The following is a 72,089-nucleotide window of genomic DNA, read 5'->3' on the forward strand; positions in this document are numbered from 1 at the left end:
ACGTGATGACCCTCGCCGGAGGCGACCATAGCCTCGGAGGTCTCAAACAGAGTAGCTAGCCCGCAAGACTCCCATAGGAGCCTCGTCTCAAGATCCCTTGCGATGTGCATCCTGTACAAATCGCCTAAATCGTCACAGCCAGAGCCGTGATGTCGTGTCCTCCCGGGCTCGGTACCCTGTCTCACCCTCTTAGATATGTGGTGGACAGGGGCGAAGAACAGAGTCCGCTTGTCCCACTCTGGAAGTCGACCAAGAGAAGTGGACGGCGTGGCGTCGTCCTCTACGGGCTCATGCTCCCGTCTAGTGTTACAGGACCGTGAACCCGAGCCTCGTTGTCTAGCCATGCTACAGTGTGCAGGATTATCATGAATTAAGGTTCTATAGTATCTAAGGTTCGCCTAGCCGCAGGATACTATGTTCGCAAAAACAGAGTACGTAATACTAAAACAGAGCACAAATTCAAATTGAGCATAACATCATTTTTCAAGAAATCAAACAATTTCTTGCAACACCATAGTGATTATTGTGACAAATTGGACAAGAATTGCTAGCAAAAATATCAAGAACGAGTCACATTGTTCTTCACGACCTTAAGAGGTCCAACAATGGCAAATTGCTCATTTCTACACCAAATTGAGTCAAACAAGTCTCAAATTACTCCCAAGCCAATATATAAACATAATCAAGCAATTTCATGGCATAAAACTTGACAAACAAAGCAAATTAAGCATCATAAAATTCGAATTTTCATGAAATTCGTGAATATTCATGTCAAGAAATCGTAAAAACTGATGTGGGTTTGAGGAAAACTTACATAGATCGGGAAAATAGATGAAAAGAGCTTTGATTTGCAACAAATTTGAGCAATTCGGTTGAAAAACGAGCAAGCAATGAGCAATTGAAGCTTTCGGTTTTCTCGAGCAGTTTTCGCGACTAAAACAGAGCAGCAAAATGAAGAGAAAATGGGAATTTAAAGAGATTCCCGTGCTGGCGCCAGACCCTAGGCATTGGCGTCACGAGTTGGGCTTGGCGCCTGGCGCCAACATCAGCGCCTGGCGCTAACGCCTAATAGCTGGCGCTGATGGTCTTTCAGCGACGCCAAAGCATCTAGCCACCTGATGAGGTTGTGCTAACCTTATGCAACATATTTTTGGGTTCCTTGGTACGCTAGTTAGCCCCTATAAGCAATTTGACATGATTTAGTAATTGGCTTAATTACATAAAGTGATCGACCTGATAAGAGATCGTCTCACTTAGCTTAAAGCGCCTAAGCATTGGCTCGTTAGCAAAAGGCACCGACATATAGGTTCAAGAGCAAAGAGCACCGACATACAGGTTCAAAGCAACAAGAACCCCGATGTACAGGCATAGCAGAAGCAAAGTTCAGGCGAACTTTTAAAGATCGACAGGCGTGGATCTTCGGTAATTCCTTTAGAAAATTATAGCATCAAATGAGGATAACTTTAAGAGAAGATATCTTTGACAATGTTCCCTAGCTTGCGGATAGTTGTCATGAGCAACTGAGGAATATTTCAAGCGAAATAATCTTCGATGATATTCCCTAGGATGTGGAATATTGTCAATGCGACTAAGAATTATTTCAAGAGAAATAATCTTCGATAGTATTCCCTAGGATGTGGAATATTATCATTGCGGAGAGGATAGTTCCAGGCGAAGCAATCTTCTAATTTGGAAGCAGTTACAGGCGTAGCGGTTTTTAAGCGGGATGGCATTCTCTAGCTTGCAGAAGGTCATCAAAACAGTAAAACGGCAGCAAATCGGTTACTTTCAGAGACGTGTGCTCGACGGTGCAAGATACGCGTTTCTTGACTCTTTTATCTGTTTAACTAATGCTAGTTTTGCAGGTATCAGTGTTACAAAATTGATTTAGGATCGCAGAACGTTCTGAATCATTCTCCGTCCCTATCGCTACTTTGACTTTTGTTTTCGAAACTTGCATTTCTCTAAACTCAGTCAAAGTGGGGGCTTCTGTAGACACCCATTTGTGTCTCCCCAAAACCAAACCCAGTGATGAGTACCTTTCACGTCGAATCATAATCGAATGAAACGAAAGTGTGGAAAGGTCTAGTGTTGCGGAAAGTTTTAATTTCTTTTCTCTTATTTATGTTTTTGAAAACTTATTTTAAGAAAACAGCCAATCCAGTTTGGTTGGTCCATGATATGGGTCCAATAGTAGTGTAGCTGGATAGGGCTTGCAAAGACCTTTCCAACGATATATTATAAGCCCAATTCCGATGAATATTGAGGAAATTATGGCCAAATTACCAAACTGGGCCCGATTTGAGCTTTATGTACGGCCCAATGATCTTGGGGAGGGCCTAATATGATTTATCATTCCTAATGCAATTAGGAATGGTTTTAGTCTTCTAGATTCTTCTAGAAGGTTCTTTTCATTCCTAATTCAATTAGCATTGATAAGTTGGCTTTGTTGACTTTTCAGAGTTTTAATCAAAATCAAATAGCATTTTCGAAGAAATTATATTATTTTATCCTCCAGTACGGTAAACTTATCGGATTTTCGAAAACGCGTTAAAATCAAGCTTGGTGTCCAACCCCAGGCCTTGGCGCCTGGCGCTAGCCATTGGTGTCTGGCGCTAGTGCTGGTGCCTGGCGCCAGCTAGCCAGGGTTGGTGCCAGCTCTGTTTCCTGAGCGTCAGACTCTGTTTTGTTAATTTATCTTTTTTGGCTGATTTTCTCTATAAATATCGTATTAAAAGCTCCGTTTTCATTCATCATCTACATCTATCATTCACCGATTTACACCAATTCTTTTAATTTTCTCTTAATCATTCATCTCCCTCATTCATCTTTCCTCTAAACTTTGGTTTTCTTATACAAAATTCCGCATTCACAAGATCTAGAAACACCTAGCCATATTCAAAGTTGCTTTCGCCCTAGACGTGAAAGGTTTTAATTTCTGAGGGTTTGGTCCCAAATCTCTCTTTCAATTATTTAATTTAATTGTTTTGTTTTATTATTTTCCTTGAAGTTACTAACGTGTGTATTTTGTTATTAGAAAGAGATACGAAGCATCAAAGTAAGTACTTTATTGGTTTTTATTGATATTGTGATGTAGAAATCATGTTTACATTGTTATTATGATATTCCTAGTATCATGTCTAGGGTAATTTTAATATTAAATGTGATTGTTACGATGCTTCCTATATTCTTCCTAATATTTATGATTATTAGTATCATGTTAGGGCTAAAGAATTGATTTTTATTGCTTAGTGACATGTTAGGGCTTGTTATTAATCTTGTTAGTATCATGCCTAGGATCTTGCTATTTTTATTATGCTTTAATATTAACATGAACATGATTATGATTATAATTGTTATAATTTATGATGATTATGAATATTATTATTATTATTATTATTTTTATGATGATTATTGTATTTATGATGATTATTAATTATTATTCATGATATTGATTATTTATTATGTTGCTTGACATTATTTATTGCTTGATCACCTTTTATGCATGTTAAATGGAATTGGTATTTGTAATCACTCTTAATGAGATAATTAATAATCTTGTTAGGGTTAATGTGATTATAATTCAAGTGATCGCCAATAATAGTTTATTTGTGCATTATATTCAACCAACATAGATTAAACAGGTTTAGGGTTAATCCTATTGATTGCATGTTAATTAGAAAGCACACATGAATACGATCAGAAAAAAGTAGAGGCCTATTATTAGGGCAGGTTCAATCTCTTTTAGGTTGGATTTGTACCTTCATCCCCGAGCCCTTATTTGGTTCATGACCTTATGGAGTTGACGATCTCTTGGATCGTTAAGGGGTGTAACCTTCACCTCGTGAATGGTTTACAAGTTCCTTAAAAACTTGTTGGCGACTCTTTTGCTCTATCTTCTTCCCTTTTGGATGCCACCGTACTTTACTGCCGGATAACTTGCCCACCTCACTTTCATGGTAGCTAGAGCATGATCATACTCCGCCTCGGTTGTTGCATTCATGATTTTGTTCCATTTGCCATTTTAAAAATTGGCACCAACCTTCTTGTTTTTTAACATCCTCGTCACCTTAGCCTCCACATCTTTGTTGATGTGCCATTGACAAAGTAAATGTAACGTCCCTGGAAACACTTCTCTCAAAGCCGCACATAGCCTAAGTTCACGGTCTAAAAAAAATACAGATGTCTCTTTATCAAACCCAATCAACTCCCTTAATCTTTGCAACACCCACCGATAGCTATTCGTGCACTCGTCGCGCATGAAAACATAACGAATAAGAAAATTCTGGTTTGTCGGTGTCACACCTACTATCTCAAAGAACGACATCCCATATCGATTGGTCTTGTAAGTAGAATCCATACCTATGACATGTGGGTATGTGTGGAGTATGTTGACCGTGATTGGGTGCACCATAAATGTATGTTGCAAGATGTCGAGATCATCGGTCATAACCTAGTAAATGTACTTACTCTCTCTTGCCAAATGAAAAAATTGCTGAACAACTCCTCTTCCTTCGGACATCTCCATCCTGAAGTCATTCTGACAATTATAAATGTGTCTGATGTTGGATGATCATCAGGAAATTGCTCTGCAATAGTTTCCATGATGTTACGAGGCGCAACCTTGGACTTTGTCATGCCACGCACAACCTGTTTTGCACCCGGGCTCAACCCGCTACTTTACGATGACCCTCTTGGTACACAATCATTGGGTGGTTATGTGTCCTGGTGTGATCATTTTTCGCACGGATCTTCAAACTGTTAGTGCTGACTTCATAATATATCTTGATGTAGACTGGACAACCATTAGCTTTGGTTTTTGTGTCCTTCCGTATCGCGTTCTCCAAATCTCTCGGCTTGCTCCTCCTTGACCGATCACATCGCAAATATCGATACGGTCGACCATCTCTAGTTTTGTTATAAGACGATTTCACCAAAATAAATCCCAAATTTATGGAAACACCATCAGCCCATGTAACTGCATCCTCAAATGTTGGAAATAACGTATCCGTGACAAAATTCCCACTATAATTCACACTGTCACCGCCGTCTTCAGATTCCATATCCTATACAAATTAAACAAAACAATGGTTTATGTCATTATGTTCTTTTTTATAACATTAATAATAATATTTATAAAACAATATTACAACTAATAATATTATTAACATTAATTACTAATACTAATAACAACAATCATAATAGCAACAACAATATCACCACCACCACCAACAACAATAATATTAACAATTACAAAACAATAATACTCTAACAATAATTAATAATTAATAATAATAATAATAATAATAATAATAATAACAATAACAACAACAACAACAACAATAATAATTATATTTCTACTAATTAATATCATAATAATAAGAATAATAACAACAACAATAATAATAAGAATAACCTCACCACCACCAACTACAACAACAACAACAACAACAATAATAATAATAAATTAATAATAATAAAAATAAAATAATAATAATGTTACAAAAAATAATCATATTACTACTACAAACACAATAATAATTACATTTATTATTAAAAACTTAATCACAACAACAATCGAAAAATTATAAAAAAAAAAAAAGTAATTTAATTAATATTAAAAAAACCCTGGAAAGGGACATCCGCTTGAAAAATCCGGATGTCCCAAGGTGGATCCGCCTAAAATTTCCGGATCCACCTTGGAACATCCAGAAATTTTAGGCGGATCCCTACTTCCGCTTGAAATTTCCGAATGTTCCAAAGTGGATCCGGAAATTTTAGGCGGATCCACCAAGGGACATTTGGATTTTTTAGGCGGATGTCCTATTTCTAGAAAAAAAATTGCAGAATGTTCTGACGCATTCTCCAGCATACGAATGTTCCACTCGTCGTCCATGATCCAAGACCCGTCGGAAAAATTTTACGGTTTTTTTTTTAAAAAAAACGAATTAAGGTGGTCGTGGGGACCGATTTGGTTTTAAGGTCGTGGGGACCGATTTGGTGGACTCGGGATATTCACGTCGTACTACTTTGAGGGGACCGTTTGATAGAATGTGTCCATGTGGGGAACTAAGTCCTTTTTATAACACAACTTGCATAAAGGGCAAATTTGTCCATTCACCTTAAAAAGGGAGCGTTACTATGTAAATTGGGAGCGACGAATAGCAAGAAAAGAAAGGGAAAAAGAAAGAAAAGAAAAGAAAGAAAAGAAAGAAAAGAAAAAGAGAAAAGGGAAGAAAAAAAAAGGAAAAAGAAAATATATTTACTTCTTTGACTTTTTGCGTGGCAAATTTTTGGGATTAGAAGAGTATTTATAGTGTAGAGTAAGTTTGGATAGGTTTGGGCTTTATAAAAATTATGGAGTTGAATAATAAAATAGTTGACCCAAATTATAAAAATAGGGTGATTGCGTTTGTTATAAAGATGGACTACAATTGGATTAAATACTTATTGACCCATGTATTAATACTTGTGTTATATTTATAGTCCAATAATTAAAATATTTTAACCCAAAATATATTTTATAATTAAATAAATAATATATAAAATACAATTTATAATTAAATTAATAATATATAAAAATACATTAAAAATTCAGGGTATTATAAGTAATGTCAACAACATCATCCTCGCTGTTCAAAAAAAAAAACAACATCATCATCGAGATCTTCTAGATGTTGCGCTTCCCACACATCTTCTGTTGGAGAAGCAATGCTACTAACATTTACTCCTGGAGATTGATCCATGGGTTGGGTAAAATGTTGGGACATGGAAAATAATGGTACATTTTGTGAAGATGAACCCCCATGAAATTGGTGAGGAATTTGAGATGTATAATTCGAGTTTATAGGTCTTTGGTGGCTACTTAACCATTGCAAAGCAGCTTAAAATTGTGGATTATTGAATATATTTGGATCAAAAGGGGGATTGTTTGATAGCAATGTCAAATCGGGTATCCAGATAGAGTTTGGGTTAACCCACGATGGGTCGGTGTGTTTAGATCGGGTAATGACGGGTCATTTTATCCTAACAAACCAAATCGGATCAAGCTTAATTATATTCGAGTCAAATGTGGGTCAAGGTATGATCAGGTACAAATCGAATTCGGGTCAAGTCAAATTCGGGTCGAGTCATATCGAGTTCAATTAAGCTCATATTAGGATTTAATTGGGTTTATTTGGGTCAAAATGGATTTAATAGACTTTGAATCAGGTCATTTCGAATTTGGTTAGATCTCAGTTCAAATCAATCATGTAATTTTAAACTCATTATAGAGCTTTTTTCTATTCAAGTATTTTATTATCTTTCACTCCTATGACCCCATTTTTAATTGTTAGTAGAATTTCTCTCTTCTACTAACAATTAAACATAACCCTCATTAACTACACTTTATATTTAAAATCCACCATCTCCACTATAATTAAAAAAAAATTGTTAACTAATTAACTCATAAGTTTAGGGTCAGGTTAGTAGGGTTGCGGGTAGTTTTGAATCAGGTAAAAAAATGGTCGAGTAAAATGAGGTATTTTTCGGGTATAAATGGTTTTGGGTAGATTTCGTTTCGGTTACATCGAATTCAAGTCTTGAATTGTCGGGTTTTATTGGTTTCGAATAAATAATGAGTCGATACCAAATTGGATTTAGATTGTAAATTTCCGGGTAAAATCGCCTAACTTCGGGTTGATTCCAGATCGGATTTGGATGAAAACTTTTCGGGTTCAACCAGTTCGAAAACAGTTCGGTTTTAAGTAAACCTTTCGGGTCGGGTAAGTTTTTGACACCCCTAATGTTTGAATTGTATTAAGAATTTGAAAAATTAATATTTCTTCCATAATTATGATTATTTTCATCCATTACAAAAAGAAAATTATAAAAAGAGAGGAAAAAGAGGAAGGAGTGAAAAAAGGTAAAAAAAAAATTGAAGCGCATAAAAAATGGCCAAAACTAGGTTCATTTTATAGAGAAAAAAAGCCGTTGGTGAAATCAGTTTTTTAAAATAAGTTACCGTTATAAATTTTTTGAGCTAGTAAAATTATGTAACAAAAAACACAAATAAAAGGTAAACTTGTCAAGCAATAGGAGGCCAATTCAAAATTCTAGCCGTTACACTTGCTTTTGCTATTTTGATGTTTCTGCCGTATGTCAGTAACTTTTCAATTTTTTTTTCCAGCAAAACGTTGCCATTTGTGAAACAAGATTGCTCAAACGGTGGGTTTTAACTGATTTGCTTCATCCTCTTGGCACAAAGGACGAGGTGAGTAATCCTTCACCAGATGATGATGAATGAGAATCCTCTTCCTTTGAGGATCCTCTACACTACCTAACATCAAAGAGGATTACTCCATATCAGCAAAAGTACCATACAAGAGGACATATATCCTCTTTGATATTCATGCTCTAAGCAGAATTTCATTGATTTTACCATGCTTTGTCGTGTCGGGCCAAGTCATGGTGTGCCTTATCGTGCTTCTTCCAAATAAAGGCAGTCCAGGTTCAGCCATGGCCCGGCACACAAAATAATGTGTTGAGCCGGACCTACACCATGTTCGTGTCGTGCCATGATTTTTTCATGTTAGGGTTAGGCCAGCCCAATCTAGTGCCATCTTTTTATTAGACTACTAGATTGGTCCCGTACGATGTACGATTTTAATAACAAAAAAATTACTTGTAAGTGTATAACATAATTTTTTTAACCAAAACATAATAAATCGGGATCCCTCTCGTTAAATTTATTGAGCTAAAATGAACGACATAAATATTCTAATTAACTTCATAGCTATAATAAAAAAATTTAAAATGTTAGTTTTACCTTGAAGTAAAAAAAAATTTCAAAAAATAGATTAATAAAAAAGAATTATGTCAACAATAGTTTTGGAGGGAAATTTATTATAAGAAACTGCCACGTGAATTTATTATGATGTGTAATTATTTAGTTATAGATGCACAATGGATATCTACATCTTTGTAGCTTTGAGCTACCACATCTTTATTTTCAAACTAAATCAATTTAATTTATAAACTCTAATATCTTACTGCAACAACTATACCGTATTTATCTTAACTAATAACAACCTAACTAATTCAAAAAACTTTATCATATAATACACTTAGTTATCATATTTTCCTTATCATACAGTTTAATCTGTGTCATCTATGTATAACACTAGATTAGGCCCCGTGCTATGTACAGTAAATTTCACTATTTATAGTTTCATACTATATTTATTTATAATAATTATCAAATTGCAAAATAAGATAAAAATTCGTAATAAAAATAAAAAATAAATTATATCATACTACCGAAAATAGTGGGAGTATTACATGCACGACTAATAAAATAATTATGGATTACGTCACAAAGTTATATGTAGGAAAATATTACTCCATATTAATAAATAAACAAATAATATTTTGTTGTTATAAATAGAATATAATTACCAAATAGTAAGGATATTATTGCATACATAGTATAAAATATTCTCTAAAAAGCTTTGGCCAAAAAAAGACGTAAAATTATTTATAAAACAGATGAAACATTCATTCCTGATTTGACCTTTATTATAATATATAGTTATAACTATATAATTATGTGCTAAAGTCAATTTGATGCAATATAGAAAAAGGGACCTGTGTATTAAGGATGTTTTGTGCTAGAGTCAATTTGAACATAATCCATAAGTCAACTTTATAGAATGTGATCGATCATAATCTATGGAAGTTGACTTTAGCACAATTTGATCATAATCCATAAGTCAATTTGATCATAAATATTCTATATTGCATCAAATCCATATGATTGTAATATATAAGAATAAAAAAAAACTACATATAATATTAATATTAGTAATTAGAATATTTAATTTTGATTATAATATATATAAATGAAATATAGACAGAGTATAATTTTATTGACTTAAATAAGTTGTCAATCAATAAGATATAAAAAGAAAAATAAAGTTAGAATATATTTATTTTTGGAAAGTGGTTTTGGAAGGAAAAAATGACACTAGAAAGTGATATGAGAGTAAGAGTTTATAGGTACTATAATGCGGAAAAAACATGAGTCATATTCATAAAGCACTTAATCCCAAGATCGCATGCATAACACACAAGACCTATGTTACATTGACACGGGTACAGTATCCGATATTGGTACGGATACGGGCATACGACAATATAATTTTCTAGAAAAAATGATAATTAATATGCCCAAATTAATAATTAAAATAAAATTAAAAATTCTTACCGTGTGTAAACTGTACAGAGTAGCTAGTAGTAATAAACTAATAATATAGTATGTGAGCACTGAGCAGTAAAGCCAGTAATGAAAAGACAGTAAAAAAATAAAATTAAAAAAATAAAAAGTGGGAAAAGGGGTGGGTCACGTATGATAGATTGTGAGAAACAATTTGTATGGTTAAAGAAGTGGTGGGATCAGGTCAAAGTTAAAATAATACAGTTGTATCCAACCTACTCCTTTTGACATTTGATATAAAATAAAACACTTTTTATATAAAAAAAAAAAACTTTTTTATATGGTCAAAAGTCTAAAAACTGCTCGACTTCCATGGAGAAGCCAGACAACCTCGCCGGAAAAGTATATAGGAGCTTAAATTATTGGTTTTTTCTACAGATCTTTGCCATGAAAATCATTTTCAAGGCGACAATGCCGTACCTGAGAGCCAGGTGGAGTATTCGGAATAGTTTTCATACTCGGATCCATGTCGGGTTGTATCGACCCAGGTATGACGGCAAAATTGTCGTGTCCGAGTAACATAGCACAAGACACACAATAATACCATTAAAGTGTGAATTCCACGTAGCAATTCGACAGGCAAATTAGGGAGAGAATAGAGCCCCATGCGTTTCTCCTCTACTTAGTCCACGGGATTCGAACGAGCCGTTTACCAATACTAGATTGGTCGAGTGAGAGGAAAATCGCGATCACCACCTTTAATGGACTGAACCACCAACACTGGTGCCGAAGAGGAGAGAGACCCGTGAGATAGAGAGAGCTTGAGAGGGGTTGGGCTCGTGTTTGCTAATTAGGGTTTGATCAAACTGATCACTAAATTGCTCTCTTGAAAATCCTAGGCATTAGTCTATTTGTAATCCTATTATAATTATACTAAGTCACGAAGCCCAAAAAAACCCTCCTTATTCCTCCATATGGCCTGCCATGCTAGGGGATGAGGCCTATCATGGCCTCGTCCTCTCGTGCTCGATCTAGGCCCTTTGTGTGACCTTATAGAATCCGTCCAACTGGGCTTTGACCTATTTTTCTAGTCCAAAGATCGTTATTAGTACCTCTAGATATGATATAACAACGACCCAAGTGTACGAACTTAATTATGTCCATAATTTGATCCATTTATATATCTAGTAATTGCACATGATGAAGACATAAATCTTTCAATGTGTCATTCCCGGTGTCTGTTTTAGTATTATGTTATTGATTCTTTAATACCAATTTTATTTAGAGGAATAACATGCAATGTCAGATCATAATTCAATATTAGATCTCAAATCTTATTTTATTTTTATCATATAATCGTACAATGGTACAAGTGCACTTGTATCAATCACAAAATTTTGTGACAATTTACATTTTCATTCTGATTAATCATCTTCAAAACAAGATAGATAGGGCTATTTTTACAACTTGTCAAGATTTTACTTGGTACACCCAACGATATTTCAATAGTAGAACAACGTTTAGGGAGTGAACATTCATGGCAGCAAAACCAAATTAACCATGCATAGTGCATACAATTAGAAGGTCCACTTGTTAAGCAATCAATTATTATATACATATCAAAAAAAATCAACAAACCCCTAATTATAAATCTTCCTACAAATCTGAGAAAGCATGGTAAAATTCATTAATGGGACAACTATGTAGTTCACCGATTCAATAGGAATCAAATGAAATTTTGCTTTAGGAATAAACGGTGAATTCACAAAATGCTACTAAGTTTTTATTAAAAAATTCACCATATGCCATCAAGTTTTCACAAATTCACCCAATGTCACCAAGCTTTAAAAAAATTCACCAAATGTCCTTAATGACTAAGAGTTGTTAACTCCATTAATAATTAGGATTAATCATGACACGTGTTATGATATGATTGGTTGATTTTTTGAGATATTTCTCGCCACAAAACGAGGCGGCTATACGACTAGTTGCATTGGAAATTTGGGGGTGGTGGTTCAAGGGAAAACAGCGACACCAAGGAAAATGGGGACGCAGCGGTCCGGTGAGGGATGGTCGTCGAGCTGGCAGTGGTGATGGAAGTTAGGGTGGGCCGATTGGGGAAGGGGAGGTTAGCTGGTTTTTGTGATTTTGGTTTTTTTTTATAATTTTTTTTTTGCACTACTCATGTAACACCCCAATAATTCTCTCTTTAAAACCTATGAGTACCCTGAACAATATTCAAGAGAATTACTGGCGTGCTACCGCCACGTGTTCAAAAGCTATATTAGAAATTAGCAGCGGAAAAACTAAATCAGTTATAAATAAGTTTCAAAACCAACAAACAAAACCAAATTAAGTCTTACAACTTGGAACCATTAAGGCCCTTATTCAAAACTCAAACCAATAGAAGTAGTATGAAATCGAGTTTAAGTAACTTCAAAAGTAAATATCAAATAAAATGAGAAAAGCAACCAACACTCCACTCAAGATCCCACCACCTAGATACGAATGATGCATGTGTCAGAACCTATGGTTAATCTGCTCCCTAATATTACAAGTGTAAAAATTGGATCGTCACAGGGTCATTGAAAGGCGAAGGCCATGACCAAAGAAAGAAACACAAAGCATGCAATTAGCAAAGCTGAGTACATACAAGCTGCGAAACATAATAAGAAATCCCTAGCATAATGCTACTAATGTTCAATCATCACACATTATCAAATTATAGACTCAATACACAACTCAACTATCATTTTACTAAGACTTCACTATTTCAAAGTAGTTAAATCATCATTTTTATTAATTTGATTAAGCAATAGACAAGGTTATCCATCCCATGCTTCATTTGGAACATCAATAAAAGAAAAACCCCATGACTCCTTTCGGAAACATCAATAAAACATCCAACGACCACGGGCGTGACTCCGTGACGTAGCTAGTATGAGATCTCATCTAATTCCTAATTTTTGAAAAATATTTGAAATAAGAGACTCGTAGATCAGACGACCTTAAGAAAAGTGCACGACTAATACCCCGTGTACCCCAACCCCTGATTGTCATTACTCTTGATGTGCACAAATCCAGAGTTTTATTGCTCATCCATCTTGCACTTTACGTGATTTACAAGTTTAGACTTGGTGATGACTCATTTGCAAAACAATACAATCAATCTAATATCAATTCAGTCAAGTAAACCAAACTTCTAATTTCAATTCTTGATTTATTAGTGACAAACAACATTTATTATTTATTCCTTTAACTAACTCGGTGTTTAAACACCTTGAGTGCATAAGGCACCACCACAACCTTTACCTCGTCATATAAGACTTAAATTTCCTTCTTTACTCATTCTAGACCTGGCAATCCTAACCCAGACCCGATGACCCGACCCGAATGACCCGACCCATGACCCTAAACCGACCCGAAACCAGTGACCCGAAATTGACCCAAAACCCGAATTAACCTGACCCATACCCGACCCGAAGTGGAACTGATCCGACCTAGACCCGAAACCCGAAATGACCCAACCTGAAACGACCCGACCCGAGATGACCCGACCCAAAGTTGACCCGAGACCCGACCAGAAGTTGACCCGACAGGAAGTTGACCCGACCCGAAAATGACCCGACCTTAACTTCTTTTAGTAAATAATTATATAAGTTACTACATCCGTTAACTTTTATTTGCAATTTTCGAATATTTTATATCTCACAAATAATACCCCAAAGTTACAAATAAAAGTTAACGGAGGTAGTATAAAAAGTTTATATTAAGAAATTATACATTAAAATAGACCCATAACATCTTACATGACTACATTGACTTTCATATAATAGTTAAAAAAGATGGTCAAAGTGAGACGTGTGAATAGTGCAAAATGTCAAATCGTTAAGAGTAATTTGGGACGAAGGGGGGATAAGAATAATTCAAAGAAATTATTACAATAATGACAATGATAATAAGAGTACGTATTAAAACTAAGATCAATAAGAGAGTGAGGTATAACTCAATTAATTAGAGCATCCTTCTTAGTTTCAGGAGATCCTGAACAACCTAAAGTTCTAAACACATACTGTAGGGAATAATTTCAAGCTTTAATCCCACTAGCTTGAACCCCACTGTGATCATACACTAAAGTACGGTGGCGTCCAAAAGGGAAGAAGATAGAGAAAAAGAGTTGCCAACAAGTTTTTTAGGAACTTGTAAACCGTTCATAGGATGAAGGTTACACCCCTTAACGATCCAAGAGATCGTCAACTCCATAAGGTCTAAAACCAAATAAGGGTTCGGGATGATGGTACAAATCCAACCTAAAAGAGATTGAACCTGCCCTAATAATAGGCTTCTACTTTATTCTGATCGTATTCATGTGCGATTTCTGATCAACATGCAATCAATAGGATTAACCCTTAACCTGTTTAATCTATGTTGGTTGAATTTAATGCACAAATAAACTATTATTGGCGATCACTTGAATTATAATCATATTAACCCTAACAAGATTATTAATTATCTTATTAAGCGTGATTACAAGTACCAATTCTTTTAAACATGCATAAAAGGCGTGATCAAGCAATAAAAATAAATAATGTATCAATCAACATGATAAATAATCAATAATAATAATTATTATAATAATCATAAATAAAATAATCATCATCAAAATAATAATAAATATAATATTCATAATCATAATAAATTATAACAATTATAATCATAATCATGTTCATGTTAATATTAAAGCATAATAGTAATAGCAAGATCCTAGGCATGATACTAACAAGATTAATAACAAACCCTAGCATGTCACTAAGCAATAAAAATCAAATCTTTAGCCCTAACATGATACTAACAATCATAAATATTAGGAACAGAATAAAATGCATCATAGCAATCATATTTAATATTAAATTTACCCTATACATGATACTAGGAATATCATAATAACAATATAAGCATGATTTCTATCATAATATCAATTAAAACCATTAAAGCACTTACTTTGATGCTTCGTACCTCTTTCTAATAACAAAATACACACGTTAGTAACTTCAAGGAAAATAATAAACAAAACAATTAAATTAAATAATTGAAAGAGATTTGAGACCAAACCCTCAGAAATTAAACCTTTCACGTCTAGGGGAAGGCAACTTCGAATATGGCTAGGTGTTTCTAGATCTACTGAATGCGGAATTTTGTATTCAAAAACAAAGTTTTGAAGAAAAGATGAATGATTAAAGCATGCTAATTAAAACTGATCGTAGATGAGAACTTGTGAATGAGGAGAATTGGTGAAAATTGGTGGATGAAAACGGAGTTTTTAATACGATATTTATAGAGAAAATCAGCCAAAAAGATAAAATAAACAAAACAGAGTCTGACGCACAAAAAAACAGAGTTGGCGCCAACCCTGGCTAACTGGCGCCAGGCACCAACATTAGCGCCAGGCGCCAATGGCTAGCGCCAGGCCTGGTTCCAGGCGCCAAAGCCTGGGGTCAGGCGCCAAGCCTATTTTCAACGCGTTTTTGAAAATCAGATAAGTTTGCCGTACTAGAGGATAAAATCATATAATTTCCTCAAAAATGCTATTTGATTTTAATTAAAACTCTGAAAAGTCAAAAGTCAATTTATCAATGCTAATTGAATTAGGAATGAAAAGAACCTTCTAGAATATTCTAGAAGACTAAAACCATTCCTAATTGCATTAGGAATGATAAATCCGTATTAGGCCCTCCCCTAGATCATTGGGCTCATATAAGGCTCAAAACGGGCCCAGATTAGTAATTTGGCCATAACTTCCTCAATATTCATTGGAATTGGGCTTATTATATATCGTTGGAAAGCTCTTGTCAAGCCCCACCCAACTACACTATTATTGGACCCATATCATGGACCAACCAAACTGGATTGGCTATTTTCTTAAAATAAGTTTTCAAAAACAGAGAGAAGAAAAAAGAAAACTTTCCGCACACTAGACTTTCCACACTTTCGCTTCATTCGATTATGATTCGACGTGAAAGGTACTCATCACACTGGGTTTGGTTTTGGGGAGACACAAATGGGTGTCTACACATACAAAAAAAAAGGTTAATAAAAGTCAATCAATTACTATAATCCATGAAAAAATAGCCTTAATAAATAAATATATATATATACAGAGTTGAATTTAACCCAATGAATCACCCGAATATGACTCGACTAGAAGTTGACCCGACCCGAAGTTGACCCGGAAATTGGACCCGAAAACTAACATGACCCAAACTAACCCGACCCGAAAATTGACCCGACCCAAACTTGACCCGACCCGAACTCGACCCGATACCCGACCCGACCCGACCCGATTATCAGTCGACCCGAAATCAACCCGAAACCCGAAATGACCCGACCCGACCTGAACTTGACCCGATAATCTTTTGACCCGACCCGAAATAACCCGACCCATACCCGACCCGAATGACCCATTTGCCAGGTCTAACTCATTCTATCTCCACGATCATGAACGAGTAATAAATGAATCATTTCACCAATCACATACATTTGCCTCTACGCGCACCTTGCATAATTAGAGCATAAACAATACTTGCAATATAGAATAGTGCACCACATACGGAAATCACAATGTGTAACCAAACAATTTAGCCCAGTCTTCTCTATACATGATACTAAATTCTCGATCTGTCCTTAAACATGCACCTAAAAGCAAGGGCGCGTAACTCGTACTTACCTTGATAAATAAATTTGAAAACCGCTTTTCCAACTAAAAACATCTTCTATGAGGTCCTCTCCTAAACCAAACAACAATAATTCAATCAATACCCAAGCAATTTAATTTACAACAATATAACTTGATTTAAAACTCATTAAAACTTCCTTAAAAACATGTTTTTATGCTCAATTAATCAATGGAAATTCAATAGGAACAAAAGGACCAAATTTATTGATCATTAGAACCCTAAAATCCTAATTTAAATAAATTAAAACCCTAGGTTAATAATTCATAAAATCTAAAAAATTAATATATATATATATATATTATCTGAAAATATAACCATTTACCATCAAAATATAGATTTGATACTAATTATATCAATTTCAAACAATTAAATCAAAAACCCAAAACAATACTTATATAATTATACAAATAGAAATAAAAATAAGGGGGAAAAAAGGAGAGGAAGACCAGCCACTGCATGATGGGAGGCTGGGCTGGTGGTTGATCACCGACGGCTAGGGGCGTCGTCATCGGTTTCCGGCAAGCACAAATGGTGGCAACAAAGTTAGCAATAGCTCACGTAAATAAGGAAGAAAAGAAAAGAAAAAGAAAGAAAGAAAAAGGAAAAAGAAAAGAAAAACTAAAATAAAGGAAAAATAAATAAAAATAAAATAAAGAGAAAAGAAAGTAAGACTAACCTTTTGTGTGGAGAAAATTTTGGGGATTAATGGGGTATTTATAGGAGAGAAAGTTGTAGGGTGAGTAGGAATATTGGGCCTCATGAAATAATAGGTCAATTAAATAAATGAAATGGACTAGGTTTTGTTTGTATGGGCATAAATTATAGAAGAAATGTTCATAAAAATTTCTTTATAATAAAATCGTTTATCAACCCAAAATAATTTGAAACTTGTAGAATCAATTCTGGAAAAATACAAATAAATATTATAAATAAAATAAAATTTCATTTATAAAATATTTAAAAATACGGGGGATTACAACTCAGGACTTGACACATGTCAAGTAACTTGATATTAAAGGTGATCAAAATTTCGGGGTGGGCCGCGCTTTACCATAGTATATCATACCTACACCTGTAAAAAGTAGCGGACTTTTTGGCCAAAACGGTTTTTTTGGGCCAGGTTTGAGTTTTTAATTAAAAATACATTTTTAGGCTTGCCTAAACCCGACCTATTTTTGGGTCGGGAAGCAGGCTGGACTAATGTTGATCACCTCTACATGATATAATATGGACTTTTGTTGACCAGTTTGGAATTGAACAATGTAAATAACCCCTAAAGTTTGGATTATTCCAAAATAATTTAAAGTTGAGATTATTAAAAGAAAATACAGCAAAGTTAAGTTAATTTTTTACAAATTTTCCTTAAAAATATATATATCGTGATGAATCCAACGAGAATTTACATAACTATATTTTTCCAAATAAATCGAGGAAGTTATCCATAGAACATTGATAGCTAGGGATGGCAACGAGTCGGATCTGGATGGGTCCGGATGGACCTGGATCCAGATCGTTTTTGTAACAAGGATCCAGATCCGACCCAGGTCCGTCAGGTCTGGAAAATGGAGATCCAGATCCGACGGGTCCAACGAATCCGGGTCCAATATATCTTGCCTAATTTTTTGCAATAATTGTAATGTTTAGGTTAAAAAATGCATTTCAAACTTTCGTCGGGTTATTAAGTTCAACCTAAATTAAAGTTATACAATTAATCTATAAATACAAAGTAAATAACCAACTTATACACTTATATTTTAAAATAAAAATTATAAACAACGAAAAAAGTGCGATGTTACAAATGAGCATGTGAAAAAACAACGATGATGTATTCGATATGAGTACCAAAATTCATCTTTTGAAAGGGCTAATTTTTATCATTACTAACATCATCAACATTTTTAATAAAGAAGCAAAAAATTTTAGTTTTTTCAATAGGAAAATTAAAAAACGGGTAAACGGACCTGGGTCCGGGTCTAGGGGCCAGACCCGAATCTAGATCCGTTTTTCTCAGGAGGATTCGGATCTGACCCGGATCCAAAATTTGAAGACCCAGATCCGTGCAAAAGGATCCACAAATCTGGGTCGGGTCTGGATCCACTATCATCCCTAGTGATAGCTAGTACCCATAAAAGCTACTTGTATTAGGGCGTGTTTGACAATATTAAATATAGTTGTGAAGGTAGTTGTTAGCTATGTAGGTAGCTTTTAGCTATCAACAAGTTGTAGGTGTGAAGATAAATAATTTAGGTATGAGTGTTTAGTAAACTAGCGATTGACTAGATGTTACATATAAAAATCAATATTTTTTATTAAAACTATAGATTTTATTTTCAACGGCTACCTTAAAAATTAGGAGGGTCGGGTTAATCAATTTGATTAACATTTTTTGTTGATCAAATGACAATCTCGTAAACACATTGCCTCATATTCTGGGAAAGTGATATCAAAAATATATTTCTGCTTAGTTGCCAGCGAACCAAGGAAAAAAAAAAACTTTCCTAGATTATTAGATTGAGATTCTTTAACAATGAAGGAACAAAGCTTGTGAACTCAACAGTGTCAACAAGCTTGTGAACTTAACCACCATTTCCACCACCATATTTCCGGCAGCTCTACTGCCAATTAAACGAAAACCCTAAGAGAAAATGGTGAAATTAAGGGTATGGTTAACCCTAAAGGGTAAGGTTTATCTTCGTCCTCCATTAAAGATCGATGCTTGAGTAGGTACGTGCATGTTTCGTTCTCCATTAAAGCTGAGGAAGATGAAAGCTAAGAACAACTTCATTCTTGGAAAAAAATTAATTCTATATATATAAGTGAGCTTACCATTTTTAGATTATGCTTACCATTACTAATTGCCCAGCTCCAATGGTCGAGTGGTATGGTAGAGCAATTGAGCTGATATGGCATATGAGGAGAGAGAAATCAGAGGAGAGAAGAGGATAGAGAAATTAAAGGAGGATAGAGAATTTAGCAGAAGAGACTAAGAGAGAGATAACGTGAGGTAAAGTCGTCACTTAGAGTCACCTAGTAGTGTCCTCCCCAAATGTCATCTTTGCCCTTACTTTCCCAGATGAAAGTACAATGCTACCCCTTGAGAAACACAAAATGTTTCTAAATTTGATAAACTTGAATTTATCTTGAGCTTGGCTCAGCCCAGCAAGGTGTTGGACCAGCACAAGGCATCCTTGGAATTTCACACTTAATGATGGTAAAAAATACAACATGCAAATACAATATATATATATATATATATATATATATATATATATATATATATATATATATATATATATATATATATATATATACGCATATAAAAACCTTTTACTCCTGTTTCTCGTTACTCATTCCCCTTTGGTTTTCCATTTTCGCGGCTTCCCTCCCACTGTGTGTTCTTCTTGTTCTTCTTCCTTCTCTAAGCTCTTCTCTAAGCTAAGCCCCTCTTTAATTCGAGTTTCCGGTCAAGCTTATCAACATTTCTATAATGGAGCAGCGACAAGGTTAGTCCTTCACTTTCAATTTAGAAATTGGGAAGTTCTATATTATAAATTTGTGAGAATTTTGGTGTTTATTTCTAGGGTTTAACTGTAGATTGAATGTTCTTTGTGTTTGACTTGTGAATTTCTAGATTAGGGCTGATAAATTTTGAATTTTTTTAAAGTTATGCGGATTTAGGGATTTTGGGGTTTAGGGTTTAGCTGAATTTTAGTTTTAATTAGTTGAATTATACTCTAAATTAGTTAAATTATAATCTGAATTAGTATAGACTCGAAGTTGAAGTACTCGAATTTTGGGGGCTAGCATTTTGGGAAGGTGATGGGTGCGAAAATGGGTGTTTATTTGCGGGTTGCTCTGTTTTTGAGGGTGCAGGGGGTGTTTTTAGCTATGTTCTTATGGATGCCTTCAATTTATATTTTTGTACTCTTTTCTTAGCCAATAATTGATATCGATCCCTTCAATTTGGCATTTTGTGGGTGCTTACATTGGTATATTTGGTACATATCAACAAATTTTTGTGGGTGCTTACATTGGTATATTTGGTACATATCAGCAAATTTCACCGAGTTCTGATCTTGTATATGGTGAACCAAGGGACGAAGTTCTTGTAGTTGATTAAGGAACCAAGTTCTGATCTTGTATATGCTATTATTGGTTGTAGATATTTCAATCCGTGCCTTGGTGATCTGTACTGCTGTACATATTGTAATTTCAGATTCTTGAATATTGATTCCACTTTCTGCTAATGTGCTGAGTTGTGGAAGCATTTCACTTTTTTTTATTCTTGTGGAAGCATTTCATCTTTTGATGCTAATAATTCAATTGAATTAATTAGGGAAATAATAATGTTAATTCTTGCTAAAGATCCATATCCCTATGCATGCAGGGAGAAGACAATCAAAAAAGCATAAGGTACTGGAGGCGATGCAAGACAAGGAACCTTCTACATCTGAATCTGATTCTGACTTCAGTCCCAAGTCAGATTTAGAATCGGAAGGTTGGAGTGCAGATTCAGAAAGCATGATGAGTGAAGTTGTTGCCCTTCGCAAGGAGTTAAAAGAGAAGGCGAAGGCAAAAAAAAAGGAAAAGGAAAAAGGGTTGGCGAAGCAAAAGTTGAAGGGAAAACTGACCGACAAAGATGATGAAAGTGTATGGATTATTTGTACTTTAATATTGTAATTTGGTTTTAGTATTTATAATTCAACATTATACAATGCAACATTACATGGCTGATATGTGTAGGAACCAAGCCTGAATTCCAATCGTCGGATAGCTAGAAATAAATCCTATCAAGGTACAAAGGCACTTGATCCTGCTGTATATGTGGTGAGTGGAAGTTTTATTTGTAAGGTTTTTTATATAGGCATATATTTGGATACTATATTCTGATGAACGCTAACTCTTTCTTATACTTTTGTTTATTCTAATAGGATAATTCAAAAAGTCTGGGAGGTCGCAAAGTAATAGCAACCTATTATCAGCACAAGAAGGTGAATTGATGTTAATTTTCTCTATTTTGTTACATTTTCCAGTTCCAATTCTGGAAGTGTAACTAAACCTTTTTTTCACATAGTAAAAAAAGCACACTTATTAAATGTTAATGAAATCTTGAAAGCTCAAAAGCATAGATTTAATATTAAAACCTAAGATATTATTTACTTATTAAGTTTGATTTATTTTGTGATAATATCTTAGTTTCCTTGGAAGGGGAGAGGGATGCTTCTATACATATTTTCTTTTCATTGTTTTAACCTATAGGGGCTGACACCAGGTTTTAAGTGATAAACTCTTATTAATCAACATTAAGAGCAAAAGTCAGTGATTAATCAACATTAGCTAATACAGTTTGATTTATATAGTACATTTGTTATTTAGAGTTGTTTCTTTGAATACATCAGTTCTATTTAAATTAAAATATAATAGTCATGATACATGCATCCTAGTATACATAAAAATTTTTGAAATTTACTAAATGCTTATATGCTCTCTCCATTTAGTAAATTTCAACAAATTAGTATGCTCTCTCCATTTAGTAAATTTCAACAAATTAGTATGCTCTCTCCATTTTTTTTCTGTCTTGTTTGTCTTATTAATCCTTTAAGTTGTTGATTTTCTTCTGTTTTTCCATTTTGAAGACAATGTCGAATGTCAATTGTGCCATGGAGACTTTAGGGAGGGTTGTTGCTTCCTTTAACCCTACCAAGAGGCGCATTGTATCTGATATGGGGTTCGGAAAGCTGTTGTATTATGCTGGGAAAAGTCTCCCACGGAACTTGTCATATTGGATTGCTACCAGAGTTGATGTGAAGAATAAAACTCTGGTGGCCGTCGATGGAAAAGAAATTCGGTTGAACGTAGCCCAAGTGCGGTGGGTTCTTGGCCTTCCAAAGGGGAAAAAACCTCTTCCAAGGAAATGTGTTGATGAGGCTTTAGAAGCCTATTTATATGACAAGTACAGCATACCTATGGGGCACGACACTTCTGGTATTTATAGGACCACTCTATTAAACGTAGTTGAGGCCCTTTAGATGATGAGGAAGAGTTCAAGCAGGTTTTTGTGCTGTTACTGCTTAACATTCTCTGTGCAACATCCTGTCAAAGAGTGAGCAAGAAGCAAATGCACCCGATTGTCGTAGCTTCTCTCAAACCAAAGACGTATGACTGGTGTTCTCTAGTGTTGGAAGAGTTGCTCCACGCTCTACATGGTTTCAGTAAGAGGTTCTACTCGGAAGGGTGGGCACCTTGTCTTGGAGGTTGTACATATTTTTTGGCGGTAGGTGTAAGCTTTTTTTAATTTAAAACTAATTTTTCATCCTGAATTTTTTAAAAGTTTTTGATGCATGTTCTACAAATGAAATGAAGATCTTGTATTTGGATAGACTTCAAAGGATTCCAGTACAATGGGATGTCTACCCACGCAGTAAAGTGTAGACCACAGATGAAATGAAGAAAGCAGAAAAGGAAGATCGTTAGAGAGTCATGATTATGGGAAACTTGGGGTAAGTGTGCATTAGATTTTTGTTTAAATGATTTAGAGTAAACTTGTCTTTATAACATTTTATATTTTTAGAGCATTTTTATAGATAGGAACATGTGGCACACTTGTCTCTTAGTGCATTCTTCTTCCCTGTTTCTAAGGAAATAGAATCACTTTCTAACCATGAAACCATATTTCTAAGGAAAAGGAATCACTGCCTTGGTTCAAGTCCTTTTAAAGGTTGCTATTGTTCTAGAGTTACTTCATACAGAAATAGAATCACTGTCTATGCTTGGTCTTTTGCTCTGTAACATAAAACCCTAACATAAAACTCCTCTCTAGACCAACAATTTTAGTTTGTATTACAAGTGTGAGGTGATATGTGCATATCTACTGAAGTGATTCATCCTTGAATAGAGTTCCATGCATGATGAATCTTAGACCCAAGTTTTCAATTAAGGCTTCATTTGATTGAGTTGCAACCCATGAATACCCTTTTTGAATTGCCCATTTGTCTCTGCTGCACTTGCTGAAACATAGGTACAAAACCTCATCTTAGGATAACTGCAACACTTGCTCAAAAAGCTGATCACCTTGTGTTATGCCTTGAGAGATAAAAGATGTTGGGGGAAGATGTTCTAATAGCCAAGGCTGGGAACTTGTAGTGTGGTAACTGTTTCAAAGTGTATTTTTACATGTGGATGAGATGATAGATTAAAAGAGAAAAATGTGATTTTTTTCACCTTGATTACATTTTACCTATATTTCCGTGGCTTGTTTATTGCCAGCTGGATCTGATGCTCAAAGACCCAACCCAAGATAAAGATGCCAAAGCCCAGATTCACTTTGAACATTGACACTACTGTCCATTTTTTTTATGTCCCTAAGGATTCCATCAATTGACTGATGTGAGACAACCTCTTTTCTTTTTATAATCTGAGTAAAATCTTGCTATTGCAATTTAAGCCAGTGCTTTGTCAAATGCCAAATTACATTTTCCTTGGCTTGGAAATTGGAAACTTTTAAAACAATACTCCACTAGAACTTGTCTAATTAGGCCCTGCTACTGACTTTGAGGAATTCTATTATTGTGTCAGGAGCATGAGTATTGCCCATAAGTTTGAGCAGCATTTTTTAAGCTCCAAGAGGTGTTTAATAGATTTTCCCAATTTAGTCTCTTATAGTGCAGGATGCACACACACACACCTTCCATGTCATTTGTTTTCTCTTTTTAGGCATTTGAATCTTCTGCTGATGTGTTTTATACTAATAATTTGTCATTTATTGTAGCGCTTTACCGTGGAGGAGGTGTCATACGATATACTTATTAACCACCCAAAACGAGAAATGGACACTCTCCCGACTAGAAGGCATTTCAAAAGGAGAAGGAATGATGAGGTGTCTGGCTTTGACTCTGACTTTGAGGACACCGAGGACGAGTTGGAAAAGCTCTGTGCAACTGTTAAATGAAGAAGGACACATACGAGAGGAAAGCCAAAGAAGAAAAAAGGTAAATTATTCAATTGCTGGTCAAAAATTTAATTTCAAGTGATGATTTCTTCTATTAAATCTTGATATTTTACCCTTTATTGTAGAGAATGCTATCGAGGTAGATCATCATCATGATGCTGCTGACTTTGAGGAACCTTTTGATGGTGAACTTGAAGTTAACATGGAGTGTCATGAATACACTCATGGTCAGCAAGCTACGGTTGTTCCACCAGAATATGAAGTTGTTCCACCTGAACCTCACCACCTAGAGGTCGATCAACATAAGCAGCCAGAGGAGCAGGTCCAGGTCCAACCAGAGGTACAACCAGTGGTTGAACCACAGGTCAATTCCCATCTCAAACTTGAGGTGCAACCAACATCTCTAGAGGAACAACCAGTGGTTGAACTAGAGGTGCATGCCCATCTCCAACCTGAGGTGCAGCACCATTATCTACATGACCTTAATGAGCCTGTTGTTCATAGTGATAGTGACATTGAGAAATTTCATGATGCACGGGACGGCTACAATACGTAGGGCTGTACACAGTTTGGTCTGGACCGTAACCAAACCAGACCAAACCGTATTTTAGCAGTTTGGTTTGGTCTCGATTTTTTTGTAAATATGGTTTATGGTTTGGTTTGGTTTTGCAAAAATTATAAACCAAACCAAACCGTAAACCAATAAACCATATTATAAAATTTATATAATTTTTAAATAAAAAAATTACATATTATATATTAAAAAAAATTAAAGAATAAATAAAAAAAACCATGAAAAATAAATAAAAACTATATGGTCAATACTATATAATTAATGACTATAATGTAGTACTCCATATGAATTTTTTTATTGTTATGTATTATTTTTATTATGTATTAGCACTTGATTAGTTTATTGTTATTTTTACTGTAACTTTATAGTAATCCATATGAATATTTTTTATTGTTACGTATTATTTTTATTATGTATTAACACTTGATTAGTTGATTGTTATTTTTATTGTAACTTTGTAGTACAATTTAATCCGTTTGGGCTACTTATTTAAACTTTATTATAAATTAATAAAATATTATTTGACACTATTTGAGGAAAAAATATCATCACATCATAAACCGCAAACCAAACCGCACCAAACCGTATTATTATGGTTTGGTTTGGTTTGGTTTCAATACTAATATGGTTTGGTTTGGTTTGAAAAATTTACCAAACCGCATTTTGCGGTTTGGTTTGGTTTGGACTCAAACCGCACCAAACCAAACCATGTTCACCCCTAACAATACGGGTTCAGAATATCTCACAGGGGATGAGCAAGAGCCTGGCAATCATGAAGTGGAGGCAAATGCGAAGGAGATACTTGAGGAGTGTATACCTGACCAAGGGAACCCTGTGCATGTGCATGGTGACCCTCAGCACGTTAACTCTCTCATTTCCCTTCACTGTGATGTAAAATAACATTTGATGGGTGCATAGTTGTAAAAACAAGTTGTCTCAAATGGCTTATAGAATTTTTTTACAATTGGCCATTATGAGATAATTTTTTGATAGCATAAGTTTGGGACATAATTTTTTGACACAATTTTGATGTCTATCAAAGGAGATAATTTTTTATACCATAATTTTGCATTTAGACATTTTGACAACTAGTTGGAAATAAATAAAGTTACAAGAAAGTGTTTGTTATGTAGTACTTCAAATAATGATTTAGTTAATGCTGATTTAGTTAATGATTTAAGAGTATGGTATAAAATGGACCACAATCAATCAGATAATTTGAAAACAAGATTTATTTGATGTGACTTTTCTGACAATATATGTGAGTTATCTGACAAATACATGCATTGACTATCAATACATGATGTGACTATCATGTACATTTGATGGGACTATTCTGACAGTATAACCTCATATAGTAACAGTATCAGTATAATGCATTTTATATAGGTATGCTACAAAATTAACCTAGGGTATGCTTGCCTTGTAATGACAGGTGACGGTTAAAGATTTGGATATAAATGACAATGGTGATGATGAAGAAGTAGGTCTTGGGATATTGGCTGCAATAAACTACACACCTTGTAATCAAGAAGTCCCTGTTGGTTTGATGAAGTATATGTTTAACAACCCGGAGGGAGTGCTTTTGGAACGGAAAGGTTCATTCACTGTTGAGGATGTCGAAAAATACCTTAAACATGTTGATACAGAAACTCTATCCATTTTCAAAGGTTTAAAGTCTGCCTTGGATGGTAAACATATTATGTTGGAGCCTTTAGAGACTAGCTACACTACTACATAAACAAGCAAATGCAACCCCAAAAAACCGTTGCAATAGGACAAATATCCGTTGCTGTAAGCCTACTGCAATGGGTCTATGACCGTTGCATCCGAGGCCGTTGCACTAGAGTTATTGCAACGGCTTAGAAGACCTAGCGCAACGGCCCATTGGATATGGTGAAGGACCGTTGCATTAGACCCTATTCCAACGGTTCTTTGGGCCTAGAGCAACGTCTTAATAAACCCTTGCATTAGAATTAATGCAATAGTTAAAAAAGCCTAATGCAACAGCATTTTCTCATTGGCGCAAAGTCATATTAATAGTTTTAATTAGCACATACGCGCGCGCGTATACATGCATATATTATAGCAAATGCAACGGTTATATATAAATATATATAAACTAATTTTTTTTTTTACTTCAAATGAGATGTTTGCACCCTAAACAATAATACACAGAATGTATATCAATGAAAATAAAAATTTCATTTTCATTAGAAGTTTTCAAAAATATTTACATAATTGTCCAATAGATTGGCAATTTACAAAATGAAGTATTTCAACAATACTTATATAATCCAAAAGATAATTAGATACCACGATTTACATTAGTTTTCGGATCACATAATAATTATCACAACAACCACAAAAAGATCCACCACCAAAAAATTATTTAAATATATATTGTACTCCCATTTGTTTGTTCTTGAGTTATAGCCTGTAAATACAAAATATTTAGAAAGCATTCAATAATATTATATCTTAAAATATATTGATATTAAATAGAAAAAAAAATTAGCAAAATAAAGAATATCAGTGGAATTTAAGGATGTATTAAAGTATGATTGAGAAGAGATCATACCTTCCCTAAATCCAGTAAACATTTAACTTTCAACACTCATTCTAGTAAGTACTTAATTTTTAAACAATAATAGAAAAATTAAAGTACATACTTAAATATGACTAAGCTTAGTAGTCAGACATGAGTAACTTAAATTAGGGTTTATCTAATTTACCCAAAGACTATCTTTTTCTGTTTCAATTTAATTGTTACCATTGGTATAGTAACCCCAGAGCCTAGCTAAACAGTTTTAGTACACCAAAAGGGAGTAAAAGTAGTCAGGGTAGCAAAAAAAAAAAAAAAAAAAAGATATCAAATCATAAATAAAACAAAAGCATGGAGTAAGAAACACTACTTTCCACCATTATAAGAGTGTACACTTATATATATTTTTGTAATTTTTTTTTTAGTGTTAGTAGTTGTAAATTATTTTTCAATTCAATTAATTTTCATTTTAACCATGGACAATCAAGGTGAAAAGAAAAGTAACATAGGATAAATAATTTGAAAATATATATGACACTCACAATAATGTTTTATATAGCATATTAAGGCCACCAAAGATGTTCGATTACTCTAGGAATGTTCCATCCTCGCAATGATAACCATCACCATGTTCTTCTCCATGCTGCAAATAGTAAAAATAAAGTCACCACGTCATGACCCAAACAAGAATTATTTCAACTCATTAAATCATATCTTGTAGTTTATACGTAGTTAACTTTTAGATAAATTTTATACATTTTGAACTATTTTAGCTTAAACTGAAAAAAAGGCATAAGAGTACATAACCTTATTTGATAGGTGTATTCCAACACAAGATTATTCACCAGTGTGGTCATTAGCCTGTGACATATCACTAGTTGCATCCCTTTGATTAGATGCATTTGGGTGTTCAGGAACCTTGATATTGATTTCGGGATTAGCTTCCTGCAATTGTTGAACCAACTCTGCTTGAATACTTTGTAGAATTTCCTTTGGAATTTTATACCCAGATTGGTTTCCTTTCTTCTTTAAGTCGTTCTTTGTCACACCTTTCCCAAAGAGGCGTACACGTCCATTATGCTCAGCTTTTTTTCACTTTATAATAGGGATCCGTAGTGTTGGGATCTTCTTCATGTTCTTGATCAGATTCTAGTGCATCCATTTGTTCCTTGGAATCAAAAGTTACAAAGATTAGAGATAGGTTAGTTATTCATGAAATAATATGCAAGAATATAATAACATAAACTCACAATATTATCTTTCGTTTTCCCAAAGCTTGTCTTGTATGTCCTCTTAGGATTTCTTTTCCTTGATTCTTTATAAACTCTTGCTTAGGAGGGTTCTTTCTTATTTGGGTCCTCTTGTTGCTACAAAAAAAAAGTTGAACCATATCATAGTAGAAGCGAAAAAAGTCAACATGTAAAAAAATAAACAAAAAAACATGTTTGTGACGTAATTAAGAAAATAGAGTTAAAACAAATGATTACCAATTTATGACGTAATATTGCATACGAATTTGGACCCATAGTGTGAATGTCATCAAGCTTTTCACGATTTCTTTTGTTGGTCTCACTTTCCTCCTATGAAATTATAAATAAAAGAAGAAAGAAAGAAAGAAAATAATCTCAAGTACTGCAATTGCAAAAATTAAAAGGTATGTACAGCAATAGCTAAAACATACAATATGTACCTGAACTTTTGGCAAATTCCAGTAGTTTAAAAGGTCTTCAAAATATGTTTCTAGCAATGTTTTTGGACGCTCTGCCCTTCTTTTTTCATTAGTTGCAAATGCATAAAAGTACTTTTGTTTTGTCCTACATTTATAGATACGCCAAGCGTAGTTAACAGCCTCCATTACCCACTTTTTTCCTTCCTCAGGCACCAAGTATTTCTCCTACAACAAAAGATTAAATGCTATTTAAGCAAGTACAAATTTAAACCAACCACTTATCAATGTAATAGATAAAAAAAATTTATATATAGAAATACCTGCACATAGTCCCATATTTTATCATGTGTGGGAAGACTTTTCCAGTTGACATAATTCAGTGGGGCTAGCTCTGAATTTTTAGCCACTGTTCCCAAAAATTGAGAAAATTCTTTGACAATTTCAGAAGTGGGTCCAATTGGCTGCCCAATTCGATTGAGAATAAGGTAAGGTCGTTCCTCTCTTGTACGAGCATGGACCTTGATCAATTTTGTCGGCCCTCAATGCTTCTTGATTGTGGGAGCTGCAACGAGCAACTTTGTAAGCTAATTAATTAATAACAGTAAGTTAACAAACAACACATAAATAAATAAATAATCAATATTACCTTTTTCTGGGCTTTCTACTACTGGTTGAGATTGCAATTCATGTCCAATTTCAACCCTTCTATTCATAACCACATTTTCTTGGTCTCTAAGTTGTGGTTCATTTTCAATTGCTTCATTCTCATTAATTGATGTAAGCAGGCAATCATATTCACCTTCATGGGTTGATGGATTTTCCATTTGACTATCGGGAAGTACACATCCTGATTGTTTTTTCCGAAGCTCACGAAATGCAGACAATGACCCTGGACGACAAAAGGCCTTTTGTTGTTGCTTCTGTTGTGATTTGGAAGGATGTTTTCCAAGTTGGTTATTTCCATTTTGTTCACTTCTTTGTTGATTTTTTCTCATTGAATTCAAATTTTTACGATCAACAACTTTTTGTAAACTATTTCCAAATGGTTCAATACATTGGTTCTTTTCGACACATTGATCATTTTCAGCAATGTCCATCTCTACAAGTTGATTTTCTGGTTGTTTTTCTATAAGATGCTCTGACATTTGCTTAGTAAATGCAGCCATAGAACCCAACTTGGATACTGAAACCTATTTATTCCCAGGAAATAATGATTCATCATTTATTATCAACTAGATTAATTCAATAATATTCATTACGTTAGGAAAAAAAGAAGACAATAATATATAGCTAGAAATATGGTAACAATCTGACCTTGGATGCATTTATCTTTCCTGGAAGTTGTGTATGTTGCTTTTTTGCAAGATGTTCTGAAGTATTCTTGATGAAGTTAGCCATAGAACCCGACTTAGTCATGGAGTCCTACAAGGAAACAATTTTCCAGTCAACTAATTTCTTTCTTAATCTGATAATTAAAGTCTTTTGGTTTTATTCCCAGGCAATAATGAACAGGTTGCTAGGTTGAAAAAAGGAGCAGACAAGAATTAAAAAAAAAAGTCAAAGCTATTAGTTGTTAAGAAAAATAACAGACTTTATACTTTCTCACAACTTTTTTTGACACTAACCTTGGTGTTTCTTTTCTTGTTCACGGCATAAATTTCATCCTCGTTACCCTCATATTCGGGTATGTATTCACCATCACCCTCTTCATCTGAAAACACTTCATGGTCTTCCCATGTGTTGACCACTTCACAGGCATTTACAAATGCTTGAGATTTATCATATATTTGGGTTGCCAAACTTCCTTTTCCTTGAGCTACCATCAACTCTGCATTTCTCTTCAACTGTTGTAGTCTTTATCTTTCATAATCTGTTAACATTTTAGTTTGAGGAATAGATTTGGCTTTATTCGCCTTCATCTGCATATTAACAAAAAAAATAGGAACACATTATTATATAACATGGTTATAAGATCAAAAAGGAAATTTAATACCATCTACTAAAAGAAAATTAAGACAATATCATAACATAACAAGTAGCATATTTCAATAAGAAAATATGCATTTTCAAATTTCCTACCATCAGAAAGTTCCATCGGAAGGTTATGTACAGCAAAAAACCATCCATTCTTAGTTAGATCTTCTACATAAAAAAACTTGGCGTGCTTGAGATGCCAAGATAAATGGTTCTCCTCCGCAAATAGTCTTATTCTTGTTAACCAAAGTAAAGTCGTCATCTAATTCAGAATAAAACCACACACATTTAAACAAGACGACGCTAAAATGACCATGGTACGATATCTCAATTATATCTTCTATCGAACCATAGTAAGCAACATCACCTAAAATGGGATTTTGATCTTTGCTGCTGGCAAAACTAGGTGTTAGAGCTGTTAAAGTAACTCCATGGTTTTGACAAGAAGAATTGGCATCACGCTTCATGGTGTGGAAATGATAAACATTGACAAAGTACCCGGTGTACCTTTTGGCTACATAAGAAGGCCCTTGTGATAACCATTTGACATGGTCAGAGATTACAACTTCTTCTAAAGCAACCTTCTGTTTGAACCACTGCACTCTGTAAATTCCTTGCTATGATTATGAGCACTATCCCATTTTCTTTTCCTATGAGAACTTAAATGTGCCATATGCTCACTATAATAGTAAAAAAGATGAATCTTAGTACTAAGTCTTTGATATTAGTTACATATAAAATGTAAGAAAATATGTCTTACTTGATGTATCTCTCAACATCCTTACTATTACAATTGAATATCACAAATGTATGCGCTTGAGCCAATGTATTATGATCAATCATAAACCCATACTGGCTCTTCTTTGTGGCCTTTCCTTTTCTCCTTGTAGGTTTACCAACACTAGGAAGGAATGGTTGTGAGTTGCTATGATTGACACCCTTTGAAGGAGTGTCTAATCAATTTAAGTATCTAGCACAAAATCTTAGACATTCTTTAGCCCAATATTGTTCTGCCATGGACCCCTCTGGACAAGCTTTCTTTCGAACATCATCCTTCAACTCATGAAGATACCTCTCACTTGCATACATGCATCTACTACAAACAGGACCACCAAGCCTAATTTCTTCAACTAAATGAACGGGTAAATGAACCATTACAGTAAAAAAGGTTGGTGGAAATATCCTTTCCAATTGACAAAGAGTTTCAACTATCTTGGAATGAAGATTGTCAAGATCGCAGGGGTTAATAGTTTTATTCCAAATGCCTTTGAAAAAACGACACAACCTTATTAAAGGAGTAGCAACATCTTTAGGTAATGTTACCTTCAAAGCAATTGGAAGCAAATAATGCATACAGAAATGAGCATCATGGCTCTTATAGCCTGTGATCTTCCCTTCATTAACCTGCACACAACGACCAATATTGGAAGCATACCCTTGTGGAAGCTTTGCATTTTTAATGGTCTGGCAGAACAAACGCTTCTGAGGTAATGTCATCCAGAAGCTTGATCTTGGGATTTCTTCACCACCATCTGGTAATTCTATAGGTTGAAGGTCTGGCATAATTTTGAGTTTTTTCAGATCACGGCGAGCACGGACAGCATCCTTGGTCTTGGTAGATATATCTAACAATGTCCCAATGATATTATCAAAGATATTCTTTTCTATATGCATTACATCTAAATTATGGCGATTAGTACAATGCTTCCAATAAGGCAAGTTAAAAAATATTGGCAACTTTCTCCACGGAACATCTTCATCTGGCTTTTTCCTTTTCCTCTTTCCAAACTCATGTGGAAAATCTCGAAGTAATTCCTGGATCTCAATGCCCGTCAATCGCATAGGTGCATTTCTTTCCTCAACTTGTCCATTGAAGTTTCTCTTGTCATGGCGCTAAGGGTGAGATAGTTCAAGAAATGGACGGTGATCCCTATAGCACCACTTATGACTATGATCTAACCATTTTGAATTTGTGTCATAATGACAACATGGACATGCCATTTTCCCTTGGCTCCAACCGGACAACATTGCATAACCTGGAAAATCAGAAATGGTAGACACTAAAGCTGCTCGCATGTCAAATCTTTCATTAGTTGAAGCATCATATGACTCCAGCCCAAATTCCCACAAATCTTTAAGATCTTTTATCAATGGTTGTAGATAAATATCAATATCATTGCAAGGAGATAAAGGGCCAGGAATAAGTAATGCCAGCATCAAATACTCGTGCTTCATGAGCATCCATGGAGGCAAATTATAATTTATCAAAATCACTGGCCATGTACTATGTACAATGCTCATTGTGTGAAATGGGTTAAATCCATCAGTGGCTAACCCTAGCCTCACATTACGAGGCTCTTCAGAGAACATTGGATACGACTTGTCAAAGTCTTTCCAAGCTTGACCATCCACTGGATGCTGTAAAAGCCCATCTTTTTCACGTCCATTTACATGCCAAGTCATGTACTTGGCAGTCTCTTGGCACATAAATAGTCTCTGCAACCTTTTTTTTTTTATTGGAAAGTACCTTAGAATTTTTGCAGGAATTTTATGAGTCTTTCCTTCCACATTCTCCATATCATTTGATTTCCACCTTGGGGTACCACAAACATGACAGCTTGTTGCATTTTCATTTTCCTCCCAATACAACATACAATCATTAGGGCATGCATCAATCTTAGTATAGTCTAGCCCTAAAACTTTTAAAGATTTCTTTGCTTCATTAAAAGAAGGCAGCTTTGCATCATCAGGTAGAGCATCCTTAAATAGTTCTAACAAAGCACTAAATGCGACATTGGTGAGCTTAAAATCGCACTTATAAACAAACAGACGAATTGTAAAGGCAAGTCTGGTAAACTTTTTACAGCCCGTGTACAACTCTTGCTGGCCTTCTTCAACAAGCTTTAAAAATTTCTTTGCATCTTCATTTGGACCCTCTCTTGAAGTATCTTTCAACAACCCCTCTATGTCATCATTCGGGTCCAAAGATACATTATTGTCAACTATCACATTTTCTCGTTTGTTATCTGTCCATGCTTCTGACAGTATGTCTGTTCTAGGAGCAAACCCGTTGCAAATTACATGTTGTTTAATAACAATTCTAGGATGCCAATAAAGGTAGAGACACATTACACATGGACAATAAATTTCATCTCCGTGAGACTTCGATGCAAAAGTGTTTTCAATGTATTCATCAACTCCGTGCTCAAATTCATCACTCCATCTAGGAAATGTCCACCACTTTTTATTTCTTTTATCCATTACTCTAATTAGAAAATATGACAAAAAAAAAAAATTCACTAAGAAACAAATCAAGGAAAAGAGGGAACATTAAAATTAAGCACCCCAACATATCAATAATACGTGAATACTAGTAACAATTTCGTAAGAGCATGTAAGTATGGAAGTTCTAAGCAGTTTTAATGTACTAGTTTAGATCATAGTTTTATAAACAAGTTAATGTCGCAGGTAGAGACACACTTAAGATATCACATTAATATAAAAGTAATCATCATGATTCGTAATATATATGATTAACACATTGATGAATTGTTCGAGATAGAAATAAAGGAACACAAACCTGCGAGGTGTTGTTCTTTTGATGAGTTTGCACCAGGGACATTCGAAGGGTGGAAAATAATACTTAACACACTCAAAAGATAAAGCTTTTGCAGCAAGAATAATCAAAGGAGTGCAGATTTACAACTTTTCTTGAATTTTGAGGGAGAAAAGTTGAATTTTTCCTATGTAAGACCTGTACATGCAACACACACAAAAAAAAATCATGGGTAAATAACCAATCAAATATAATGGTTTCAATAAACTAATTTAACAAGGATAAAGTACAGAGGCTAAAATCCAACTATAAAGGAGTTGTCTTTCACATGATTGAAGCCACTCAACTAATACACAAGTAGCTCATATGATCATTATGCAAGCACGGTGTAAGAAATTAAAACTTTGTCCCTCATTAATCTCACCTCTATGAGGGCAAAAAAAAGGGATGACGGAGGGAGTAATTTTCAAACTCTAACTTTTTAATCATTTGTCATAAAGTCAAGCAAAACAAAGAACAATATAGAAAAACAGTGTAAATATATATAGGTGTAGAAGTTACATTTGTCCTTCCAACGGGTTATTCAATAACCATTTCATTTGAGTGATGGCCTCCCTCAAGACCATATGAAAGCTCTTATGTAATTAAAGGGCTTTAAAAATTAAAATCCTTGGAAATTCTCAATTCATTCAATTGCTACTAAAATACGAGTGTAGAGAGGTGATACACCAAGAAACAACTTATTTCAAAGAGTGATTACATCCTCCACCCCCAATCCCCATGTAATATGAATTTTTGAAATATGTTACACTTTAAATAACTATGATCTCCTAAAGCAAATTAAATTCGGTCAAGTATGGGTTTTTGGCCTGCAAAACAGCATCCTAAACAGGAATTGGTCTGCCTTTTGTGTTCATTTGTTCTGTTGCAGATTTCTTATCTCCTGGTATATCCGTATCTCTCTCATTTGTTGTAGTAAAAATTATTGTACTAATCTCAATCCACCAAGTAGTAATAATAACTTGAATACAACTATATTGCCATGTTCCTCTAAACATATATTAAAATATTTTTCACTTCATCCAATGTTGTAAATCATAGTAAAATTTTAGGAGAACTGGCAAACAATTGGGTTTGGTTATAGCCATATAGCTTAGTGCCCTTGATAAATTATGTTCTATCAACATGGTTCAGAGTCAAATGACAACCCAACTACTACTTGAATAGGACATGACAATACCCACAGAATATATATTGGTATCTACAAACTTCATAGTTAATGATGATAGAGTATTTTGTATCTTAACAATAAAATTTATTATTTAAAAGAAAAAAATATAAAAATATAAGCAAAAAATAATTTCCTAGTATATCACGCTTTTCCTTCCTCCAAAATAGTGCAAATCCAACACTAATTTTACCAAAAAAATTACAAATCCACCACTAATTTTACCAAAAAAATAAATAAAAAACAAATCCACCACTTTAAGCTCCAATGCTTGTAAGATTACAATTTAGGATACCATTGAGCCGTGAGTTTCTTTCATATGGGCTTAATAGTTAAAATTTGGTTGTTTCTAACTAAGATCTTTAATTTAATTAGAACTATTAGCTGCAAAAGTTGCTCAAAAAATCACGCAACTTCTACCAACTAGTACTACTTCAGCTTCTAACAAGAGGGTACAAATCAAATTAAAGTATAATCCACTAGGAAAAAAAATTATTAAATTGTTTAATATATCTAAGGGTATAAAATTTAGATATTTAGATGAGCATCAACTTCAACAACATAAATTAATTCAAAAAAAAAAAAACTAGTTGAATTGTGCATGCAAATTGGCAAACGAAATAAAGGTTTGAAGAAAATTGGAACCTGTAATACTCAAGTAGCAGCCTGACAATACTATTCCAAATAATTAACTTTCAAATGGAGAAATGTTGATGTTTAGAGATCTATTTGAGAATGAGTATTGAGAACGGAGATGAGTTGAGAACTTGAGACAATAATGCGGTGTTCACACTATTGATTTTTTTGGATTCTTTGAGAAATAAGGGTTTTGAAAATTGGGGAAAAATAGTGTAGCTCTGAGGATTGAGAAATAAGGGTTTTGAAATTTGGGGAAAAAAATAGCGCACAAAAGAAAGTAAAGTGGCGGGTTACTGAAATTTTTTATAATCTTATTTAATTTTCTTATATTCTTAAATAGGCCTAATGCTACGGTTATTTTACCTACCGTTGCACTAAAACGTTGCACTAGCCATACCCGTTGCAAAAACCCGTTGCATTATCGTTGATTGTTGCAAAAACCGTTGCATTAGCTTATACCGTTGCTTTAAAATGTTGCATTAGCCTTTGACCGTTGCTAAACACCATTGCATTTGCTCGTTTATGTAGTAGTGCAAGCAGCCTGCTGATGGTAAGTCCATCAGTGATGGTACTCTCGTAGTTGCTTTTTAATATTTAAACTTTTTATACTGTCATTAAAACTTCTTGGGTTGTCATTTCATGTATTTGGAATTTATACTTTGATGTAATAATATTCACCTTATTTTGATAGTGAATACTTGAATATCAAACAACTGATATTGTTGTCTATTTCATACCCTTGTCAGGTAGGGGTGGCCTCCACTAGTGAAGTAGGTGTGGCCTCCGCTTGTTAGGTAAAGGTAGCCTCCCCTGGTGTAGTAGGGGAGGCCTCCATTGGTCAAGCCACTGGTGAAGTAGGGGTGGCCTCCAGTGGTCAGGTTCATATTCAGCAACCTAGAGAAATCGGCAACTACATAGGCTACTCTTCTGAAGAGGAACCTATCACACCACTACACAAGTTCACCAAAGCTTTAACACATGATACTAAAAAAGAAGACAGAGAGAAGCAGAAAGCGTAGGCAGTTGGCTCCGGTTTTGTTGGAAGCCTCTTACGTAATAAAATGGAGGCCTAAGTGTATAAGGAGGTACTTTGAACTACTTTATCACTTTGTGATGAACAAGACGATAGCCTCACCAAGGTTCACACATGATGAGTGAGTGTTTATACAAGTTACATAATTACATATATTATTACTTTATAAACTTTTAGATAACTTGGACTTTACTTAGAGTTTGGGTACTGTAGACACCCATTTGTGTCTCCCCAAAACCAAACCCAGTGATGAGTACCTTTCACGTCGAATCATAATCGAATGAAACGAAAGTGTGGAAAGGTCTAGTGTTGCGGAAAGTTTTATTTTTTTTCTCTTCTCCCTGAATTTGAAAACTTTATTTTAAGAAAACAGCCAATACAGTTTGGTTGGTCCATGATATGGGTCCAATAGTGGTGTAATTGAATGGGGCTTGCAAAGACCTTTCCAACGATATATTATAAGCCCAATTCCGATGAGTATTGAGGAAGTTATGGCAAATTTACTAAACTGGGTCCGGTTTGAGCTTTATGTATAGCCCAATGATCTAGGGGAGGGCCTAATATGATTTATCATTCCTAATGCAATTAGGAATGGTTTTAGTCTTCTAGAACATTCTAGAAGGTTCTTTTCATTCTTAATTTCAATTAGGACTTTTCAGAGTTTTAATCAAGATCAAATAGCATTTTCGATTGGAATTATATTATTTTATCTTTTAGTACAGGAAATTTATCAGATTTTCGAAAACGCGTTGAAAATCAGTTTGGCGTCCAACCCCAGGCCTTGGCGCCTGGAACCAGGATTGGCGCCAGGCGCTAGCCATTGGCGCCTGACGCTAGCCACTGGTCCTGGCGCCAACTAGCCAGGGCTGGCGCCAAGGTTGTTTTTCGATCTTCAGACTCTGTTTTGTTAAATTATCTTTTTTGGATGATTTTCTCTATAAATATCGTATCAAAAACTCCGTTTTCATTCATCAACAAGCATCATCGATCATCAACTCTCTTTATTCACCAATTATCATCAATTCTCATCAATTCTCTTTATTTTTACAAATCATTCATCAATTACCATTCATTAATTCTCTTCATTCATCATCTTTCATTCATCAACTTTCAATAATATTAATTCTTTAGTATTCTTTTCTAAACTTCGCTTTTCACATACAAAATTCCGCATTCGCAAGATCTAGAAACACCTAGCCATATTCGAAGTTGCCTTCGCCCTAAACGTGAAAGGTTTTAATTTCTGAGGGTTTGGTCCCATATCTCTCTTTTCAATTATTTAATTTAATTGTTTTGATTATTATTTTCCTTGAAGTTACTAACGCGTGTATTTTGTTATTAGAAAGAGGTACGAAACATCCAAGTAAGTACTTTAATTGATTTATGATGTAGATACCATGTTTATGTTGTTATTATGATTCCTAGTATCATGTCTAGGTTAATTTTAATATTAAATATGATTGCTATGATGCCTTTTATTCTCTTCCTAATATTTACTCGTGTTAGTATCATGTTAGGGTTAAAGATTTGATTTTTAATGCTTAGTTACATGCTAGGGTTTGTTATTAATCTTGTTAGTATCATGCCTAGGATCTTGCTATGATTTAACATGATTATGATGATTATGATTATGATTGATATTATTATTATTATTATTAATGATGTTGATATTATTTATTATGTTGCTTGATATGCATATTATTTTATTTGTTATTGCTTGATCACTTTTTATTGCATGTTAAAGGGAATTTTGTACTTGCAATCGCGCTTAATAAGATAATTAATAATATTGTTTAGGATTAATTGTGATTATAAATTCAAGTGATCGCCAATAATAGTTTATTTGTGCATTATATTCAACCAAAATAGATTAAACAGGTTTAGGGTTAATCCTATTGATTGTATGTTAATCAGAAAGCGCACATGAATATGAGCAAAATAAAGTAGAGGCCTATTATTAAGGCAGGTTCAATCTCTTTTAGGTTGGATTTGTACCATCATCCCCAGACCCTATTTTGGTTCATGACCTTATGGAGTTGACGATCTCTTGGATCGTTAAGGGGTGTAACCTTCACCTCGTGAACGGTTTACAAGTTCCTTAAAAACTTGTTGGCGACTCTTTTGCTCTATCTTCTTCCCTTTTGGACGCCACCGTACTTTAGTGTATGATCACAGTGGGGTTCAAGCTAGTGGGATTTTAAAGGCTTGAAATTATTCCCTACAGGTACATGTTTTGTTACAGCTCTAAACACACATTCATGAAATGCGGAGGAGACTATGTTAAGATGGTTTATTGTGGAAAAATTGTCCATCAGAATGGCATGGTTTATGATCAGGTTAGCTTCAATTAAAGTTCATCTTTATACGTGTCAAACATAATTTAATTAACAATATTAATTTAACACACATGATTTTTGATGCAGTATGTTAGGACTTGTGCAATCTTATATGAAAATGTAACGCCCCGACTTTTAATCGGCGTCACCGGACCGTATATAACTTGTCATTCGCAGCGGATTAATTAACCATAGATAAACCATTCTTTACTCATCATACTAAGCGGAATCAATTATATATAGATAATCTCATAGCCACCTGTGGGTTATGGGCCCACAAATAAACATACTCCTTAATGAGAATATTCAATAAAAAAAAATACAACTCCAGTCTTCCTTACTGTAATAAAATAATCAATATATCTCAGCTCTCGATGATCCCTAATACATAAGCCTTGATTCCATAATCCCTAAACTAAATAAATTCCTTTAATCCCTTTGCTTTAGATTAACTTCAGCTCTGTCATCATTATCCCTGTAATTATCCATAAAAATAGTAAACAGAGAAAACACAGGAAAATCCAAAAATGAGTTGAAAACTTAGTAACATTACTCTAGCCTGTAAAACAGTTTTTCTTTCAAAATCATTTGAGCATATATCAAACATACATAGTTGTTCAGAAATAATCTAACATCATTAATTTTAAAAGCTGTGTCGGCAAGGATCATTCCCTTTATGTAAGATCATAGGTAATTACATGTTTTGGACGTAACATAACTTTCATTCATGTGGGAATGTTTCCCCCTTTCATTAACATACTTTCCTCAACCTGTAACTCGCCTATTTTCAACGTTCAGTTCACTTTCCAATGCCGACAAAAGTTTCATCTATCGTATCATTTTAAATCATTTCAGAACAACTTTACATTTCATAAAAATTCATAGCACATTGACACATATCGTAATCATCAATTCATAACACTTAATTGAATAAAATAATCATTACATTAAACATTTAACAGGGGCTTAACATAACAGCTCACTTACACATATTTTATAAATTAATAAAATAACTAGAAATACATGTCGTTCATAGCATTCTTATCACCTTGTATGATGTTAAGATATCTTTATGAACTATCGTACATATCAGTACATCGTAAAACTCATCAATAGAGTATCCTTGTGAGTTCTCTTAAGTCCTTTAATAAAATTCATGTATTCGTAATCTTTTTGGTGGACATGCTAGTCGCTGGACAGTATGACATGGCGAAACGTCTTCCGCGATCGGCCGGTGCCCATAACATAGAGCAGGTGCTCGACATAGTTGGGCTGGTGCCCCATGGGTACATGCATTGCATGACCGAAACATAACATATACTGCCAGACGAACTAGGACTTTCATTTTCATTTATCATGTTGTGTACCTTTTAACAATTTATTCGTAGATTATTAACATACTTTCGAGAGATCCACAAATCAATAAAACATTGTACATATATAAAAGCATTCATATAAATCAGAAGACTGAAATACATTAATAAACGTGTTTATCATATCATAAGTCATTAAAAATATATACAAGGATATAAAAGGTCATGTCATGTCATTTGCACATAACACACTTTTAAATCATAACACGTCAAACATATCATATAGGCTTACATATGATGTAGTAACAGGCCATTTAAGATGTCAAACATGTCATGATTACACAGGTGCATTCATGATTACCAGACATAATTGTCACACATACGGGACTAGACACAGTTGCTAAACATAATAGTTACATATACGAGACTAAACACAATTGCTAGACATAATGGTTACCTCATTTGATCATCTTTAATCATCTCACTCATTCTCCAATAATCATTATACGAACTCTCAACCTCCGTCATTAGTTCCTCATTGTCATGACTCATTTGATCATACCCAATAATAATAAATACTCATTAGTAACGTCTTAATTCAAAATCTTTGATAAAAACAAATATAAACTTATTTTCATAGAATAAAACAACTGTTACATGATTCAGAGTAAAACGAGAACTACTTATAAAAGATACTACATACTACTATTCATATTAGTAGAGTAAATGAATTGAAAACTCTAATCTCTTTAATAATTTAAGTATGAAAGCATTAATAAGACTCATTTTAGAGGATTTATCATACGAAATACAGTAAAATCATTTCTTATGTCAAGTGATTATTTTAGAAAATAAACAAGTATAAAATAGCATAACATAGGTACTACTCATGTTATTATTATCAAGGAAAAGTAATAGTGAAATACAAAGTATGAAATCATTCTCATAAGAGTCATAACCAAAATTAAAAGTAACAAAGTAAACTCACTTTGGTGATATTGAAAAGAAGTAGGTTCAATTCAAGAACTTGGTTTTAAAAGACCACTTGTGTCTCCGTAAGAACAGAACATATATATCACGAACATGGAGAAAGAAGAAGAGTGGGCTGCAATCAGAGGCCGCGTCGGGGTGACTTGTCAACGGCAAGGGAGGGGTGGCACCGCCTTGAACAAGTAGGGGTGGCGGTGGTTGTGATAAAGCTATTAGTGATGTTTTTTAATTTAGCCGTCGAACTTTATGGCTATTCTTATACTTGCTGCTAGGAAGAAAGAAAGGATAATGACCAAGTTTGCTAAAGATAATCATAAAATTTTAAGCGACAAATAGCAAGAAAGCAAAACTAGACTAAGCTAGTTCATTGCTTAGCCGTGAAGATAGGAAGTGAAATGAAGAGGCAAGCTTTGTCTTTTGCGAGCAAGGACATAATGGCCATTTCACTATCTCGGGTAAAAATAAAGATCCTGATGCAAATCTTTCAATATTTGACAAAACATAAAAATATGACTTATTAACCCAAAATACATTTTAAAATAATTACTTTGCTTCGTATAATTAGCTTCTGAAATAATATAATCATAAAATAAGATTAAGACTAAAATAGTCATGCTTGGTAAAATATAAATTAAACTTTAATTAAGCTAATAAAATAAAATTAGAGTATAATAAATTAAGTTTTAAAATCTCGGGTATTACATCAGGTTTGGGAGAAACAATTTGGTGATCAAAGTCGGATATTCATGCTTGACCCAACGTTTGCGGTAACAGAACAACTTTTTAAAACCGACAATATTTCACAATGAGTATATGTATGTAACTAACATAACTATGTGAAGGAGTTATGTCTTTGATAAGTGCAATTACTAGATATATCAAGGATCACTATTATGGAGATAATAAGTTCATTCTATAGGGACGTCAATGTTTGGTGCTAGATATGACAATTGATCTTTGGGCTAGCTTAATGGCCCTGATAAGTGATTTTTATGTCACTTTTAGGGTGTTTATTGAGTCGCTTTCCGGCTTATTTTACAATAATTTAGCCCATTTTGTTCTTTATTTCTTTTATTTGCTTACTCTCGTCTTTTATCTTTATTTTGAGTATTTTAGTAGTTTTTAATAGTTTTTAGTTTATTTTCGTATTTTTAGTTAATAATTCCTAGTTTCTCTCATTTTCTTATTTTATTTTATTTTACTTCTTTTGATTTTATTTTTTAAGTTATTTTTATTTTATTTTATCTTTATTTTATTTTATTTTATTTGTCTCGGTTTCACCCTCTGGTTTGTTTGTGTGTAGGCTCGAGTTCAAGGTCCAAGCCGAGGCTTTTCAACAGTCACAACCACTCATCACCTCCTTGTTGCTGCCACCATACCAAACCAGCACCTGCCCTCACGCAAAACAGCCCACCAACAACACCCACCAATAACCCCAATTCAGCCCACCAATAACCCCAAATCTGCACACCTGAACAACCCCCTCAACCACCTCCACCCAATTACAACAACAGCAACGCAACTAACACCACAAACACCACGCACCGCAGCCTCCTTCAGCCACCAATTAAACCACCAACACCACAAACACCACGCACCGCAGCCTCCGTCAGCCACCAATTAAACCACCAACACCACCTATCAGCCCACCACAACCCGCAACAAAAATTACCTCCTCCAATCTACCACCCTGAACCACCACCAAACAAATCGCAGCCACCCTAACCACCTGAACCACCAACACCCCGCAACAGACCCCCATTTAATCCATCCTCACAGCACACCACCTCTGCCACCATCTCCTCCACACAAAGCGACTCCAACCCGCAACAACAGCCCACCAACAATCCCCTGTTCCCTCATCGCAGCTGCAGCCACCCAACTTCACCGTAACACCCGCAATAACAACTCTAATCACCCTTACCCAAACCGCATCGCAAGCCAATTCGCAACCACCATTTGCCCGCAATTGCAGCAACCAATTTGATTGGAGCTTCGCGGCCGCGCAACCCTGTCAGAAAGCGCGCAATTGGAATCAAAATCATAGTCGAGACAGTAGCTTTGCGCGACCTCTGCGCGATGTCTTCGTGGGCGCGCAAATGTGGGTTCAATTACGAGCTTCTCACGTGATTACTTATGAAGATCGAATGGTGTTGATTTATTGATGCCGATTTTTGATGATAATGAGCGGTGTTAATTGAAGGGTAATTGTTTTGATGGGATGTGAAGCTTGGGATCAACTTTCCCCATTTTTAGAGCATCTTCAATTCGAAGAAGAAGGGGAATGAGATGGGGTCTTACTTTGGTTTTGGGTGGACCGATTTGTTTTTCTTTTTCTTTTAATTTCCTTTTCCTTTTACTTTATCTCTTATATATTTCCTTTCTTATTTTCTATTTTCTATTTTATTTCTCTTTACTTATTTAGTTTCTTTCTATAGCTTAAGATAAATACCCATTTTTTTTTGGGGGGGGGGGGGTAATTAAGGGGATTCCATTATTTACATTTTCTTAATTAGTTTAGGAGAGCTTCTCTCTCTTAGGGTTAGATTAGATAATTTTTAGGGAGAGAAAAATAGATTATTGCTCAATTTTCTTCCAAGATTCAACTTTGCTCAAGTTTAAGTTTCAATCAAGCAAGAATTCAAGTTTTCATCATTCTTTAATCCTTTCTTTAGTAATCTCTTCTCCTTTCCTTTGGTTTTATTTATTTGTTTTATTGTTGTTTATTCTTGTTTATGTTATTAGTTCATCTAGTTGTTATTGATTTCATTGATTTTAATTATGTTTTGCTTTGAGTTTCTTGAGTTTATTTCTAGTTTTAATATTGTGTTTAATCTCCCTTCTCTAGGCTAAACTTTTGGCTAGGGGAAGGGGGTGGAAGATATGATTTGATATTGGATGAATGATGATGGTTGAATTGAACTTATGCCATATATTGATGGAAGACATAATTTTTATTAGCTTGGGATTATTGTTGCACTCTATTTGATGTTTTCTAGTTTAAATGCATGAAAGTGATTTGAACTAGATTAGGATCACCTCTATTTTAATGATTGCATGAGAATGAGTTATTAAAGTGGAGTTTTTATGGATTGTGCTTCTTAATTCTCTTGATTTGATTGTAACTAATAGGATGCATGAGAATGATCATTATTAGTGTAGACCTCTTTCATTGATTTGCCTAGACTATTGCATGAGAATGAATTGTTTAGGTAGAATCTTGTGTTCTTTCGCATATGTTTCAGGATAATCACCATTATTCTCCTCTTTCTAATCATATTGGATACCCTCGTATCCCTAGCGTCATTTTCTATTGATTTTAATTATCATCTTCTTGTTTATTTGTAGTTTTAGTATTCTTACTCAACAAAACCAACAAAAACAATCCCCCTTTCACTCTTACATTAGTGATATTTGATGTTGAATTAGCGTGCTTTCCTAGTGGTTCGACCCTTTACTTGCCACTAACTAGTTTAGTGTAAATTTAGATATTATAAATGATTAATTTGGTTAGGGTAGTAGCTTAACGACCTATCTAATCCCGATCAAATTTTGGCCCCGTTGCCGGGGAAGCGGCTTGTTTAGCGTCTATTTTTGCTATTGTTAGAGTCATTTTATTTTCTTTCCTTTCTTTTATTTTGATTGTTTAATCCTACTTGTCATTGCTAATCGTGTGCTTAGCTTTGTTGTTTTCAAAGAGAGATATGGCAAGACAAGAGGATGACCTTCTTTTTAGGGAGTTTGGAAATCTGGAAATCTATGAGCTCACGAGTGGTATATTTCTCCCGACCACCGAGAATAATTTCACAATCCATCCACAATATGCTAGGATGGTGCAAGTTGAGTAATTTTCCGGAGGCGTAAGTGAAGACCCTATTGAGCATTTGGACCGATTCCTTGAGTTGTGTGCAATGATGCAAACAAATGAAGTGAGCCAAGATTACATTCGTATGCATCTCTTTCGGCAATCTCTCACCGAAAGAGCAAAGAAATGGCTCAAGCTTTTGAAGCCCAACTCTCTCACCACATGGAAGGAAGTTGCAAAGGCCTTTCTCAAGAGGTTCATCTCCGATGAGCAAACCGCAAAAATGAGGAGGAAGATAGCTTCCTTTGAGCAAGAATCGGATGAAAATCTTGGGGAAGCATGGGAAAGGTTTAAGGATTTGATTAGAGCATGTCCTCATCATGAATTCAACCGTAATTTGTTAATGAGATTATTTTATGATGGCTTGGAGCCAATATCAAGGACCAATCTAGATGTGGGTGCCGGTGGCCAATTGATTAAGATCCCTCAAAGCCAAGTTGAAGCTATAATTGAAGAAGTGGCTACTAGCTATTCTTGGGGAGGCCGAAAGAAGGTCCCAAGGGAAGCAAAGGGATCTTTATGAGTTGGAGAAAGTCGGCCAACTTAAGCACATAGTTAAGCTCTTGAATGAAGGTCTTTCCAAGTTAAACTCAAGTGTTGGTTTGTGTTCAAAACCTTCACAAATCATTGATTTCTCATGTGCTCGTTGTGGTGGGACGGATCATGATGCATCCTATTGTAGAGAGTTCAATCTCAAGCATGGTGAAGTTTTGACTTTGAGGGAAAAAGAGTTTGTAACCCAAGCTCAATCCCAACAACTTCAACAACCTCCAAGGTAAGAAAACTCCTACCCCCAAGATGGACCTCTCTTCAATCCACCAACCCAAAACTTTTCCTACCTTTCCAACCAAGTAGAGAACTCTCAAGATCAAAATCATGACCTATGTCCTCAAGCGTATGAAGAAAAATCCCCACCCGACCACACACAAACCCAAATTCTTCAACAACGTCAAACTATCACTCCACAATTCCAAGAAATCAAATCTTACAATGAAGTTGTTGATTCCCAACTAGCCAAAACTTCTTCTCTCCATTTAACCACAAAACTCCCCTTAAAATCATCTACTAACCCTTCACATACTTATCAACCCAAAACTTGCAAGGAGGACAAGGTTGTAGATGATATGGTTGAGAAGAAGGTTCAAGAATAAAATGAGGAGCCATTTGATTTTAGTGAACCAAACAAGTTTGAAGGCCCGGTTCCCTTTCCTTGTAGGATAGTTGAGAATGTCGTTTTGAAGAGCCCTATGGCGATGAGCGTATGTAGAGTTAATGTGGTCGATGATGTGATGGCTAATGAGAGCTTACCTCCACGTGATGATAAGGTGACAATGAGGTATGATGACTTCCTTGAAGTTCCATCTTGGTTTGAAGGCTCTCTTGAGGAAGGTGAGGTTTCCCTTCCTAATATTGAGGATTCCAAGCTCGATCCCCCTTTTAGAAGGAAAAGAAAGAAGAGTGAAAAAAGAATAAGAATCAACAAGAATAAGGGAAAGAGAAAAGATGAGCCACCATGGGCTCTTGATTCATTCCCTCCTTTTCCTTGTGGTGATGTGAGACCTCAAGGAGTTCTAGTTCTCAAGTTTGGGGGCATCTATGATTCAATCCTCAAGTTGATGAGGGTGATGTTCTTTAATCCACCTTGAATGAGGTGAAGGGTCAAGCTAGAGACTATAAACAAGTGCTTCCCGGGAGGCAACCCGGAGGATTTCTAACCCTTTTTCTCCCACTCCCTTCTTTTTCTTTTTGCTTTATTTCTTTGTTCTCTTTTAATATTTTCTTTTGTGTCTTGTCTTGCCTTGTAGGTTTCTTTTTGGAAGTTTGGAGCGGAGTGACATTTGGTGAACTTTATTTTATGCTCCTTAATTCTTTTAAGCTAACCTCCTTGTGAGACCTTTCTTACTTTTACTCTTTTACTCTTTCTTTGAGTGCTTAGTTTAGGACTAGTTTAGGAAGAAGTTGAATGGTTCGAGGTTGTTTGCATTGGTTCTATGGAACCTGGGATCATTGATGTTGTTATCGAAAGATCAATTGTTTGACGATTGGGACTTATCTGGTTTATATGCCTTGTTTGTGAACCTTTTTTATTTCTTCCTCTTTATTTTGTTTTGTTTTCTTTTTTTTGTGTGGCAAACATGACTAGGGCAAGATTAAATGAATTTGTTGTGGAATTTGCTCATGCATTTGGAATTGATTGCTTTGATAATGTGCTAAAGAATGTTTTTCTTCCTAATTAATGATGGCCTACATGGTTTGAGAGTGCTTATGGTTGAGATAGACAAATTTTAAGCTAAGGTAGCAAGGTTAAGAATTATTGAGGACGTTTGAACCCTTAGTTCACGAAAAAGTGGTAAGATGGTTTTGCTCTCTATAGTGGATTTGAAGCTCTTTATTTAGTATTTGCTTACTTCCCATCCCTTGTGAGATTTAAATTGTTCAAGCCTCCATCAATTTTGTTGAGCGGCGCTTAGGATCCTTGACTATGCATATCTTAATCCTTGTGCTGTCCTCTAACTCCCAAGATCGTGACCAAGCAGCTCTAGGGGAGGAAAAGGGCACCCCTTTTCTTATTTTTCTTTATCTTCTTTTTGTTTTGTTACATATTTTGTTTTTATTTTGCATTTGCTCCTCTTGCCAACCCTTTGAGCCTATTCCCTTTCTTGATTATGAGCCATATTACAAGCCTTATGACCTTTTGTTTCCCTAACCCTTAGTTTGTGAAGCATTTGGGTTTGATAGTTTGTTTTGTAATGAAAATGAGAAAGTATTATGCTCTTTGTACCAAGCAAGAAAGTAAATTGTATATATTGTGTGTAATAAAGAAAATGCATCCTAGAAAAAGCCGTCCTTAGTTAAAAAGGCAAGGACATCAAATAAGTTTTCATTACAAAAAAAAAAAAGGTTTTGTTTCCTTCCCTAAGTTAAGCATTGAGGACAATGCTTCGTTCAAGCTTGGGGGGGGGGAGCGTTACTTCGTTTTCTTTTTATGGAATGTTGGTGTTGAGTAAGCTTGGGGGAGATGGCATTTTTGGTATTTTTTGTTTGATGTTTGGTGATTTCTTGAGTTTGTTTTTGAGGTTTGATCACCCTTTTGCTTCACTTAGGAAATATCACCAAAATTTTCAAATTTTTACCCCGCCTTAACCCTTTGCCTTACGTTACAACCCTAGTTAAGACCCTTAGACTTTAGAGGGATGAGGTCAAATTCCGGTGGAGGGAGATAGATTTCAACCCTATGGAGAGAGTATGCATAGTTGAGATGTCGGGATGACCCACTAATTCCACAAATTGAATCTTTTTCCGGTTCCTTCGTGGAATCGTGAGGAGCTAAATAGGGGGTGATTTGAAGCTAGTGGAGAGTACGTGGACCGTCTTAGATGGGGATAGGGCGGAAAATGAATTCTCTAGTTCTCTATGCTTAGCTTAGGTTTGTCTCTCTCAACCATGAGCATCTTAGAACGTGTTTTCCCTCATTGTATTGAGAAAGGTGAGTATTCTTTGGTGCATGTCTCTTCGTTTTGAGTCCAAATGGAGTATTTTCCGCCTTTGAGCTTGATTGGTTTTCCTAAACCTTGCTATGTTATGTTGGTCATGGTTGTGTTTGTTTTTTGTGTTTGCTTTTCTTTTTCTTTTTGTTTTGACTTGGTTTTTGTCTAGAGTTGTGGGTTAAACTCTTAGGACACCCTCACGAGAGCACACTCGTCCTCTAGGGCGATCTAGGGGTTTAAAGGGCTTGTCTTTAGTTGCTAAAATTGACCGTGATTCCTACAAAAGTGAGTTAGTAAACATTCTTGTCTCCTTTAGTGTCTTAGATTTGCTTGAATAAATCATTCTCCTTCTCTCGTGTTTCATGTTAATTTGCTCGAGGAAGAGCAAAAGTTTAGATTGGGGGAGTTTGATAAGTGACTTTTATGTCACTTTTAGGATGTTTATTGAGTCGCTTTCCGGCTTATTTTACAATAATTTAGCCCATTTTGTTCTTTATTTCTTTTATTTGCTTATTCTCGTCTTTTATCTTTATTTTGAGTATTTTAGTAGTTTTTAATAGTTTTTAGTTTATTTTCGTATTTTTAGTTAATAATTCCTAGTTTCTCTCATTTTCTTATTTTATTTTATTTTACTTCTTTTGATTTTATTTTTTAAGTTATTTTTATTTTATTTTATCTTTATTTTATTTTATTTTATTTGTCTCGGTTTCACCCTCTGGTTTGTTTGTGTGTAGGCTCGAGTTCAAGGTCCAAGCCGAGGCTTTTCAACAGTCACAACCACTCATCACCTCCTTGTTGCTGCCACCATACCAAACCAGCACCTGCCCTCACGCAAAACAGCCCACCAACAACACCCACCAATAACCCCAATTCAGCCCACCAATAACCCCAAATCTGCACACCTGAACAACCCCCTCAACCACCTCCACCCAATTACAACAACAGCAACGCAACTAACACCACAAACACCACGCACCGCAGCCTCCTTCAGCCACCAATTAAACCACCAACACCACAAACACCACGCACCGCAGCCTCCGTCAGCCACCAATTAAACCACCAACACCACCTATCAGCCCACCACAACCCGCAACAAAAATTACCTCCTCCAATCTACCACCCTGAACCACCACCAAACAAATCGCAGCCACCCTAACCACCTGAACCACCAACACCCCGCAACAGACCCCCATTTAATCCATCCTCACAGCACACCACCTCTGTCACCATCTCCTCCACACAAAGCGACTCCAACCCGCAACAACAGCCCACCAACAATCCCCTGTTCCCTCATCGCAGCTGCAGCCACCCAACTTCACCGTAACACCCGCAATAACAACTCTAATCACCCTTACCCAAACCGCATCGCAAGCCAATTCGCAACCACCATTTGCCCGCAATTGCAGCAACCAATTTGATTGGAGCTTCGCGGCCGCGCAACCCTGTCAGAAAGCGCGCAATTGGAATCAAAATCATATTCGAGACAGTAGCTTTGCGCGACCTCTGCGCGATGTCTTCGCGGGCGCGCAAATGTGGGTTCAATTACGAGCTTCTCACGTGATTACTTATGAAGATCGAATGGTGTTGATTTATTGATGCCGATTTTTGATGATAATGAGCGGTGTTGATTGAAGGGTAATTGTTTTGATGGGATGTGAAGCTTGGGATCAACTTTCCCCATTTTTAGAGCATCTTCAATTCGAAGAAGAAGGGGAATGAGATGGGGTCTTACTTTGGTTTTGGGTGGACCGATTTGTTTTTATTTTTCTTTTAATTTCCTTTTCCTTTTACTTTATCTCTTATATATTTCCTTTCTTATTTTCTATTTTCTATTTTATTTTCTCTTTACTTATTTAGTTTCTTTCTATAGCTTAAGATAAATACCCTTTTTTTTTTGGGGGGGGGGGGGGGGTAATTAAGGGGATTCCATTATTTACATTTTCTTAATTAGTTTAGGAGAGCTTCTCTCTCTTAGGGTTAGATTAGATAATTTTTAGGGAGAGAAAAATAGATTATTGCTCAATTTTCTTCCAAGATTCAACTTTGCTCAAGTTTAAGTTTCAATCAAGCAAGAATTCAAGTTTTCATCATTCTTTAATCCTTTCTTTAGTAATCTCTTCTCCTTTCCTTTGGTTTTATTTATTTGTTTTATTGTTGTTTATTCTTGTTTATGTTATTAGTTCATCTAGTTGTTATTGATTTCATTGATTTTAATTATGTTTTGCTTTGAGTTTCTTGAGTTTATTTCTAGTTTTAATATTGTGTTTAATCTCCCTTCTCTAGGCTAAACTTTTGGCTAGGGGAAGGGGGTGGAAGATATGATTTGATATTGGATGAATGATGATGGTTGAATTGAACTTATGCCATATATTGATGGAAGACATAATTTTTATTAGCTTGGGATTATTGTTGCACTCTATTTGATGTTTTCTAGTTTAAATGCATGAAAGTGATTTGAACTAGATTAGGATCACCTCTATTTTAATGATTGCATGAGAATGAGTTATTAAAGTGGAGTTTTTATGGATTGTGCTTCTTAATTCTCTTGATTTGATTGTAACTAATAGGATGCATGAGAATGATCCTTATTAGTGTAGACCTCTTTCATTGATTTGCCTAGACTATTGCATGAGAATGAATTGTTTAGGTAGAATCTTGTGTTCTTTGGCATATGTTTCATGATAATCACCATTATTCTCCTCTTTCTAATCATATTGGATACTCTCGTATCCCTAGCGTCATTTTCTATTGATTTTAATTATCATCTTATTGTTTATTTGTAGTTTTAGTATTCTTACTCAACAAAACCAACAAAAACAATCCCCCTTTCACTCTTGCATTAGTGATATTTGATGTTGAATTAGCGTGCTTCCCTAGTGGTTCGACCCTTTACTTGCCACTAACTAGTTTAGTGTAGGTTTAGGTATTATAAATGACTAATTTGGTTAGGGTAGTAGCTTAACGACATATCTAATCCCGATCAGGGCCAAAGCCTTATAGAGTGGATCCTACAAGGTCACACATAAGAGTATTGGGTTAAACAAGTTAGAGGCCCATTATTGGGCCTCATGAGTTCATGACATACCATGTTGATAATTGGGCTTAGATAGTTAGAAGAGTCTAATGGGTTTTGGACTTGACATGGTTTTATTTCTAGATATGATATATAAATATAAAACATGCCTAGGGTTGCATGACAACAATTGACATACAGTGAATTGTCACACAAACAACCAGGTTTCCCAAAAACCCTAACTCTCTCTCTCTCTACTCGGCCCTCTCTCTCTCCTCCCTGTCTGTACGGCCCTATTCCTTGGGTAGCGCATGTGGTGGTGCGTGGGTGGTGTTGTGGTGTGTTCGTGGCTCAAATCTCCGTTGAAGGTTGATTGAAGTGTTCAGTCACAACTAACTAGCATTAGTGGAGGTTTAATCCATGCTCATGGACTAAGTAGAGGAATCACACTTGAAGTTCTTTATCTCCCATTGTTCGTGCTCGATCGCACGTGGAATCACGCTTCAAATGTACGATTATATGTTCCTTATGTGTTATGCATTAGATCTTGGGATTAGGTACTGTATGAATATGATTCATGTTTATTTCCGCTGCATAGTACCTATAATTCTCTATAGTGGTATCAGTTAGCCTATTGCATTTACGCATATTGACTATAATTGTTTGATAGTCCACAATTTTAATTCAATTAAGAGGGAGATTAATTTAATTATGGTTCAATTATTATTTTAATGTGATTAAACTTTTGGAATCAATTAAATGTGATTTAATTATGCTCAAATAGCCATGAAGATGACCGTTTTAAGCCCTAATATGTTCAAAAATTTCGAACCCCCTAACCCTAAATTTCGAATTTTTCGAATATCCTAGCCCTAAAATATGATTTTTGTGCTTGATTTTGATTTAATTCGGTTTATTTTATGATTCATAATTTTAATCGGATTGATTTATGCATAAAAATGTTTTATGTATGATGATCAATTTAATTTTAAATGTTAAAATTAAATTGGGATTAATTTTATGATGAACCCTAATTTTAAGATTGAATGTTGATTTAATTTTAATTTTTGGACTAATTTGATTTAATTTTAATAAATGTTATTTTAATTAAAATTGAAAAAAAGGGTTTTCGCAGCGGCAACCGCGGCTGGGTGGCGCAGCCACGGCGGCTGCCGCTGTAGGTGGTTCGGAGGGAAGGGCGGGGCAGGGCAGCAGGTCGGGTCAGGGGTGCAGCAACAGCAGCACCGTGCAACAGTTGCACGACACTACTACTGTTGTTGTGTACCGCTGCAAAGCAGCGTACACCTCACGGTGTACGGCCACCGTGGCCGGCTTTGGTTGGCCACACCACGATGGTTGGTGCACGTTTTTCAAAAAAAAAATTTAAAAAATATTTCAAGATAAATATGATTTATTTTGGATGAGATAAAATATTTTGAAAATATGATCTTTTATTTTGAAAGATAAATTCGGTTTTATTTGGATAAATCTATTTTTAGGATAAAGTTAAATCTTTCAAAAGTTGTTATATTTGATATTATCCATATTTAAAGTTGTTAAATTGGTAATTATCCATAATTAAAGTGATTAATTTTGGATAAGATTTGTTAGGATATTCTGAGCATATTCCAAAAAGGATAATAATTGATTTAAATAATGTGATTATCCCATAATTATTTTTGGATATAATTTATTTAAAATTTTGTGATTGGCTAGTAATTAGGATAGAATTTCCTAACTGTGTTAGGATAATCTTTGAGGATAAATATGATTTATCTTTTAAGATTAAAATAAGATTTGATTCTATCTCATGACTAATTTAAAATATATTATATTTTGTTGATGGTCATGAATAATATATGATATTATCTAATTGTATTAATTAAAATATGAGATATTTAGATGCCATGTTTCCTTAATTATTATCATTCGATGTTGTAGTTTAGGAAAGCATGACGAGTGATTTATTATTTGACACTTTATAATATATGATATTATTTACTGCTATATAATGACTATTATGGCCAGTAGATTACTAAATACGATTTGCGCATCGTGATGTATTTTTGTAATCTTAGTACGATCGACGTACCGATAAAGTATTTTTGTAATTTTATTTCATTTTATTTAAGTAGTAGATAGAATAGAGTAAAATTACAGGTTGCATGAAGTGAAGGTCCAAAGGAGCAAGGTGGATGAGATCCATGAAGGTTCAAGTGGGAGTTTTTTGCTTTATTAGTTTCTTAGGATTAGGGGTCATGCTATGTCTTGTTTATGCATTCAGTATTTTATGCATGTTAGATTTTATTGATGTTTTGTGATGATGCGCTAGAGTTCACTATTTAATCACAACATAATAAATCTAGGTCCCAGTAATATTGAGGTTGCTTTTCCAATCAAAAACCCGATGAAACCTTCGATATTTATGATGGGTCATGCTAAAGTTGGGTGTCATATTATATCTTAGGGGAGTGGGGGTAAAACAAATTTTACAATTTTGATTGGTTATACTCAACAAGGCTACCGAAAGAGTTTAGAACCTTGAAGCTAAGGGTAATAATTAAACATGTGATGATTAATTATTCAACCAAGAGTTACAAAGAGTTGTAATCAGTAAAGAGTTTACTCACCTTGAAAATGTAATGGTTGATGGTAGGGCTAAAGTCCGGTCAATTATTGCACAAATAAAGGATCTTGGAATCATTTTATTCAATAGGGATCAATTAAAATTGAATAAATGCTTTAAAGTTGCCAATTTAATTCGCTTATGGCACTTTAAATTTTTTATTAAACATAATTGAATTTTGCGTTTACTTATAAGTAATACGTCGTTCTAATTTAATTATTATATATAATCTCCTTGATTGAAAACAAAGTTGAGAAACGTTCTCAAAAGTTAAAAGGTAATCCATAAACCTATATTTCAATTTTGCTAAGATGGTTCTAAAAGGCAAGTTTTAAAAACTCATGTCAAATGTCTAAGGTTAGTTTTATTCAAAACGTTTGAGTAAAATGCCAATACATATTCATTTTGAAAAGCGTTTCAAGGGATATAATGAGATGGAAGGTACAAACCCTCTAAAAGACAAGTATAGAAGTCCAATAAAATCTCTTATCTTCAATATGATTGAATATAAGAAAGTGATTGGAAATTTATATGATCAAAAGTTGATCAAATGATGCTATTCTTCATCTACTTTATATAAGAGTTAAATAATTATTAAACTCTAATATGAATATTGATTGAATAAGACTTAGCAAAATCATGAAAAGTGCTTAAAGTAGTTAAGCCAAGCATCATTTTGAATCTAAGAGAAGTGTTCTAAGTGGCTCAAATGGGAAAGGTTTAGGAATATATGAGGATTGCATTAAGAAGTTATAGGCCAAGAAATGCAAACAAGTTTCTACTTCTCTAACCTAGAACTACTTATATGCTAAAAGTTGTTATGAACAGTAAATGTTTCAAATTAAATGGACCAATTCCAATTGATTAGAAACTACCTCATATAGTTGGAAGGTAAAAGAATGGAAAATATTCCAATTTAAGAAGTATATTATAGAAATTGATTTAGCACATTACTACTTCTTGGACATATGATGTCTTGTTTAGTTCTCTCTTATTGAGAATGAGGTTGAACTAAATGAAGAAGTATGGCTAAAGGTGAAATAAAGCTATAAGTTTAGAAGTAAATGTTGCTACTTCACAAGTAGAATTTACGAGTCTGGAAGAAAAAGTTGCAACTTTACAAGTAGAACCTATATTTAACCTTACCTTGTTATTGGCTAGAATTAAATAAATGTTATTCATTCTTGCCATTATCAAAACCCCATTCAATGTTAGTAATGACTAAGCATCGAAGATTAAAAAACGTGGAATAAATGTTATTCTATGCTTCATTGAGTCATAATGTGTTTTGAGATTGCTAAATAGGTTCAAAGTTCTATATGATAGAAATAATTAAACCATTTTTATATATGAATTGTCTCTAAAATGTCAAAAATTCGAACGAAAATGAACATTGCATGCGAAAGATCTAAAGGGATGGACTTTCAATATCATTAGATTATGAATCCATTGATTTATGTAAATATCATTCTAATTTGAAATTTTGACAAAGTCATCATTTAGAGAAATGATGATGCAAACTCGAGGTCGAATACATATCGATGTAAGAAAACTAAAGGTTCAAAGGCTAGAGACGGACAATGAAACTTCGTTTGTGATACGATCACTACTTGTGCTTAGTTGAAGCATAAGTATGAAAATTTTGAAAAGTTCAAAATGTTCAGTATGAAGTTCAGTATCAACTTGACAAGATAATGATTACATTACAATATGATTGTAATTGTGAAAATTTAATTCAAGACATATACTTGGCAACACATTCAAAGTATTGCGATATGATCATAATAATGAGAATTTAAGCCAAGACCTTGATGAACATCCAAGAGTTGTGAAATCGTTTTACGAAAAACTCCGAAAGATAACCTTGTGAAGTGTTTATGAAGGGAGCTATCAATCTATATGAGATATATTTTGATAATGGATAAAATTACCTATCTTCCAACCATTGTTCAAGGGATATACTTTTAAGATAAGCTACAAAACTAAACAAACTACATAACTCAAATCATATTGTAGCAAAGGCTTCATATGAGATATGGATAAGAAAAGTTCTTATTAAGTCTTTCTACAAAACAAGGAATACAAATTGTATTAAATCGTTTGATACATGTTCGATTCCTATATAGAGAAAGGGGTACTACTATACAAACCATACTTGGCACAAAATGTTTGTTGCTCAAGTAGGTGCCCTTATGGAAATTGTTCCAAAAGGTCAAGTGGGAGTAGTATAAATCTCGAAAGAGTTCGAGAAAAGCAACAAACAAACATGGCTCAAACCATGGTTGGTTCACCCTATGCTAAATATGCCTCCTCAAAAAGGCAAGTGGGAGTATAAGAATCTCAAAAATTTTGAGAGCCTTGAAAGAGTTAAAGAAAAGTGATTTCGAAAATCTTGAAGAAATTTGAGAAGTAATCGAATCAAAGCAACAATATGAGCATGATTCACCTCATGTTACAAGTGACAACGCATGGTCTCATTAAGTGTAATGGGAATAATAACCATGTGTCGAAGGTAGTACATTCCAAGTGCACATCCTCAATTGTCATTTCTCATTGAAAGCTAAACAAAGTTGTTGTATGAGTTTCAACTGTTGCATAAAAACCCACAATGATGACTAGCATATGTAAAACTTAGCCCAAGAAATATGATTTCATATTGACTGAGAGTTCTAAAATATTCATTTTGGAACATGATGATTATGCAAGTAACAAAGATGATTTGACAAGTTATGACTCCAAGTGGTTTAAAAACCAGGAAATCTGAAATAGATTCTAAGTTTGTAAGAAAGTGTATAACACTTGATTAATTTGCCTAATTGGGTGAGACCCATTATAAGCAAAACAGACAAGAAAGAAAAATGTTTTCTAACTAAAGCAAAGACTTGTTAAAGGATTCAACAAATTCATAGTATGACTATGACTACGATGAAACCTTTACATTAGTCATCTTGCAAAGATCTATTAAAGATATTTTAGTGATTTCTACCTTATAAGATTTGGTAGATGGGTTTCAAAAACGCCTTCTTGAAATTGTTCATGAAACAAGATTTTTATATGATACAATCAAAAGTTTGAAAATCCAATAATCCTAAAGATGCATAAAAGATCCTTTAATGGATTAAAGTTAGCATCATGGAGTTGATTAATGTTCTTAATTTTGAGTTAATTAAATTGTTTGATGTTCTCGTAAAATGAAGAAAAGGTCTTGTGTGTACAAGATGTTTAGTGCGAGCTATGAAGTCTTCTTGGTCTAGTATAAAGAGCAAATTATTCATTGCTTGAAGAGTCAAGTGGTGGGTAGTGCATTCTGTATGAAAATCTTGAAGAAGAATGATGAGTACATTTGGGATTCAAAATCTATAGAGATAGGTTTTGATGGATGTTTGATCTTTGTTAAGAAACTTATATTGATAAGATTCTTATAAAGTTCAACGTTATATTGAAAGGAGTTTCAATCCCATGTAACATGGCACATTGCTTATGATTCAATACTTTGAGAAAGGTTGATGAAATTAAGGTCTTGAGTGATGATCCTTATGCAGTTTGAAAAGGATGCATCATGCATGTCATGGACTATACTCATCTATTTGATTCACATGTTTTAAGAACAAGTGATGATAGATTTCAATTGAAATCCAATGTTACGTTGGAATACAAATTAGAAATTTCTAAGTTCCTTGTGAAAGGACGAAGGAAAATTCTTAGTGTATGGATATGAAAATGATTATAAAATTTAGAAATTGCAAAATTCATGTTTATGAGAATGTCTCATGAACTCTACTTTCTAAACCCCTTCCATTTCCAAAGCATGAGAAACATGCTAATGAAATTTGAGGCAAAAGATGTAATTAGAAGTTGTATTTGTTTTTAGGGAAAAACAAGTTACATATGTAATACATTCATTTGCAGAATTATGTTTATCAATTGAAACAAAGTTTCAATCTTATTTAATCGTGGTTTCAAGATTAAATAAAATGTCCAAAATAATTATGAATTGAAGGGCTTATCAGGTTGATGACCTGGTGAATGAAACCCCACAGGTGAACTAAATTCATATATTATTTAAGTTCCTAGTTCGGAATCATTAAACTGGACATAAATGATTTCAATTCATGGACTAGCATTTAAGATTGATTGGATAGCGCAGTTTCATGGGCTATAGGAGCGTAGTGAAGCTCGGTCAATCACATGGATATGCATGAATGATGCATGATCGAACTATAGACCTACTTTGAAGTTCAAGTATAGAGCTTCCAGATATATTAGTGGATTCCTTTGACATGAGTGGAACACTGATTCCATTCAATGATTGATGTAGCTGTGGTACACTCAAACGTCCAGCCGTAACTTGGGATTATAAAGGGTGTTTTCCGGTTGCTTCATGAGTTGAATGGGAGCTTTGGTTGCCACAAGATTGGATTAAGTCTACCTATTAAATAGGAATGTGTCTTGGCCCCTTGAAGAGGGAGAATTCAGAAAATGCATGGTCGTGCTCAAATGCATTACATAGTAATCATTTGTTCTGTGAATCTCACTCGGTATTTCAAGAAAATATTTGTAGACTAATATGATCACGACATGAGATGCAATCATATTATCAAATCGACACACATTGACTTAAGGAATTTAAATATTGCGCACTTGTCTCAGACAAGTGGGAGATTGAAGGAGTTATGTCTTCGATAAGTGCAATTACTAGATATATCATGGATCACTATTATGGAAATAATAACTTCATTCTATAGGGACGTCAATGTTTGGTGCTAGATATGACAATTGATCTTTGGGCTAGCTTAATGGCCCAAAGCCTTATAGAGTGGATCCTACAAGGTCACACATAAGAGTATTGGGTTAAACAAGTTAGAGACCCATTATTGGGCCTCATGATTTCATAACATACCATGTTGATAATTGGGCTTAGATAGTTAGAAGAGTCTAATGGGTTTTGGACTTGACATGGTTTTATTTCTAGATATGATCTATAAATATAAACCATGCCTAGGGTTGCATGACAACAATTGACATACAGTGAATTGTCACACAAGCAACCAAGTTTCCCAAAAACCCTAACTCTCTCTCTCTCTACTCGACCCTCTCTCTCTCCTCCCTGTCCGTACGGCCCTCCTCCTTGGGTGGCGCGTGTGGTGGTGTGTGGGTGGTGTTGTGGTGTGTTCGTGGCTCAAATCTCTGTTGAAGGTTGATTGAAGTGTTTAGTCACAACTAACTAGCATTAGTGGAGGTTTAATCCATGCTCGTAGACTAAGTAGAGGAATCACACTTGAAGTTCTTTATCTCCCATTGTTCTTGCTCGATCGCACGTGGAATCACGCTTCAAAGGTACGATTATATGTTCTTTATGTGTTATGCATTAGATCTTGGGATAAGGTACTGTATGAATATGATTCATGTTTATTTCCGCTGCGTAGTACCTATAATTCCCTACACTATGGTATGTAGATACTGGTCCAGATGGGTAGGACTATGGAGGTTGGGCTGAAGAGGATAGCAGAGACATACACTAAGAAAATTAGGGGCACTCCTTTGAACAGAATACATGCGGTAAATATAGAAACTCAGTTCCCTTTATTTTTTACATTACATGATTGTTGGATTTGGTTTATTAAACTTAGTTATTGATTTTGGGATTGATATTTGGTTGATAACAAATGTCCTCTACCAAGGCTTGGTGTGAGCATCTTGCATCAAATGTACTTCCACAATATTGTTGTCTAGAAGCTTTTTGCTCCTTAAAGCTCCACATTTTCTCATCATTTATTTTTGTTTAATAGATTTTTGTTCCAGTCATGCGAGAGTCCCACTGGTATTGTGTTGCATTTTCTCTAAATAGGGAAGAGATAATGGTCATGGATTCATTGGATACAATCACAACATTAGAGGTCAACAAACATGCGCTGACCAAGATGGTAAGCCAGTGTGCATGATTTATTTGTACGACTTGTCATGAATAAAATCTGAAGAATCTGACGTATATGTGATTTTAGGTCATGGCAATGGATTTGGCATTCATCCGATTGTTCGACAATTGGAGAGTATACACCTTTACAAATTGGACACGACGAGTTCTACCAATGCCACTTCAGTAAGATATGTCAGTTCGACATCGCTCGATTGTTAAACTTAGGAATGGTTCTTCTTAATTGTGTACTAACTTGTTAATTTATGTCGTTGCAGCCATAGCTGTGGAATACATATGTTGATGGCTATTAAGAGAAATGCACAGACCTTTGTGACCGAAATGGGGGAGGTAAAAATTATGTTGCTTCTGATTGTTTTACTAATTTTTTTTATCATTTTAGAATCCAAATACCCGTTCTGATTCTTCAATAAAAATAGGTTACTGATATGGAACATGAGAGAGCATGGCTGTTGTGTGAAGACGTCATGTCAGAATTCAATGAAGCTAGACCATATGTGCAAGAGTTGATTAAGGACTTCTGCCTATAATTGTAGGGAAGATGGAAAAACTTGCAGTTTGGTTATCTATGACCACTAACATTTCACATATATGTAGTAGATGGATTACTATTTCGTGACTGTTATTTTGAATTTGATATATCCATGTATGACTAATAACTAATATATTAGACATAATTATGGTGTAGTAATTATAGACATAATTTTGGATCTGCAGGTAGTAACATTGACTTAATATTTTTGAAATGCAAGATTTTACCTAGAGAATTAGTACAACATTGACTAATCCTAATGTAAATAAAAAAACCTTATGTAAATCAAGTTCAATTTTATTGAGACTATATGTCTAATTTGATAAAGAGAAGAGACCCTTAAACCCTAATTGAAACTTTTAAAGAAGTCCCTTTATTCAAATTGAATACTTTGAAATGCCAAATGTCAATTAACAATACTTTGTTATCCTAACATAACTATTAACAAATGTAATTGAAACTCAAATTGAATCCTTTTTAGGTCCTTAAGCTAAAAGCTAATTGGACCTGAAGTGGTATTAATTTGGGAAAGCATGACAAAATCATGTGTCGATCGGTATAATTAATGTTTATTTTAATTTAATCTTTCTATATTTACCTAGCTTATCCAACGCCACCGAGGTGTTTGTTAGCATTTGCCTAATCGATTAAAGAAGAGACCCTTAAACGTAATTGAATTCTTCATAGAAGTCTTTAATCCCAATTGAATCATTTTTAGGTCCCTTTTATTCAAATTTGATCCAAATGTCAATTAACAATAATAAACAATCCTAATAATTCTAAATGTAGTAGTTAAGCAATATTAACAATGTAATTGAAAAGATGATTCAATCCTTGGACAATCAATTTAGACACTATTAACATTCCTTATTCCTTATGTTATTGAAAGTTATAACCTAATAACAATCCTTAGTGGAACTGAACTAAATTACTAATACTAATAAAGTTAAATGCATTTAACAACCTTATTAATTGACCCTTAGCCAACACTTAACCCTTTTAACCCTTAACCAACCCTTGACCCTATTAACCCTAAACCCCATATTCCAAAAACCTAGTGAATAATGACAGTGTATATGTCAACATAACAGTATAAATGTTAATATGATAGTATACAATATATTCAAACCTCCCAAATAGTTGATGATTGAATAGTCCATGTCATCAATCCATTTGCACCAGAATACACCAATCACAAAGAGCCAATAAATATGATAAAGACATCACTCGTCCATGTTATCAATCCAAACCTTTCAAAATAGACCAATCACAATGATCTAACAACACAAAAGGAACCAATTACCTTTATTCTTGAATCTACAGTAAATAAATTAACTAATAATGACAGTAATGCATAAGGATTTGACAAAAGTATATTCATAAATGAAAATAACTTATACATAAAAATGTTGGTGGTGAATTGTTAGATGGATTTTTCTTTTAATTAATATCCTTAGTATACTTAATTGGTTTGTTACCCAATTAGGATTAGTAATTGAATTTGTTAATCCTAATGTAATGCTTATCAACAATGTTTAACAAAGTCTAATTAGTAATTGTTTTTTTTTATGTAAGTGTTTATGAGTTCAATTGAATTGAATTGAGTTAAACTAAAATCAAATCTTAATGAATTGTTTTTATAATTATTTATGACAAAAGATATTTAGGAAACGAGCACTAAGCTAAAAGCTAATTGGACCTGAACTGAACTAAACTTAAACTAATTGAATCTTAATAGGAGTTTAAACAAGAGACCCTTAAACCTAATTGAATCTTAATAGGAGTTTAAACAAGAGACCCTTAAACCTAATTGAATTCTATAAAGAAGCCTTTAATCCTAATTGAATCCTTTTTAGGTCCCTTTTATTGAAATTAAATCTTTTGAAATCTAAATGTCAATTATCGATCAATACTATTAATCCTAAATATAGTTAAGCTTTATTAACAATGTAATTGAAAATCAAATTTAATCCTTGAAAAATCAATTTAGATACTATTAACATTCCTCATTATAGTAAAATAAAGTTAGTGAAAGTTATATCCTAATTACAATCCTTGTTGGAATTGAGCTCAATTACCAATCCTACTGTAAAGTAAAATGCATTGAACAACCTTATTAAATTCATTTAATCCTAATAATCCTAAACCCTGTGTTAACCCTTAACCCTAAACCCCATATTCTAAAACACCAATGAATTATGATAGTGTATATATCAACATAACAATATAAACTTTAAAATGACAATATAACATAAATTTCATAACTATGTGTACCCTATTCTATATCCTGAACCAGAATCTTGCAACTTCTACTGAGTTATAATGTATGTGTCTATTTAGTAATTGTCATTATTTAAACTGTAATGTAATGTGTAATTTTAAATTATTACAAAGTAAGGCTAAGATAGGCGTTGGGCCAAAGTTGGAGTTGGACCAAAATGGTTAGCCACACGATATAGCAAAGACTTTCAATGTTGTCATATTGTAAATGTAGTATTGTCATGTTTTTATTTACTATTGGAAGCTTCAAAAAAGACCTTCACATATTATCATATTGTTGTTTTATATTGTCATATTTTTACAAAATATTCGGAGCTGCGGTGTGATTTAACAACACAATTCCAACTAAAACAATACTGGGAGCTTGGATAAATTGCATGCAATGATCTAATAAAACAACTTGTCCAATTAAAACAATATTTAACATCACAAGAACAAATTCTAACTAACTAGAACAAATTCTAACTGACTACAACCATCATTAACATTACAATGACTACAACAAGTTCAGCAAATACACATTACTAAATTGTGGTTTTCCAAGTTCAGCCCCATTGCAGACCATTTCTCTGTATGAACTCGTCTTCTACAGACATGATGTCTTCGTTATTTAAATAATTTATCTCGACGAACTCATCATGAATAAAAAGTTGGTCCTTATCTATAGGTTGGTTGTTGCAGAGAAGCCTACAACAATTAAGGATGAACTTATCCAAATGTAACTGTAACAATTTGGGTAACATATAATGATATAAACAAGTAGCTTACCAAATACATTTCACCCCTCCTTAAGTATGATTCACTGCCAACAGTTTCTTCACTAACCTGGCTAGATAAAGTGTACATTAAAGAAATTGTAATTGACATACTTGTATACAACTATAAATTTTGAATTATACCCGTATACACACAAGATCAGTTGAATTAGCAATGCACTCATCGGTCTTTTGTTTGACAATTGCCTTTTGTTTTGCTCTTTCTTCACGAGCCTTTTTTTTCTTCATATTTTTTCTTACGTAACTCCTTCTGTCTTGTCACCTCCTTAAATGTCATCATAAACCTAGTACAACGAATTATACCTTCACCCCTCTTGCTACGAGGATCCTTAATTGACCCAAAAACAATATCTTGATGTCCAAGTTGGTGAACCTGTTCCCTGCTATGAACAACAACACCTTCAACCCCACTCTTACCAACTGATGATGGAGTTTCAAAAGTTAAAGCTCTCCTAGTGTTATTCATACTAGGAAGAGTGGATTTAAACCCCGTCTCCCTAACACTACTCATAGGAAGGGCAGGAGTAGTTTTCTTTTTCACTTTCATCTCCAATTCTTTGAGACCCTCAATTACCATCATCATTGTTTCATCATTATCACTTGCTAGATTTGAAATAGGTGCAAAGACAACCATCATCTTGTAATAGCGAACTAAGTCAGCATTTTTGTTGGATCATGAAACGCAACTTTCACCCTAGTATGCATTCGATAAATATCTTTACGCCACTATCCAATATATATATACGTAGTAGGTACATCAAAAATTTGTTGCAACTCTAACACCTCGATGCAATGTCTACATAAAATCCCACTACATTCAAATAACTTGCATTCACATTCAGCACTTTTGTTTTCATTAAAAAATAGAACACAGTAAGTAAGGAACTTGCCAATCGGCTTTTCCTTCTTATCAAACTCACTCCAAACATAAACTCTATCAACTATCAAGTGTTCAAAGTAACCATATGATATATCTCTCATGCTGCTGCCATTGCAGTACATCATCCGTTTACACTCCCTTTGGATCTCTATAAACTTTGCATCTATGTATAAATTCCTGTACATCTCCTCAATTTTAAAATCAGTGACTAATCCACGAAGGTAAACAACTGAATTAGCATCTGCTAACCTTTTCGATTGGATATGTTGTTCCATTACAGCAACATACTTCTCCGCAAAATCACATAGTCCTGTGCTACTATCAAAAAATTCATCAAAAAAATTGTGAATGCTTTCAGACCTCTAGGTCGTCCTCATTCCAGTCCAGAATAAATGTTTCATCGCAGTTGGAATCCACATTTCTCTCTCTAAAGACAAACCAGCTAGCCAAGGTTGCTTTGAAGTTTATACTTCACAATAAACTCATTCCACCTCAATTCAAACTCCTCCAAAAATAAACTATCATAGATAATATTTTTCAACTCATCCTTGAAGTCATGATAACCTGGATACTTGCCTAGTTTGCTACCAAATTTCTCTGTGATGTGCCACAAACACCACCTATGTCTTGTTTGTGGCATCACTGCTTTCAAAGCCTTGTGCATAGTAGGATCTTGATTAGTCAAGATAGCAACGGGAGGTGTACCACCAACAGCATCTAGCCAAGTGTTGAACAACCACATGTTCAAATATACTATAAATAAATAAAATGCAAAATCTTGTCATGTATATATGACAGTGTATACATCAACATAACAATATAAACGTTAATATGACAATATATATTATAACATATGAAAAAAAAAAATTATAGAATCATATAAAGAATTACATAATCATAAAATCACAATTTAATATAAACAATTTGCCAAATTTCATTATCAAACAAACAAACTTAGTTGGGTCATACTCTTTGTTTTGAATAATTTAAAATTATACATTCATTTGATTGTGTAATTCATAAACAAGCAATTAAATGGTTAGATAGGATAAAAATATTAACATGGTTACCTCAATTCAATTAGTTCAGAGATAAACAGACTAACAAACAAGCTAATCAAGAACAACATAACCAAAGTTAAACCATAACAAAATAATACATACATAAATGTTTCAGTGTCCTCATGGGATATGAGAGCGCATTCAAGTAATATTGTTTGCCCATGGTGGTTTACCTCCAACAATATTTGCAAAGGGCAAGTTGTACTTATTCATCAAAAAAGTCGTATCAAAGCACACTACATCATCGAAATCCTTATATGCAGCTCTGCTACGCGCATCAACCCAAAACACATCTTGCAATACCCCATTGGCATCCAACCGATGTATGTGGTAGAAGTTCTTATTATTCTTTAGCATCATTAGGAAATAATTCATCATAGCATTGTTGTCCCCACCCTTTAATTTTAGCTTCTTCTCCCTTGGCATCAAATTATTCACATCCTTCTTAGTAAAGGGCATATTCTCAACCCCATTTCTCTCACTAGCCAACCACTTGTGCATGGCAGCAGCGGGGAGCCCCACATCATCTCCAAAATGCAGTTTACGCCTCACATACCTCATCTTTTCCAACTCCTTTTATAACACCCCTGATTTACTAACTAATAATAAACAATAAATAAAGGAAAAATATACAAACTTTAAATAAAATTGCAAAAGCATACGCCTAAATCGGAGGTATTACTGCCACACTCAACAACCTGTTTAGTGTTAAGGCTTACAAAAATCCCAATAATTACAACCCATAAATCTAAGTGAGCTATTTGTACAACTTTAGAAATTAAACTTGTTATAACAACTAATCGAAACACATGAGCTCCTTTAGCTACGATCATCACTAGATCAACCTGTTATAATCTTGAATGCTCACACTACTAAAATTCGGCCGTTTTTGCTACGACCGTCATGAAAACGGTCGCAAAATATGATATTTGCGACCGTTTTTGGGTTATAAAACGGTCGCAAAGGTATTTAAATATATTTTAAAAATAAAATTCATGTAAAAAATAATTCAAAATTAAATTAATTTCGTTACGACCGTTAGTGGCGGTCGCAAAATGCAACAATTACGACCGCTATACCGGTTGCAAAATGCGACAATTACGACCGCTATACCGGTCGCAAAAGTTTTTTTTTTTAATTTTATTTTAAAAAAAGGGTATAAAAGAGCTCTATTCCTAACCCTAATATGTTGATAGCCGCTCACATCTTACGTCCTCCTTTTTCCTTTCTCTTTCTACTTTTTCCTTTCTCAATCTCACGTTCCTCTTCCTTCTTTCTTTCCTCCTTCACTTTCGTTCCTCCTTCTTTCCTTCCTCTTTCCTTCGATCTCACGACCCTCCTTTTTTTTTTTCTTCATTCTTTTCATATCTTGAGTTTTGGTGTTCGGATTTTTTGTCAACAAACAAGTTATGGAAAAGGGTTTATCTTCAACAAACGAATTATGGGTTTCATGGTCTAATTCGCCCATAAAAGTTCCAGATCTGGTTTAATGGTCGAATTAGAACATATAGACCCAAAGAGGAAGAAATATTGGGAAAGGTATGTTGGTTTTTCTGAAATTTTTGTTTATTATCTATTTTTGTGGTTTTGTTTCATGTTTTAATCGATTTTTGTGATTTTTGTTGGAGTTTGTATTCGAATTTCTTTGATTTGGGTTTGATTTTGATTTGTTGTTAATTTTGTTCGAATTTTCATGAATTTTTACATATATTATTCGATTTTCTATTATTTGGGTTTGATTATATTTTTTGTTAATTTTGTTCGATTTTCATGACTTTTGTTCATATATTATTCGAATTTCGTTGATATTGGGTTTGATTTTCAATTTTATTGATGTTCAAATTTTGTTGATTCAAAGTTTGATTTTAGTTTTCGTATACGTTGTAAATTTTTTCATATTTTGGGGGTTGATTTTCTGGATTTTTATTAGCTTGATTTTCTTGTTTTTTTTCCTTTGTTTTTTGGAGTTCTGTGGGGTTGTGTGTTTGAATGTCCTTCAATTTTTTTTTCTTGTTCAAATTTTTTTTTTGAAGAATGTTCGAATTTCTTATTTAGTTAATTTTCGTGGGCTTTGTTTGATTTTTTGTTTGCTATTGTTTGATTTTTTTGGTTTTGTTTGATTTTTGGTATAATTTGTTTTGCTAAGAAGGTTTTTTTTTTTCAGTTTTATTTTTTTCTATTGGGTGAGATTTATGGGGGTGGCTGGTGGAGTTACGGGAGTGGCAAGGTGAGTTTTATGGGGTGGGCTAGTGCTTTCGAGGTGGTTGGGTGGTGTATCGGTGGTGGGTAGTAGTTTTTTAGGTGGACATTGGTGATGGGGCTGGTTGTGAAGTACAGGCTGGCTGTGGGTGCTTTTTTTATTGTTTTTTGAAAACTTTTAACGACGAATTTAAGCGGTCGATTAAAACGGTCGTAATTATTAATATTTGCGACCGTTCCCCTAACGGTTGTTGAAAATTTTAAAAACGGTCGCAAAAAATCTGCGACCGTCAACCGGTCACAATTTTTTTTACGACCAAGTAAATAACGACACCCCCTATACGACCGTTGACGGTCGCAATTGTGAATTGCGACCGTTTTTGCTATTTTCTTCGACCGTTAGAGGTGGTCGCAAAAACCTTAATTTTTAGTAGTGTCACCATTAAGGACAAATTCCAAAATAGATCGTTGTAGGGTCGCCATAAGAAAAAGACATGGCCGCAAACACAAATAGCACAGTAAAACAACACACATCTCAAAATACAGAGTATAATAGGATAATCAACATTACTAGCTCAATTAAATAATGTAGTTCAAAACTACATAACACATTGTACTCTAAAAATAACCTTTATTAATTCAACCTCGAATAATACTACAATCCTTCACTTAATTAACTCATAACCAATAAATGTGTCATGCTCTTTGTTCTATACCTAGCCCTGGGCATGAGTAATTCGAATAACAAACCAACAAATATAAAAACTTCAATACTCCCAATAACTAGAAAACACCTTAAACCAGACCACATACGGGCCAATTCCCACTGTAGGGACCATAGAAAAATATAAATAAAGATTTTATCTCATTCTTAACTCATGATTATCATCCTCTTACCAACATGCCAAGGACTAAGGTATATAACGCCGAGCCTCAAACCAAGAACAAAATAATAATTCTTTACTTTTTGATCTCATATAACGATGAAATAATCATTCACAAACTAATAGATTATATCTCAATAATGGCACAGAATTCCAAATAATATAACAATTCGATTCATAAATATCTCAATTCTTAGGGTAATAATACTAGCACCCAAAATTAATTAATTCTCAACCCAAAATAATAATATTAGTAACCCTGAAACCTCAATAATAATACTGCCTAAAGTAACAACATTAAAAACCCTAACACAATAAATCATATACAACAAAAATAGTAACAAGATATTAAATTTGATCAAATCATATAATTATATACATGAATCATACATATGAATATCAAATCATACAATAATTATATAAAACAATTATACAAACAACTCCAAAGATCGTGTGATTACCTTTCAGATCGAAACACCAAATAGATTATATACGAATAAGGGACTTCGTTGAATTTGGCGAACAGATAGTCAACATGATTGAATCCGAATGAAATGAAACAAAATTACCCAATCAAAGAAATATGATAGCATGAGGTTAGGCAAATGATAATTGCTTTTTAGAAAACTAACTAAGAATTGTAAATTAGATGAATAATCATCTTGCTGCCAAACTTTTGAAGACTTGCGTTCAGAAAACGAGAGTGGGCAAAGAAATAAAGCTTTACATATACTACGTATAAATATATACTAAAGAAATTTATATAATTATTAGGGTTTCAAGATAGTTTATATATTATAACATAAATAAATTCCTATTTAAGCATAGTTAGAGCTATTATACTGTAATATAATTTTTATCTAAGCAAAACTTAGTTTAGCTATAAAATATATTAGATAAAATAATGAAATATTCAGGTATTACACCTTCAATCTGTATTTTGTCACTAGCATTGATTTTAAAGGTGATACTTGATGGGGTTTATGCTTCAACTCCACTCTTATTATCTCCCACTTACCATGATCCTTTAAACCAGCATACATCCCGGCTTCGCAACCACATTTTTTCGAATTCTTTGTTGCAACCGACTCCCCTTCCAACTCCTTAGATAATCTTTTCCCACCAACCCTCCTTCGGGTGTCTGGAAAACCTGCACACTCACATTTCCATGTAATAGCCCTTTTAACCTTGCGACCATCTTTCAGAGTTTTGTATGCACTTTGGCTAAGAACCACACCAAACCCTTCTAGCTTGCCAAATGCATTATAGTACATATCAATTTCTTCCCATGAATCAAATATCATTCCCACCTTCAGGTGGGTCTATTTTAATTATGTTCAGATTCACCATATTACCTCCATCACCTCCATCACTATCCATCCCCACTCCACCTTCATATGGACATAATTTACCAATATCAACACCAACCCCTTCCTCAAAGTTTATCAAATCCATTGCACCACCTTCATCACTATGAGACAATGATACGCATACATCTTCTGCAACCTCTGAACTTAACATCACTGCCTCAACCTCCAATAAATTATTCAATAAATTATTTTTTCCATAAGTTAACAACATGTGTGACAAACAATCAATCTTTAACAATTAATCTATAACAAGTACTCTATCACATGTCATCATAAAAAGCCAGTATGTTTTTAAAGCAATCCTACTCTTATTTCAAACTTCCATGAGATTTCAATGTATTATATTGTACAATTAATGCCAACTACCTAACCTATAATTTTAGCTAAGCATCAACAATTTTAGCTAATAAAGAATATTATCTACTGTCAAAAATAATATTGTTTTA

General features: G+C 34.3%; 4 protein-coding genes and 1 long non-coding RNA gene across 6 annotated transcripts; 1 reads left to right on the forward strand and 4 right to left on the reverse strand.

The window, feature by feature from the left end:
• Window positions 1-20,254: 20,254 nt before the first annotated feature.
• Window positions 20,255-25,269, forward strand: LOC110704194. Of its 2 annotated transcripts, none has more exons than XM_021881989.1 (8): window positions 20,255-20,432; window positions 21,317-21,579; window positions 21,673-21,756; window positions 21,861-21,920; window positions 22,566-23,203; window positions 23,293-23,429; window positions 24,698-24,917; window positions 25,003-25,269. In XM_021881989.1, exons 1-5 carry the CDS (start codon window positions 20,417-20,419, stop codon window positions 22,956-22,958), a joined length of 816 nt encoding a protein of 271 aa, XP_021737681.1. In that variant the 5' UTR covers window positions 20,255-20,416; the 3' UTR covers window positions 22,959-23,203; window positions 23,293-23,429; window positions 24,698-24,917; window positions 25,003-25,269. The 2 variants fall into 2 exon arrangements, with proteins under 2 accessions (XP_021737681.1, XP_021737682.1); XM_021881990.1 differs by having other exon boundaries at window positions 23,310-23,429.
• Window positions 25,270-28,833: 3,564 nt separating this feature from the next.
• On the reverse strand, window positions 28,834-29,851 carry LOC110704074. Its single transcript, XM_021881858.1, has 3 exons — window positions 29,687-29,851; window positions 29,484-29,576; window positions 28,834-28,941 (listed from the first exon to the last, which is right to left on the reverse strand). The coding sequence occupies exons 1-3, from the start codon at window positions 29,849-29,851 to the stop codon at window positions 28,834-28,836; spliced, it is 366 nt and encodes a 121-aa protein (XP_021737550.1).
• Window positions 29,089-37,344, reverse strand: LOC110704195. The gene is made up of 10 exons (XM_021881991.1): window positions 37,069-37,344; window positions 35,220-35,393; window positions 31,291-31,584; window positions 30,980-31,087; window positions 30,312-30,855; window positions 29,986-30,227; window positions 29,687-29,890; window positions 29,484-29,576; window positions 29,247-29,363; window positions 29,089-29,164 (listed from the first exon to the last, which is right to left on the reverse strand). The coding sequence occupies exons 3-6, from the start codon at window positions 31,486-31,488 to the stop codon at window positions 30,205-30,207; spliced, it is 873 nt and encodes a 290-aa protein (XP_021737683.1). The 5' UTR covers window positions 31,489-31,584; window positions 35,220-35,393; window positions 37,069-37,344; the 3' UTR covers window positions 29,089-29,164; window positions 29,247-29,363; window positions 29,484-29,576; window positions 29,687-29,890; window positions 29,986-30,204.
• On the reverse strand, window positions 33,533-34,900 carry LOC110704076. Its single transcript, XM_021881859.1, has one exon. The coding sequence runs from the start codon at window positions 34,898-34,900 to the stop codon at window positions 33,533-33,535; it is 1,368 nt and encodes a 455-aa protein (XP_021737551.1).
• Window positions 37,345-40,680: 3,336 nt separating the features above from the next.
• Window positions 40,681-43,109, reverse strand: LOC110704196. Its single transcript, XR_002507873.1, has 2 exons — window positions 42,202-43,109; window positions 40,681-40,906 (listed from the first exon to the last, which is right to left on the reverse strand). It is a non-coding gene; the product is annotated as an uncharacterized LOC110704196 (long non-coding RNA).
• Window positions 43,110-72,089: the final 28,980 nt, after the last annotated feature.

This window comes from Chenopodium quinoa, unplaced genomic scaffold (genome assembly GCF_001683475.1).
Source record: "Chenopodium quinoa cultivar QQ74 unplaced genomic scaffold, ASM168347v1, whole genome shotgun sequence".
Taxonomy (NCBI): domain Eukaryota; kingdom Viridiplantae; phylum Streptophyta; class Magnoliopsida; order Caryophyllales; family Amaranthaceae; genus Chenopodium; species Chenopodium quinoa.

Coding starts and splice junctions, on each gene's coding strand:
- LOC110704076 (XM_021881859.1), bottom strand. CDS start 34,900: ATGGATAAAAGAAATAAAAAGTGGTGGACATTTCCTAGATGGAGTGAT.
- LOC110704195 (XM_021881991.1), bottom strand. CDS start 31,488: ATGGTAGCTCAAGGAAAAGGAAGTTTGGCAACCCAAATATATGATAAA. Junction 31,088..31,290: donor ACAAGAAAAGAAACACCAAG/GTTAGTGTCAAA, acceptor GTTTCCTTGTAG/GACTCCATGACTAAGTCGGG. Junction 30,228..30,311: donor AGTAGAAAGCCCAGAAAAAG/GTAATATTGATT, acceptor TGCTCGTTGCAG/CTCCCACAATCAAGAAGCAT.
- LOC110704074 (XM_021881858.1), bottom strand. CDS start 29,851: ATGGAGGCTGTTAACTACGCTTGGCGTATCTATAAATGTAGGACAAAA. Junction 29,577..29,686: donor GGAATTTGCCAAAAGTTCAG/GTACATATTGTA, acceptor ATAATTTCATAG/GAGGAAAGTGAGACCAACAA. Junction 28,942..29,483: donor CAATATTACGTCATAAATTG/GTAATCATTTGT, acceptor CAACAATTGCAG/GAAGCTAATCCCGAAATCAA.
- LOC110704194 (XM_021881989.1), top strand. Junction 21,580..21,672: donor CCGACAAAGATGATGAAAGT/GTATGGATTATT, acceptor TGATATGTGTAG/GAACCAAGCCTGAATTCCAA. Junction 21,757..21,860: donor TTGATCCTGCTGTATATGTG/GTGAGTGGAAGT, acceptor TTATTCTAATAG/GATAATTCAAAAAGTCTGGG.